Source organism: Canis lupus, chromosome 14 (genome assembly GCF_048164855.1).
Source record: "Canis lupus baileyi chromosome 14, mCanLup2.hap1, whole genome shotgun sequence".
NCBI classification, from domain to species: Eukaryota; Metazoa; Chordata; class Mammalia; order Carnivora; family Canidae; genus Canis; species Canis lupus.
This window is the reverse complement of record NC_132851.1, coordinates 51,766,578-51,838,666: the sequence shown is the minus strand read 5'-3', so window position 1 is coordinate 51,838,666 and position 72,089 is coordinate 51,766,578. Positions and strand designations below refer to the sequence as shown.

The 72,089-nt window shown below is 37.2% G+C and overlaps 1 pseudogene; it reads left to right on the top strand.

Moving 5' to 3' along the window:
* Nucleotides 1–37,850: 37,850 nt before the first annotated feature.
* LOC140603553 (bifunctional methylenetetrahydrofolate dehydrogenase/cyclohydrolase, mitochondrial pseudogene) lies at nt 37,851–68,704 on the top strand (annotated as a pseudogene).
* Nucleotides 68,705–72,089: the final 3,385 nt, after the last annotated feature.

The following is a 72,089-nucleotide window of genomic DNA, read 5'->3' as shown; positions in this document are numbered from 1 at the left end:
TAATTTGAAGACAAAGAAAATGCCCCTATCTTCAAGAACCTCAGTTTAGCTGGAGATTCCTACACGACTAATCATAATACATTTATGAATGCAGAGGAATATAAAAACATAAGAGAGAAAATATGAGACTTTTTTAGGATGAAAAGACAAATATGAGTAATCTGGTAAAGCTAGAATATAGATTTTATATCAGGAGTAAAAATGTGAGATGAAGCTGAAAAAGCAGATCAGAACTAGATAGAGGATCTTGAATGCCAGTGTAAGAGATTGCCACTTAATTCCACAGTCATCTAGGAACAATTCAATATTTTTAACTACTGGAGTGATGTCATGGTATGCTTTAAAAAGATAATTTAAGTGGAGAAGTATAGGGTAAACTGAGGAATTAAGAGTTCAGTATATGGAAGCACAACAAGGAGGCTCTTGTAATGAGGAACTAAACTAAATCGATGACAGTAAGGACAAAAAAAAAAATAGAGAACTTGAGAGACATTCCTAAAGGAGTGAGGGTGTCTGGTGGTGTTCAAAGGGTTTGATCCCTCCTTCAGAATCAGACTTAGGGGTAATTCAGGTGGATCAGAAGTCTCTGTAGCTGAGCATCCCTAGTTCCCCATAGAGCAAGACAAATACTACACTCAAAGCAGGAATGATGTGAATCTACTCTACGGAAGTGGCCAGTACTTCGTGGTTTTGAGAAAGCACAGGAAAAATTATTATAGTAACAACTACTCTCCTGAATGCTTAGGATGTCCTGGATACTATGTTAACTGCCTCATGGACATAGCTCATATAATCCTTATAATGATAGCAAAGAAGGAATGATTTCCCCCATTCTACTGATAAGAAAACCTATGCACAGATGAATAAATGACCCACAAAAACCCCATAGCTAACATATACCTGGGCTGGACTTAAGAATCTAGATCTGTCCGACTGCAACGCAGGGGTTGTCCATGGACCAAATGGCTTACCACCTATTTTTTAAGTAAAGTTTTATAGGAGCACAGCCATGCCCATTCATTTACACGTTGTCTATGTCTGCTTTCACACTACCTCAGCAGAGGTGACTAGTTGCAACGATAATCATATGGCCCACAAAGCGTAAAATATTTACCATCTGACCCTTGACAAAAAAACTTTGGCCACCTCTGTTCTAACACCCTTACTCATAACCATTAAACAAATATATATTGAGCACCTAATATGTTCCTGGTCCTGGGCCAGGCACTATTTCTTATAGCCATTCAGGCAAATTACAGAAGTGACAACAATGGGAATGCTCCTGAGTCCAAACACTTGGCAGTTAGTAAATTGTTAGTAAATTGCCCTTCTTGACACTCTTCATCTTGAGTGGCACTGCTTGGCAGACCAGGCCATAGAGAAAAGAGAGAGCAGTGGTTTCACTATTGTTTCTGTACTTGCCCCAACACCTACAGTAAGCCCTTGAGATTTGCAAGAAATGCCACCTACGTCCTTCATAGGTCCTCAATTGTCAAATATAACCACAGGAAAAATTAAATTGCATCAAGTATAATTGAACAAGCATAAATGACTCCTGCTGATCAATAATGGTCCTATAAATACAAGGTTTCCAATGAATTCTGTAAGTAAAATAAAATTACCAAATTAAATTGTTTAATAGGATCTTACCATGGGACTCTTGAAGAAATGCCGGTACTTAGCAAATTGAGTGTGAGTAGATTCTGCTAAGTTGAATTTATGAGGAAATGTTCAGAGCCTCTTTCCTGACTTGCACCCTTCACTCATGTACCGATCACCCATTCCAAGATATGGTGCAAGAGAGGGAAGTGGGGGAGAGAGGCTTTTGTGAGGGAGAATTCTTCAGATATGACTGTGTTGTCCCACCCTCTTCTCATATCACACGAATTGCCACTACCAAGGACTTAAAAGGAGTCTCTAAAAATGACTTGAGGGAAAGAGTCAAATCTAAACCCTGACCATACTGAGAGACTACAAAAATAATATATTAGGTACCTGGTTCAAGTTCAGTACAAGAAAATTCTTGCCCTCTATTCCATGTGTAATAAGTCACTCTAAACTTAGTGACATAATGCAACAGCAACTTTATTATGCTCATGGGTTTTGCAAGTCATGAGGTCAGACAGGACACAAGGGGGATAGCTTATTTCTGCTCCATGTTATCTGGACCCTCAGCTGGGAAGACTTGAATGACTGGGGTATTTCAAACACCATTTCTGCTACACTTGAACAAGACAGTCACAAACCTTCCAAGGTCTGAAGGTACTGCATCTATACCATACCTCTGAACAGGAAGAGCAGAAAAGAATTTATGACCATGTTCGGAAACTACCACACCCCTCCCTTCCCTCCTCTCTCTCCAGGCACCCATCCCAGAGGGGCCTGAAACTATTTACTCAGCTGGGATGGGAACTGGGGAAGAGAAAGAGAAAAGGACTGTGTCCTCCTCTCCTATTGTAGAGGACCTGTCCCAGTGGGTCTGACTGGGGACGTATTAAAGGTTTGACTTTTTAAAAGTTCAGGGTTTTGATTACTATCAAGAGCAGGATGTTCTAACTTCTGAAGTGAGCACAGCTTAAAGAGATAGTAAAACTATCAATTATTTTAGAAAAATCATCCTAGAAAAATGAAAAAGGCCAGGGAATATCACCAAGTTTTCATCCAGAAATAAAATTTCTAGCAGAAGGGACGCCTGGGTGGCTCAGCAGTTGAGCGTTTTCCAGTGCGTGATCCTGAGGTCCAGGATCAAGTCCCACGTAGGGCTCCCCGCAGGGAGCCTACTTCTCCCTCTGCCTATGTCTCTCTGCCTCTCTCTGTGTGTCTTTCATGAATAAATAAATAAAATCTTTTTAAAAAGTCTAGCAGAAGTGAGATATAAAAATAAAGTCATGCCTTGGTCAGATTGCAGTAAGACTTTTTCATCAATTTGGTTACATGCATCATTACTAATGTGAGTGAGAAGTGATAATAATGAAAATGTGGTGAAGTAGTCACAATATGGATTTTGTTGAAGGGAAAGCTAAAGGACGTTGATTGATTGGTCAGATGAACGGTGTGATATTTACGACACTCTTTAAGAAACAATTTCATGTGGAATGAGCAACAGGTATTAACTCTTCAAAGGGTGAAATGAGTCTAAGGTTGGGCACAAGTGAAAATCCTAAGGCAACCCAATTAAATTAATAATAATAATATTCATAGCAATTAATATTTTCATAGTGATTTTACAGGTTAGAGCACCATTGCATAAATCCTTTCACTTGGTCTCTGAAATAATTCTGACTATATTCATTAAATTCACACCAAATAAATAAATTTTAGCCTTTGACAGAAGACATAGAGCTAGAAAAAAAAGTAGAAAGTTTTGCTTTCTCTCTGCTCTCTCTCAACATTATATTATTTTCTCTGAGTTTCAATCTACCCCCCCCTTTTTTTTTCAGCTTATTCCAAACATCCTTTTCAGGACTTTTGTAGTTATTAGCATTTCTCACAAAGTCTTTCTGGACTTCAGCCTTCCTGACCCCGTTCCTTAGATATGTGCCACTCTTTTGTGTTTGTCCTTGGCATGTGCCTCTTTTGTACATGATCATTTTATGTCTAAGCTCAAAGAGCTCTCTGTACAGACACATTGATCTCTTTCAATGTTTCCTCAACTTCCTTCCTGAGATCAACTATGACTGTACAGTCAAAAAAATCTTGTTTTAGAACCCTTCATTTCTATTTATTATATCTGCCCATAGACACCTCCAATATTTTCTCCAAGGTTTCAGAAACTGCTTTCTTAAAGTTGTGGGGTATTTTTTGGTCTTGTTAATTCATCATTGGATTAGGTAACATACCGTTAACTTTTTTTCTAAATCATATTTCTGTAAGAAGATAAGAGCACAGCTCTTATGCATACAAATACTTCTTTTACTTGCTATTTCATTTTGTCATGGCTTCTAACAGAGGATTACACTTGCTATAAAAGCCCATAATTGGATTTTAGTGATAACTGGCCAAAAACTGTCAGATTCCAAGTTTGCTACTTATATTGACACAATAATAATACACACACGGTTAAAAGCAAAGACTTCAGAGAAATCAAACTGATTTTCCAAAACTAGCCACATTACTAACCAGGATAGCATTTAAATAGCTATAATATTTCTTCTCCCGGGTTTTCTTTCTACATAACAAAGTTTTTGTTTTGTTTTTTAATATAAGCCATTTTGAAGTGATGTTTTACCCCTAGAGGGTTGTTAACAAGGGTGTCTGTACTCACATTTCAATCTCACTTCCACTAAAGTCAACCTTCACCAAACTAATTCAACATTAAATTTTTAAAGTTTTCTTGTTATCAGCTTTCATACCCCAAAATTCCAAGAAATTCTGTGACCCATGTTCATGATGACATGCTCCAAAATTACATTAGAGTGTAATAAATTCACATCTAAATTTCCTTTATCTTTTATTCAAATAAACCACCTAAAACATTTTAATATCTAGTTATTTTGTTGCCAAGTTACCTCTCATATTTGTTTTCTTCTCTCATTCTTTTTAAATTTTAATTCTTTCCTATACTCTGGGAGATTCATATGTGTTCATATTCATCCTTTATCTGACACATAAAATATTTTCTAACTGATCTTTGAGTTCAAGAGCTTGAGATGTCAAGCCAATAAAGCAACTGAGATATGTTAATTTTGAATCCTCTTTTTTTATTTTCTCAAAAGTACCAGAAAAGGTAGTTATAAGTTTTTTACTTTCCTCAAGCAGATCTCCAAAAGAAAACAATGTCATCTAAAAGATGCCTTATCACAGATAAAATCCATCTTATCAAAGATGTCACAGTTTGATATTCTATATGTACACACATATGTATATGTGTTTGTGCGTGTGTATATATATATATATATATATATATATAATATTATAGCTTTGAGTTTCCAATATCTAGTAGTAACATATTTTTGGCAGATTTTCCTTCCATTTATTTTAAAATACAGTAAAAATAATTTGACAGAGAAAATACATGATTTTTTAAAAAATACCTTCTACTTTCACAGTTCCCTTGAAAATGGGCAAGTTATAGATAGGCATAACTTAATCACTAATAACTCAGGATTTGTGCTCTCTTTCTGAAGCACAACTGTCATAAAAATATACTCTCCACTTACAGATACTGCGAGTAATCGATTATAAATGACAAAGAGGAAAATGGATATACTCCCTAGCCAAGCATTTTCATCATTAACAATAATAGAAATGTTTCCAACAAGCCCTTGGGAATTGTTAGTACTCAGAACCTGAAAGTAATTGCTCATAGATGGGGCTTACCTGGCAAGGAAAGCTCTAGGACTTTTTTTCCTTCTCAAATGGTGATTATATAAAAATGGCTCAAATATTCCTCAATGAAACATTTGTGAAAAGACAAGGCATATTTCCTTCTCAAAAAAACTACCTCCTGAGAACAGCTCTTTTTCCAGGAAAATAAATAAATAAAGTAATCTGCTATAGACCTTCATGGTATAAACCCTTTTAGGTTAGGTAACTGTCCTAACAAGGTAGTATCTTTAGGCTTTTTTATGGCAGCCTTCTATAGAAGGCTATGGGTCAGTTACTTGATAATCTGACTTCCGTGCAGTGTTTTGAAACAAAAATCATTCATCATCTCTGTGGCAAGGGAGAGTTTGGGGGCAGAGGAAGAAATTACATGCTCAAAAGTTGCAAGGTTAGTTTCCAGCAAGTTCTCTACCTGTTGTCCTCCTCTTCTAACTCTTCCACCTTACCTTGGTGACGTGCACTATCTCTTTAAGACTCAAATAGGGAAAATAAGGGCCATGTTATTTCTCCTCTAAAGGACAGCACAAGTAAGATGAAGGTTTAGAGTGAAAATGTTGCTCTTACTTGACTATAGTTCTTCCATTACATCTTTTTGCTCTGGACCTTATTATACTCCAAACTATTGAGAACCCAAAGAACTTTTGGTTATGTGGGTTATACCTTTGGATATTTACTGTGTTCATAATTAAAACAGATTATTTTTAAATATTTGTTAATGTATTAAAACAATAAATTAATTGAATATCAATATAAATTACATATTTTTATGAAAAATAACTATTTTCCTCAAAAAATTTAGTAGCATTAGTTTACATTTCTGCAAATAACTTCAACACCTAGCTTACTAAAAGCAGGATCCTTATATCTGCATTCCATCGGTTGTAATATCAAACTCTACCAGATATTCATGAGAAGTTGAGTGTGCAAAAAGGCAAACAAGAGCTTAGTATTATTATGCAGATAGTCAAAACTAAACCCCCATAGATATCTTTGGGACTCTTAAGAGTCACTGGACCACATTATAAGAAGCACCACTACAGAGAGTCTAATACTGTGGAAATAAGATTGAAAAATCAAATTGCAATGTGGTAGAACCAGGAAGTCAGAGACAAATTATCTCTTTCAGTTTAAGGAAAATGGGAGAAATTTTAAAATTACCTGCAGGAATACAAGTTGACAAATGACAACTTTTTAAGGTGTGGTAGGTAATGATCTACAGCTCATAAAGAACCCAAAGTTGAACTTCCCTTAACAGTAGAGACTTGCTTCTAATTAACAAATACAAGGTTCTACAAATTTAACAGGGAGGCCAGTGACTCAGATGTAGAACATAAGAACATTCAAGCTACAAGGGCCCATAGAGGTTATCTTTTATCGTCTTTAAGTTTTTCATTTTAATTATAATAATATTGGGACATAATCAGACTAGAGACTTTAACAAGGTAAGAGAACTCAAATTTCCTATTTCCCAATTAAGCATTTCTTTATTCTGCACCATGCTATAATACTGAAAATAACACTTCAAATATGTCCAGCACTGGCTAATTTAATTGTCCCTAACACTTGGAGGAGGGGTGATTAGTGACTTCTAACATTCAATAAAATCTAAGAATCTGTTGCCCAGAAAAATATACTCAAGCACTTACCACATAGGTCCCTGAAGCCCAATAAAGTGCAGTAACCGGGGCCCAGTGTAGCCCTAGTTAAGAAGCTCCAGGCTACTACCTACTGCCCCCACTGCACATTCCTGAGTTCCTGTCCCTGAGTTCACGGCCTCAGCCCCCAGGGCCTGAACCACCCCCTGCCTCATAGCTCTTGAGGTCCTGGAGCCCTTGGGTGAGAGGACAAGAAGAAAGGAAAGCCAGAGAAATTGAAACGCTGCATTCACATAGCAGCTGGAAGAGGCTGGGAGGACTCCAGCCTGCTAGAGTGAGATGCAGATGACTCCCAAATCTTCTGTGGGACTTGGGCAATGAAGTGAATGATACATCTTGGCATGAGCCTTCCGCTGCTTCCCATCCTTCCTTAAGGCTAAGGTGATCCGAGAAAAGTGCACGGGCAAGACCATGGGCTATGTATGGCTTTGTCAGCTTTAAGGACCAAAGTGACTACATGCACACCATGCATGAGATGAATGGGAAGTATGTGGACTTACACCCCATTAAGCTGCACAAGAGTATGTGGAAGGACTGGAACCTGGATGGAGTAGCAAGAAGCAGAAGAAGAAACTGGGTCTGAGATAGGGTCTGTGGCCCAGCACCCGCTCCTTCCTAGACAAGTGCTGTCTCTTCAACCAGTTCTCTTTGGAAGATCCCCGGTGATCCACCCACCCACCCACCCCAAAACTAGTTTCAGTAAATGTATGTTTTTTCTGTTAAAAAAATTAAATTAAAAAAATTAGACTTATTAAACACAAACAATTCAGGGATCCATACATTTGGGAAGTGAAAAATTAGAGAGCAAAATATAATGGAAGCTATAGGAGCTAATTTAATTTATTTAATGGACCAAATTTTCTTAATTTTATATGGATTAACACTGTATCAAAATAACAAATGATAATGATAAACCTCTTCCAAGGTAGGATTTATTCATTCATTCACAAATATTTTAAGTGTCTACTGAACGCCAGGCCTTTATTCCTAGGTCCTGAAGATAAATACTGAGTATAATGGACACATTCTGTACCATGATGAAGTTTCCAGTCTAATGAGAGAGAGAGAGACATTAAATAAGAATGCAACGTATCTAAGGAATAAAATTATTAAACCTTTCCCACCTAAACTCTCAGTTTCTATGGCTTCTCCAAGGTTGCATACTAAGAAGTTCAGACCACACCAGCACAACCTCAAACATCATCCACTTACAAGACCAGAAACTGATTAAGACAGTATTTTTGTCATTGCACCATCAGTGATACAAACTAAGAAAGTAAAAAAAAAAAAAAAAAAAAAAAAAATTCTTTCAAGTATAATGACTCTATTGGTCATTGAGCATTCCATGCAGTGTTAAAGTTTGTATCACCTAAATTGTTTTCATTAATAATTTTTTTAACACTTGTAATATTTCCCTCTTGAAATCACCAAATACAGGAACATCATGGTTTATTGTTGCTGAATTCCAAATTTGACTGTTTGAGATTTATTATTTTTCTGCCATTTCCAAGGTGTGCTTCTTATCTTGGGGGATTTGATTTGATCACAATCTATAATTTCATCACTAGAAGAGTTTCTGAGAAAGCTGACTAAAGTGCATATTATTGACATGTATTAAATCATAGGAGAGAATAAACTATGAACTGCTGATTCAATGTCAGGAAGTGAATTTTCAAAGGGGCATAGTCCATCCTTTTATCTATAGGAAATGAGGCCAGTTTTTCATCTCAATTGCCTTGGAGAGAGGAAACATTATCATTTTTTTAAACTACTTTTAGGGAAAAGCCATGGCCTCCTTTGGATACCAGTAGTAATCATATCTGAGATATACTTGTTGATGATACACAATTTTCACAGGGAAGTAGGTTTTGCGGTATGGAGTGTAATGGTATAGTAGATATTTGGTGTTATTTGTTTTCTTGCTTTACTATTTTCAATTTTAGTGACTTTTGTTATTTTTTATTTTCTTCCTTTTCTTTGCTTGAGTTTAATTTACTTTTATTTTTCTGTCTTCTTAAAGTAGAAGCTTAACTTATTGATTTAAAAACCTCATTTTCTAATATAAACATTTAATGCTATAAATTTCCCTTTAAGCCCCCTTTAGCTCTACAATTTGGATAAGCTGTGTTTTTATTTTTATTCACTTTAAGATACTTTCTGAGTATTCTGTGATTCATGAGTTATTTAGCAGTATATTAATTTATAGATATTTGGATATTTTCCAAATATTTTTCTGTTACTGATTTCTAGTTTAATTCTGCTATGGCCAAAAATATGCTTTGTATTATTTCAATTTTTAAAATTGGTTGTGAATTATGTTATGGCCTGAAATATGATCTGTGTATTTGGTGATTTCAAGAGGGAAATATTACAAGTGTTAAAAAAATTATTAATGAAAACAATTTAGGTGATACAAACTTTAACACTTCATGGAATGCAGAGTCTCCTTTCAGAGAACTGGAAAATGTGGCAGAAGGTAAGAAGTTTTTGTAGGATAAGGAATAAAGAACAAGGAAGAGAAAAATAGAAAATATTTGATGGCTGGGCTCACTTTGTTGGGTGAGAAGGAACAACATTGAGTGAGAATGAACAAGGAAGTAAGTATAGAGCCCAGCGTCTGCTTGGCATTTGGGTTTGGCTGACTAAATTTCTGGTCAAGAAGAGCATTAACAAGGACACAAAAGTTACATACGTTTTGGTTTGCTGATGTGGCTGAGGAGCAGTTCCATTTTAGGCCTAGTAAGTTATTTCAATAGCCCCTCCCCTCTGCCTTTTAATCACTCCCCTTCCCATTCAAGAAGTTTAATCACATAGATCAATCTTTGTGTGACTCTCAGCCACTATTGTCCCTCCAGGTCTCAGCGTAGTATTCACAAGAGAAATGTTAGGCTTTTGTTCTTAGACCTGGTAATATTCTTCTGTTCTTTTTTGTTGTTCCAATTGGAGAGAGAATATCTATCAGCCAGCCAATGGCTGCCCACATGCATCTAAAACTTTTAAGAGAACATAGTATATTAGGGAAACAATAATAATTATTAGCAGCAAAACAATGCCCCTGGAGATCTCTTTAGAGCCAGGAGCCCCATGACCCAAACCAGTTAGAATCAAGTAAGTCAAAAAATGATCTTGAAGACACGAATATTTCTTTAAGCCAGTTGGACTATTTATTATTTCATGTAACTGTGTCTCCACTCCCCCAGAAGTGTTTCTCCAGAGAGCTTGTTTCAGAAAAACTGAGGCACTGGAAATCAGGGAGAAGTTTGTAACAGGCAGAAAGAACTACAGGATCACCAAAATCACAGCCCATCCAAAAGTTGGTTGGAATGGGACACCTGGGTGGCTCTGTGGTTGAGCATCTGCCTTTGGCTCAGGTTGTTTATCCTGGGGTCCTGGGATCAAGTTCTGATCAGGCTCCCCACAGGGAGTCTGCTTCTCCTTCTGTCTATGTCTCTGCCTCACTCTCTCTGTCTTTCATGAATAAATAAATAAAATCTTTTAAAAGAAAGTTGGTTGGAAGCTGGATTACCCTCCTTTGCAATTGCCTGAAATATGTGAACAATGGTATTATCTTTTCAGGACAGGACCAGGAAAAAGGATAAAACAAAGAATCATGAAGACCTTCACCAGGTAAGAATTAGGAAAAGCATGGTTATACAGGGAAGGTTAAAATAAAGAGGGCAGCCCAGATGGCTCAGTGGTTTAGCACCGCCTTCAGCCCAGAGCATGATCCTGGAGACCTGGGATGGAGTCCCATGTCCAGCTCCCTACATGGAGCCTGCTTCTCCTCTGCCTGTGTCTCTGCCTCTCTCTCTCTCTATCTGTGTGTGTGTGTGTCTCATAAATAAATAAATAAAATCTAAATAAATAAATAAATAAACAAATAGATAAATAAATCCATTAAAAATAAGATAAAATAAAAATAAAATAATAAAATAAATAAAATAAAATAAAATAAATAAATAAATAAAATAAAATAAAATAAATAAAATAAAATAATAAAATAAAATAATAAAATAAAATAAAATAAAATAAAATAAAATAAAATAATAAAATAAAATAAAATAAAATAAAGTAAAATAAAATAAATAAAACAGAAAGAAGCATTCTTGGTCCAACGTCTTAGGATGAAGTTTTCCCTGACGTTGGCTACTCCTCTTCCTGGTCAATTTGATTTTGAGATTTCCAGCATTAACACTTAACCCCAGACCAGATGTTTGGTAGAGCCCTCTTCAGTTGTGAAATATGCACCCAAGGTTTGACACTGTCATCTGACAGTGGTTAGTGGTCAAGAGTACTTAAACTCACTTTTGCAAAAGCATCAGAAGAAAACACTGACTCTAAATGACAAAATATTTTTTGCAAAAGCATCAGAGAAAAACACTGTTTATAAATGACAAAAGACTTAAAAATGCTCATGGTTAAAGATCTGATAAAAGTTCAGTATAATAGAATGGAGAAGGAAATTTCTGTGGTTTTCAATATTTTAATAACTGGAAATATCACTGATAGCATTATACCGGGATGTATCAGATTTCCAAGAATTTCATAAAATGCCTAGAACAATGAGATTAATTACATGCATCCACACAAATATAACCTAAGAAGATTTAGCATTGCTTCTTATTTGATAATGCTTCCCATGTAATTTAACATGCTAAATAAACATAATCAGTTTAATTCCTTACTAAGTGAAAGAGAAATCCTTTGAGATTTTCCAGGGACCCTCTGGGAAATCTTAAAAATAGTTTGAGAAAGGAAGGAAGGAAGGAAGGAAGGAAGGAAGGAAGGAAGGAAGGAAGGAAGGAAGGAAGGAAGGGAGGGAGGGAGGGAGGGAGGGAGGGAGGGAGGGAGGGAGGGAGGGAGGGAGGGAATGAGGGAAGGAAGGAAAGAAGGAAGACCAAATTCCCTTCAGAATTTGATTTGGGGAAAACATCAACAGGTTTGAACATACACTTAAATAGGATCATAGATCATTATGAAATAATACTTAGTTATCTATTTAACTAAAGTGACAAAAGAAGATTTTAAAGGCAATACAAATGGTTACATAGTTGTGAACAAAACTTAGCTCTTTTAACATTGACAAAACTGGCTTTTCTTTAGTAATCAAAGATCTGATAATGACAACCCAAAACATAGTAAATTATTTTGGTAAGACACAGAATCATTGCTTTCCAGGTAGATTACCCAAAAGGTAAAAAAGCTTTTCATAATTTCTGATCAAGAGCAAACCAGTAGTCCAAATAACTTTGTCCTTTTAACATGGAGAGAACCAAATTCTAATTTTGCACCAATGTACTTTTGACATTAAAACTAAGAACAAAACAAAACAAAGTTAAATAAATCCATTTCAATCTTAGCCAGCTGGAACACATATAACATTATTTTTTCAAGATTCCTTTTCCACAAACTTCTACAACTACTTTATATAAATTCAAGTTTTGTCCTGTATTTTTTTTGTTTGTTTGTTTGTTTTCCTCTTTCTCGTTCTGGAACAATCAGTTGTTTTATTTTAAGACAAAATTACTCTCTTTTCTCTTCACAAGAACACATATCCACACCTCATACCTTTTTTTACCAAAAACACATCCTAGTCTCCTTTCATAGAGATGTTTCCCTTTTTATTTCTAGTAGTTTTAGTTATATTAATTAGATTCTTAACCCTTAGAATCTTTAATTCCTAGTAAAAACTAAGACGTAAGCAATTGTCAACTGTCACATGAGTATTCTGTAGATTGGCAAATTTATAAATGCATTTCATAATTTCTAAAAGTATATTCTTCACAGTAGATTTTTCAATGTGGCACTAAACATGTTTATTAGTAGGCCTCAATATCATTAGTTCCTCTATAAAAAGAAATCAAAATGGTAATCTGCATATGTCCAGTAATTAATGTTTCAGTATTTTTTCTTATTCAGAAATGACCTAGATATTTGATAAATATCTATCATTTAATTTACCTCAGTATAACTGTAAGGTTCCAAGTTACCTAAAAGATTTTGGAAATTGTTTTTAAGTAGAAATATCATAAAGTATAACTATTGTTGAAAAGTTCATTATAAACTTCTATCTTTAGTTATATCTATTAAATTTACTTGTTCTTAAAAATTATGTTTAGATTACTTATGAAAATTTCATGGGACATTAACAACTAACCATCATTTTTATTTTTCTTGCTCTCAAATTCTGAAACAGAGATAATATAACCTTATTTGACTTTTACTAAACCTAATTATAATAAAAGTTTTATATTTAATCATGATAACTATAAAAACATGCCTGCTTTAATTAAACCAACAAGGTAACTTTCATCTACCAAAGGATAACCTAGATAATGTGAATTTGAAAAACATCTGAGTTAGTTTCTTTATTTCTGAGAATATACTTGATTTATATAAATGTTCAATTTTCTTTAAGCCAATTAAAAGAGCTCTTTACAATTAATTTTGTCAGTACCATCCAAAGATAGAAAAAAAATCCCACAACTATAAAATATATATAGACATACATAAATATACAGACCCAAATAGAGATCTTACAGCTTTTGCTTTAAAGTTTTAGCTATGAGACAGGTACGATAATGCAAAAGTCATTCATTTGAAAAAACTTGAGTCCTAATTATGTTTCTGGCAGATATAAGAAGTTAAGGTTGTTAGAGCAAGCAGGTTAGGTTTTAACAGGATTCTTGGAGACCAGCAAAGGGGGAGTCAAGGCCCATTATCAGGAAAGTTAGCAGCCTGTTCTGGCAGCATTTCACAAACAAGGCTACAGGAGCCAGATCAAAGGACACACTCCCAAGACAAAGGACACCAGAGACTCTGACCAATTAAGGGAGAAGAGGCATGAAACCCTGTTCCCAAAAAAATCCCCTCCCTAAATAATAAATATTCCACCCCCTTATTAACAACTACCAATAAAAAGAGAACAACCCAAAGCCCAGGGTGCAGCTCCCCTTTGAGGACTTGATCTCGTAACTCTGGGATCATGTCCTGAGCCAAAGGCAGCCACTCAACCGCTGAGCCACCCATGCATCCCGAGTGTACTTTTTCTAATAAATTCTTCACTTGTACCAGTCAACCACTCTCTGGTCTGTCCTTTAATATTTTACTTGCAAGGAGACTAAACACCTCTGGTGACATCCCAAGAGGGGCGAGGCAGAAGCCTCAGGGCCCAAGGTCTCTCCAGTCTACCAGGCAACAAGGTTACCTGCTCACATGGCTTAAAATTTACCAATATTTACCAAAAAAGACTTTTAAGAATTTTCACTTGCCTGGTTTACAAATAACCTTTCCCTTTCTTTTCCTTCTTTTAAAAAATATTTATTTATTTGAGAGAGAGAGAGAGACAGAACATGTGTGTGCATGAGCAGAGGAAGGGGCAGGGGGAGAGAGAGAATCTCAAGCAGACTCCCCATTGAGGGTTGGAGACTGATCCAGGGCTTGATCCTATTACCCTGAGATCATGACCTGAGTTGAAATCAAGAGTCAGACGCTCAACTGACTGAGCCATCCAGGCACCCCTCTTTTTTTTCTTTTGATAAGAATTACCTCCTTAAAGTTTGTGTTTCAAAGAGATGGCCCTCAGTTCCCAGAGAAGATAGAGCAGAGAATATTTACATCCCAAAGGTAGAGAAAAAACATGCAACCTGACCATTGAGTTGCCTATACACACAAAAACCAACAATCTGTGTGCCCCAGGTAAACAGAAAGCCAAGCCAAGTTCTCAGGGCAAATTCAAGACACAATAGAAGACAATAGCTATTCCGGGGAGAGAAAGGACTGATAACCACGGGCACTCTAAAAGCATATTCACAAGAGCCTGGATTTGGAAAAGAAGCGACAACATGAATTTTGCCTTTCTTTCTCAACCAGGCACTGAAGAGATCTGGGAAAGCTGACTCTGGTTGGAATTCTCAAGCTTCACCAGCTTCTGCAGATGCAGGCAGCTGGCCTGTGCATCTGCTTGTCCCATGGTCCATTAGCAGTCAGCTTGGGATCCCATTCTTCTTCACCAAAAACTATTAAAAATTGATTAAAAGAAAACAATTTAGGTGATAAAACAAACTTTAATACTTCATAAAAAAGACTCTCAGAGAACTACAAAATGGAGTGAAGGCAAGACACTTCTGTAAGACGAATAGTAAAGAATAAGGAAGAGAAAAATAGAAAATAACAGACTGAAGCCACATAGTCAACTTTGTTTGGGGTGAGAAGAAACGAAAGTATAAAGCCAAGTTGGCTTGGCGTTTGGGGACTAGCAGACTAGATATACTACATTTCTGGTCAAGCAGAGCACTTATAGGGACACAAAAGTTATCTAAGTTTTAGTATGCTGATGTGGCACCCCAGGCAGGAATGACTCCATCTTGGTTCTAGAATATTACACAGGTAATTTACACAGGTAAACTCCACTAATGTACAACAGCTAAGTAAGATAATGAAAGAATAACTGTTTAGACAGATGATGGCTTCAGCTACAGCAGTATTAGCCACTGGATGCATTCCCTCTATTTCAAAGTAATGCAATTCAGTAGATGTTTATGAGTCTACATTGTGTGCAAAGCACACATACTAGTGAAAGAATTCACTTTAAATCACAATATTTAAGATGAGATGTCATCTGATCTAACCTTTTTTTTTACAGATAAATTAAAAAAAAAAAAAACAGGAACAAGTGAGTTTGGCCATGTTTTACAGGATGTCCACTGAATCCACTAAATCTTCATGGCAACGCCAAAAAGAGAACTAGGTCAAGTGTTCTCACCATAGGTGCAAGCCTGCCAATATTTTTCACCTTTTCTGGGAAACCTTCCCTGACTGTTCAAGGAAATCTGATCGTTTATCCTCTGTGCTACAATTGGGCCAAGTACATATATCTATCATTGTAATTAATCATAGTATTACAATTATTTATATCCATCTCCATTTATCTGGTATAGAAATTAAGAGTATGGGCACTAGAGCTCTAATCTCAACCACTGACAAGTTGCATATTACCTAGAGGAAATTTCTTTACCTCTCCATGCTGCAGTTTCCTTACCTACAATAGGGGGATAATATTGGTATCCAACTCAGAGGTCAATTAATGAAACTTAAAGGAGAAAATCTATATAAAGTGTTTAGTACAGTGTCTAGCACATAGTAAGTGCTGAAAAATATTAACCATTGTTATTCATAGAATGCCAACAATATTTCTAGTGCCAGATATACCTTGATCATTCAATAAAAAAAATTTATTAAGTACCTAATATATCTCAAGTGGTCTTGTCAAGCACTGAACTTTCAAACATTGGTAAAATACAATAATCAGTGTGAGATAATGATCATAACTGAAATGGATTGAAGTCATAACTGTAAACAAAAGAGTTGTTAATAAGGCTAAGGACATAGTAGAGAGTGAAGACAAGCTTTATAGGAAAGAAGAAACTTTCTATAATGCCTCCCCTTTCCTCTCCATTTCTTTTATCATTTCAGAGAAAAGAGAAGTTTTCCCTATGCCTCTATAAAGCCTAGAGAGAAATCTGAAGCAAAGAAAAGTTATTTGGGCATTATAGCACATGTCAGCTACTACATATGAGTGAGGGAATGTAATATAGAGCAAGAAGGGGCAAATTCACTATTAACATAAGGCCAGGAATATTGTTTCATTAAAAAAAAAAAATCTAGGTCAGATAAATTACCCATGCAGATGAGAGAGCATGGTCTTTGAGATAATGGATATCCCCACTAATAATGTGTGTCCTATTTCAGGAGGAAACTAAATAAAACCTACTATCAAAGCCCACCATTTTCCTTCCTTCCACATAAACCTACTTCCATCTATAGATCAGAAAACTCCTTCTCTGGTGGCCCAGATACTCCAACTCCCAGGGCCATTAGATCATGGGACTGTAAGTAATACCTTCCCTCAGCCACCCGGGTTATATTACTTTTAAAATATAACTTCGATGATCTACTAAAATTTGGTATACTCTTATTCCCTTAACATGCCCAATGTACAATTACAGCACAAAGAATACTAGTGGAAACTATTCCAAATAACTGTGTGGCAATATGAGCATCACACTCATCACTGATGATCACATTGAAACATAAGTCGCATAAAATTTTTAACTGAGATACTTGAGCTTTGAACACTGGAAAAAACACAGTGGTGGATTTTTTTTTTTTTTATGTGTATCTGCTCAGTCGAAGATGAGAAAATGCAATTAATTCCTTTTTTATAGGTCAGTGTATTATTCCCATGATCATTACTTAGCTAAGCTACTTATGGATAACTGTCCTTTAAGAAAGGACTTTGATTCTCATTAACTAGATTTCTGACCCATAGAGGAGTTTTAGCATTTATTCTCAGGTCCTTTAATTTTTTTTTTTCAATTAAGCACTGCATTGAAATTTTAAGTAGTAGTGTGATTTAATAGTGTTTTGTCAAATGTTCTTACTTAATAAATCTGATCAGACCATTGACTGAAGTCCAAAATATAAAGGTGAAGCTCCTTGACGTAACTATTCTCTGAAAATTTACAGATATAAAGAATGTAAGCAGAGATACTCCCTAAGTAGGTTTGCTTTCAGAGAATGTAACTGAGATATTCCCTAAGTAGGTACTTTGAAATTTAGAAAACCAAAATAAGCAATAATCATCCTAGTCTCTGAGATAAGAAAAAAAATTAGTTGAAGTCATATATGCAATTCAGATGGTTAATAATCTGATGTGAAGGAGAACTACGTACAGTATTTATCAATTGTCCTAGATAATAGAACCAAGGGCACTATATATGACATAATCAAAGAGTGGGTTAATAAGAAGTAACTGGCCTTTACATACTTTGCTCTGGCAGAAAGAATGTAGTGATTGCTGTTTTGCCGAAACCCTTAAGAGAGTGGTATTATGATATATTAATACAATATTTTTTTAAAAAAAGGAGTATAGATCTGAAGCAGGTCTTATATTTTTCCTATCTTAAAAAAATTGATGAACTAAATGCTTTATTTTTGTAGCTCTTCCATATTTACTTTCAAATTTATTATAAGTTATAAACTTTAAAAGACTATTCAGGGATCCCTGGGTGGCGCAGCAGTTTGGCGCCTGCCTTTGGCCCAGGGCGCGATCCTGGAGACCCGGGATGAATCCCACGTCGGGCTCCCGGTGCATGGAGCCTACTTCTCCCTCTGCCTGTGTCTCTGCCTCTCTCTCTCTCTCTCTGTGACTATCATAAATAAATAAAAATTAAAAAAAAAATAAAAGACTATTCAGATAACTGAATTCCCACACTCACACCAAAAAGAAAAGAATATAGGGTGGGGAGAGCATGAGGAGGAAAATGATCTCTCACAGGTGTTCTTTGCAAATGAAAATGCTACAGTAAGTTACTGCATTTGGCCTTTCTCCCAGGTTTCCAGGTCTTAAGTAAGGAAGTCACTATCAAGTCCCTATCAAAGCAGGATGAAAAAGATTGAAGGCACATTAGCAAAGGCCCAGAAGTGACAGAGGCAGAGCACAGCCACATTCACCGACTGCTGTACTGTTCAGGATGTGGAAGTGTTGGTTGACAACAGGGCTGCGACAACACAACAGGAGACTGAGAAGCCATGTGTGTAAAGAGCCTCCTATGCTGCCTCTGGAGCTTGGACTTTATACTAAAGCAACTGGGAGCTATTTAAGTTTTCATTAGGGGAATAATACTATCAGCTCTGTGCTCTAGAAAGATCCCCCAGGCTGCTGTGTAGACAACAAGGTAGATGGAGCAATATTGGAGGAAAGAAAACCAACTGGGAGGCAACTGCAGTAATCTAAAGGAAGATGAAGTTGTTATGAACAAAGTTTATGACAGTGAGGATGGAGAGAAGCAGCTGGCTGTGAGAGATATTAAGGAGGTCGAAGCTGCCAGACTTGGTGATTGATTGGGCAACAATGAGGTTGAGGCATTAAAATGACATGCAAGTTTCTCCCTCAGGCAACAGGATAAATAATGGTGCCTGAGTTTCCTTTGGAACATCTAGGGGTGATATCCACTACACAGATTGATATACAGATCGAGGGCTCAGCAGAATGACCTGGGTTAGAGAGAAAGACCCCTATAGAAGATGCATTTCTTCCGCATTTCTATAGCAAGCTGGATCTATTTCTATGGTATTAATCACATCATTGCAATTATATGTTTACTCTCCTTTCCTCTACCAGGCTGTATATTCACTGACAGCAGGGATCATTTGTATTCATCTTTCCATCTCTAGCGCTCAGCAAATGATTAAAAGAATATTTATCAGGCCCTGTATTTACATGCATCAATTGACTTAATTCTCCAAACAACTGATGAGGTAGTAGTATTATTATCCCCACATCACAGATGAGGAAACTGAAGCTGAGAATCAGTAAATAAATTTACAGAGCCCTGGCTACTAAAACGGACCCTAAATATAGATTGTCACTTTAGGGGCATGGTAGGTACTTAGTATCTGTTTATTTAAATAAACTGACCTGAGAACTATATGGAAAATGTTTTACCTAAAGAAATGGAGGACAGGGAATACAGGGGCATTCAGGTACCAGTTAAAATACCACCTACTGGTAAAATCTTCTCTAGCCCACTTGACTAAGTCAAATTCCTTTAATAAGCCCCCAGATATTTTCCTTTATAGTATTCTGTAATTGTATGTTTCTTTACAGAGTTTTCTATTTCTTTTCCCCACTGTTTTTCCCATCGTAATATTCTAATCTTCATATACCTAGTGCCTGGCAGTGAATCTGGAGCATGGGAAAAAAAAAAATTCTGTCTGACTTCTGCTCAGTCTTCTTTCCTGGTTAGACTTTTGAGATTTCACAGGGCCAGGCCATACCCATTATATCTTATGACAAGGTTTCTCAACCTTGGGACTACTGACATTTTGAACTGGATAATTCTTTCTGTGGGGGGCTGTCTTTGTGCACTGCAGGATGTTTAGAAGCATCCCTGGCCTCTATACACTAAATTCCAGTAGCACTGATGCCCCAAGTCATGAGAATCAAAAATGTCTCCAGTCATTGCCAGACATTTCCTGTGGATGGAGGTGGAAATCCAAATTACCTCAGGGGAACAACTGTCTCAGGGGCTGAAGTGAAAGAGGACAAAAGAAAGCTAAGAAGATTCACCTTAGGAGGGATAGAGAATCCTCCTTCAGCAACTCCTGCTGCCCAGGCCATGCACAAATTGGTGACTGGTTATTTCCCTTAACTTCAAATTCTCTTGAATCTTTTATTCTAGGTACATTCGTGTTTCTATTCGTCATGTGCCAACCATTTGGCTTTCCTCAGTGTTTACCCTTCAACTTCAGAACAATTGTGTTCTTTTACACTGAGGCACTGAGTTATGTATTGATCCAATGTCAAGCTCTCTCCCTTCTCCCTTCTCTCTTCTCTCTCTCTCTCTCTCTCTCTCTATCCCTCCCTTTCTCTCAATTTCTCTCTCCTTTACCCCTTGGTTGCTAGTTACTAACATTGGCTAAGGTCTTTTTGTTGAGTCTGCAATTCTCTGTACTCATTAAATAATGCCACCTAATCACTGCGTCATAAACCACGCAAAAACTCAGGGGCTGAAAACAGCAATCATTTTTTTTTTTCATAGAACTGAGGGTCAACAGAAGGTTGGCTGCTCTAAGCTGTATTATCAGGAGTCATTTGGCTCTGCTCCATATCTCATCATCCCAGGAGAACAAGATTAACCAAAATGTGTTCTTATCACGGTGAAGGTAGAGTGGAGCAAACCCAATTGAACAAAGGCTTTTCAAGTCTTCAGTCATGTCACGCCTGCTAAGATGCCATTGACCAAAGCAAATTGTGTGGGCCAAGTCACATAAGGAAGAGAAGAAACTGTAAATTCACATAGCTAAGGGTGTGGTTACAAAGAGGGAGGTAAAACTGGGGCCGCAATAACCTATGCCATGCTCCATTTTAATTGTCATTATTTCCAATCTTTTTATCAATCCCCTGAGTCTCATAACTGTACTTTTAAGAGTGGGCCTGCTTGTGCCAGCAAATGTGGTAATAAAATAATGACCCAGTGCTCAGACACTAGGCCTCGCTTATTAATATTCGATGCAAGTGCTAAAGATCTACCAATCAACTCTTAATTTATAAATAGGACAGATTTGTTCCCTGATACTGCTGTGTAATTTCACTCAATTTTCAGAATAGATAGTGCTTTACTCCTACACAAGAGATATAATTATCACCATTTTTTTTAAGACTTTGATTGCACATTTTGCCTTCTCAAATTAGTCACTTCCTACGAATGGGAAGATTAGGAATAGTCAGAATATATAATACTAATCAAACACATAAGGACCAGAATAGAGTGTTTCATGTAAAATGTCCCTTTATTAAATAGAGGAGGTTGACAATACACACAGCACTGAAAGGGGGAAGAAAATGAAATCCCTTTGGAAAGATTGGTAAGACACATAGTTATGCCATATGATCATGGTTGTGACACAATGTGCCTGAATATTAATTATATTAAGACACTTAAAACAGAATGGCTTATTTCTTTCCAGATTTAGGCCCTTTTGCTTATGGGACTCTGGATTATCTAAGTTGAAATCCTCATCTGTTGTCCTGAATTTTGAAGTTGGAAAAAACTAGCCAGTTGGGCCCATTCCCAATCTAGTGGTCCCTGTGTGCAATCAGGCATGTGCCTGGTAACTCGGCTGCCCACCTGCCCCAGCAAGAGCAATGGAAGGACTGCAATTAGCAACTACGGGGCTCTGGCCCTCCTGCATTTTTTCTTAAGCTTTATCAAATTCCCAATATACCACTAGCTCTATGGCAAATCCTGCTTCTTTAACATCTCCATTTCCCTGCATCCCAGACACATAAAATTGATTGTGTTCAAACAAAACTCATGAACTTCCCAGTCAACTTGATCTTCCTTCTGTGTTACCTGTTTCAATAACTAGGTCTACCTACCTTCCTATTGCTCAAGGGTAACATTTGTCAATGAGTCCTTTTCCCTTAACCTCTACCTATATCTGATCTACTCCAAATATATTTGATTATATTTTCTAAGTATTTCATGATCACCCCTCCCTCTCCATTCCATTGCCATCATTTTAGTACAAATCACTATAAACTTCACAGGGGAACTATAGTACCTTGCACTAAATCTTTTCCACTCACCATTTTGCAGGCTGAGTTGTCAAAAGCAAACACTCTACAAAGCCTTTCCACTACTCATAGGATATCATTCAAAATCTTCCATCTAAACTTTTGGCTTTTTTTTTTTTATGATGTAACTGTGGTGATAGTGAAAGAAAGCAATTTACTAAAGAAATTTATGGTGACATAAATAGCTCCATTGGTCCCTATCAATCAAAAGCTCACTGTCCCAAGATACCCGCCTCTCCTCAGAGGAAAAGGCTACTTTTTATGCTATCTTCTCAATACATACTGATTGGCAGAAAAGGCATTTGGAGTTCCTCCGGAAATTTTAAGAGACAGATACTCAAGTCCACCTGCCATTACAGTGTCTACACATAATTGGTACCTAATGAATATGAATTTTTTAATTAATTAAAAGCACTATAAAAAAGAATTACCAACTTTACGTTATGGAAAAGGAAATTAAGGTCAGTTAAGAGACTTGCCAAAGACTAGAGAGTTTGCACATAGCTCAACCGGGTTTGCATCCTACTTTGTCTGTTTGTAGATCTTAGGCAGCATCTGCAAGGTTCACTGAGTCCATACAAATATCCTCCAGCTCTGTTCTCCTTGATACTGCCCCAGAGTTAGTTGGTAGGTGGAATTAACAAGTGGATTGTATCTGGACATCATGGAGCCAACAGTATTGGAAATTAAGAAAATTTAAAAAGTAAAAAAAAAAAAAAGAAAGAAAATTTAAAAAGTAACTTCAAAAAAACAAATTTGAAGATAATTCAACAAGCATCTGCTAGAAGCTGGGAATACCAAGTTGAAGAAGACAGTGGTCTGGACCCTCCAGAGTTCACATTGTTGTAGAGAAAACAGGCATGCAAACAAATGACTATGATAAAATACCATAGGGGAGTTAAGTAATATAATGAACAAATAAAGTTCCATCCTCTGGGAAGTAGGGGAACTTTAAAAATCTGACCTGAAAATATCAGAAATCCTATAGCTCTCTTAGGTAAGAGATTGTCTAAATCAGACTAATCTTGGGTAAGTTGTGAGGTTTTAAAGAGAAGTGAAGAATTAACTCATGACTTCCATTACAACCAAACAAGATAACTTGGTAATTCAGCAAACAAGCTCTGTTCTACTACTTAGTAGATACATAACTTTGAATAAGGAGCACTTTTTAACCTCAGCTTTCTCATCTCTTAGTAATTGTTTTTTTTTTTTTTATTGGAGTTCAATTTGCCAACATATAGCATAACACCCAGTGCTCATCCCGCCAAGTGCCCCCCTCAGTGCCCATCACCCAGTCACCCCAACCCCCTGCCCACCTCCCCTTCCATTACTTTTGTTCATTTCCCAGAGTTAGGTGTCTCTCATGTTTTGTCACCTTCACTGATATTTTCACTCATTTTCTCTCCTTTCCTTTTATTCCCTTTCACTAATTTTTATATTCCCCAAATGAATGAGACCATATAATGTTTGTCCTTTTCCAACTGACTTATTTCACTCAGCATAATACCTTCCAGGTCCCTCCACGTCGAAGCAAATGGTGGGTATTTGTCGTTTCTAATGGCTGAGTAATATTCCATTGTATACATAGACCACAGCTTCTCTATCCATTCATCTTTCGATGGACACCGAGGCTCCTTCCACAGTTTGGCTATTGTGGACATTGCTGCTAGAAACATCGGGGTGCAGTGTACTGGCATTTCACTGCATCTGTATCTTTGAAGTAAATCCCCAGGAGTGCAATTCCTGGGTCAAATGGTATCTCTATCTTTAACTCTTTGAGGAACCTCCACACAGTTTTCCAGAGTGGCTGTACCAGTTCACATTCCCACCAACAGTAATTGGAAAAAAATAAAGATAAATAACTCATAGAATATTTTTGAGACTTAAAGTATAATAATAATCAACTTTCAAAGAGTTTTTGCTGTGTGCCAGAGAGCTTTTGGTACATTAGCTCATTTAATTTTTGTAAAGATCCTATGTGAGAAATACTATTATCGCCATTTTACAGATGAGAAAACTGAGGAACAGTGAATTAAGTGATTTGCCCAAAGTCATATAGCTAGTAGGTGGCATGCCCAAGTAGTCTAGCTCCAGAGCCTGCATTCTTCAATTACTTGTCCATTTTTAATTTACTTCTTGAATTAGATGATGCCTCTCAAGCTTTGGGCATTGGCCATGTCACATGAATTGAATCAGCTTAGCTTTATTTTTTTTTAATTTTTTTAAAATTTTTACTTATTTATGATAGTCACAGAGAGAGAGAGAGAGAGAGAGAGAGAGAGAGGCAGAGACACAGGCAGAGGGAGAAGCAGGCTCCATGCACCGGGAGCCCGACATGGGATTCGATCCCGGGTCTCCAGGATCACGCCCTGGGCCAAAGGCAGGTGCCAAACCACTGCGCCACCCAGGGATCCCCAGCTTAGCTTTATAATATATATTTAAAATATTGAGCCCATGTGTCTTTTACTCTTCTCCTGCAACCATTTGTCCATTAGACAATGGGGAAGGGGAAAGGGAAGAATAGCACCCTGAAAGGAAATAGGTGAATTCTATCCAGGACAGAAGAGTAAACAAATAGAAGTGGGACAGGAGAGACAAAGGTGGGAGAAAAATCACTTACCCATTCCAAAGCAAAACCCAAGTTGGGAGGAGCAAGGAAAGAATCAGAGAATTTGATATGAAGGCTGAAAACAGGGACTTGATCTCCTCCCTGTCTAAAACTCTGAAGTGACACTGTCATTGACAGAATAGAAATGGCTAAGAGTTCTGGTTAGGCAGAAGAACAGCCCAAGTTCATGGCTGAGCCTGCCTTGCCTTCTACATGATGTGGAAGGAATCCTAAATTCTACATGCTCCATGGGCAAGTGAAATTCAAATTTAACTAAGGCATCCCATATCTTATCTGGCAACCCTAATCTCCATGTAAATTTTTGGGGGGAGAAGCTATGCCTCATAGAAAGCAGGTCATGGCTCTGTAATGGAACCTCTGAAGCAAAATAATCCCCCATTGAGTCTTTTGTCCTTTCACACATGGAGACAAAATTGGGCAAGAAATAGACAGTAACTTCAGACTAGGGAGGGAAATGGTTAGATCAGCCATGCTACACTATTTTCAAAGAACTACAAGCAGATATTATAAATATTTGAAAAACCTTGAGAAAAGTTTTATTTTTTTTCTGAGAAAACTCTTAGATCAAAATCACAGTCTCCTTAGTAATATAAAAGATAAAACGATGAAATATGGCATCATATAAAAGACTACAAAAACTTTTTAGCAAAAAGTCAAAAATCTTCAGATAAGCTATTTGAATGTTGCTTCTATTACTGCCATTTTCCACCTAAGTCAGATACTCAGTAATAGGGTTTCTTTGAATTTATTATCCTAAAGCACAAGTTACTATTAATATAACCAATATTAAGGGCAATATATGAGCACCTGGGTGGCTCACGGGGTTGAGCATCTGCCTTTGGCTCAGGGTGTGATCCCAGGGTCCTGGGATCAAGTTCCACATCAGGCTCCCTGCAGTGAACCTGCTTCACCATCTGCCTGTGTCTCTGCCTCTTTCTGTGTCTCTTATGAATAAATAAATAAAATCTTTTTTTTTTTTAAAGGCAATATAGTATAATGGTTAAGAGCACAGATTTGGGAGTCAGATTTGTTTTTTATCTTGCTTCTTCCATATTGCCATAACTGAAAAGCTACTGAACTTTTATCAAACTTGGTTTGAAACATGGATTAAATAATTTCTAACTTGGGCGCCTGGGTGGCTCACTCAGTTAAGCATCTGCCTTCAGCTCAGGTCATGATCCCAGGGTTCTGGGATAGAATTCCGCGTGGTCGGGCTTCCTGCTCTATAGAGAGCCTGTTTTCTCTCTCTCTCTCTCTCTCTCTCTCTCTCTCTCTGCCCCCCCCCCGCTCATGCTCTCTCTCTCTCTTTTGCGTGTACACATGCTCTCTCTCAAATAAATAAATAAAATCTTTTATTTATAAGTAAATAAATAAATCCTAATTCATGTGGTTATTATGAGGAATAAATGAGCTACTATAGGTATATTGTAGATATACTGGCATGTATAGTAAGTGCTCAATAAGTGATGACTCTCTACCTATCTAAATCTAGACCTAGATATATACATAATATAGATATAGAGATGTACATATGTGTATGTATAACATTTATATATACTTGATCTTTTTGTAAGGGTTAATTATTGGTTGTTTTTCCCACTTCACTGGCCAATTGAAAAAGAAAATCAATCCAGGAAGGAGTATTAAATGAGATAGAGGGGGGAGGTAATAAGCAGTCCTCACACATATTATTCTTAGAAGATGCCTGAAGCTCCAGGTTATGGGTGAATAAATTAGTCCATATAAAACCTTCTTCACCCAGAGAAAAGTTGGTTCTGATCTAAATGCCAAGGATTCACAGGGCTCATCTTATTTCAGGCTTTACATTTCATCTTAATGCTTCAATCTCCAGGACCCTGTCACACAGAATACTGGAGTGGGAAGATTCAGAAAGGAACCTGCTATAAGCCCTTCACCTCTAGAGACAGGAATGGGGTCCCTTCCTCTAAGTTCCACCAGGAAGTTATTAGTTGAGCAAGAACAAGATCTCAGAGTTTTGAACCCAAACCATGGCCCTTTCGCCTAATCCTGGTACCTCCCCAAGGGCATAGGGTTAGTGTGTGGAGAAGGGACCTGCATGACCCATCTCCTCTTGAGGGATCAGGGCCATTCACTATTGTAGCCCGCAGGGCTTCATGCTTACTTTGGGCCTCTTTGTTCCCACTCTATGCATTCTCAATGAGAGAGTTTATTAATCCCCACTTCTACAGTAACAGCAACCAAACCAGTACTCCAGCTCAGGTAGTCTACTAAGCTACACATTGATGTATCGACCTGCATGTCCCATAGGCAAGAAAACTACGTTCAGTGTGAAAATTAGAACTGTCCCTCCCACTCCTGCTTCTCTTCCTGTGTTTACTACCTTGTGTAAGGCAGCAGCAGTGACCTTGTGAAGCATTCTTGATGTGACCCATATTTAAATGAGATTGACTCTTTCTAAAATTCAAATTGATCACAAACTCATGAGAAAAATAAATCCTTCAATAATCCCCACTAACTTCAATATATATTCCAGACTTTTTAGAATCCTTTGGCTCTCCTTCCACTACCCCTCATCATGCTCTGGTGAGTTGCCTCAATTGTTCCCACTGTCTCCATTGTACAGCTCTATCCAGGTAGTAAATCACAAGGTTCTGTGGCATATACTTACCTGGCAATTTCTTCAGAGCCAGGAATACTGCCTGACATATGTTTAGTGACAATCATTATTTATTAGTTGAATGAATAAATGAATGAATGAAAGTCAAAGTCTTATTGCTTGTAAAATCTTGAACAAGGTAATCATTTAACCACTCTTTGTCTTAAGGCCTTCATCTCTAAAGTGACATTATACCCCTTGTACCAAGTCATTATGAATATTAAAGGAAGCCATATATGTAAATGCACTTTGTAACAAAGTACAATATAGTATCAGTTACATCAACTTTGGTACTTTGTAAGTTTATTGTACGGTTTAAGACTGCCAAAAAAAAGATGCCAGAAAATTTTCTCAGAATCTATTTAACTCCAAATAATAAGCCCTTGAAAATATGTTATTGAACAAAATTTGAAGACAAAGTCATAAGTGCCCAGTGTCATCAGTATCCTTAATTATGGAGTTATAAGAAGTGGATGAACTGTCAAGGTTATAAGAGCCAATCTCTTCCCACTTCTCCACTCTATTTACATAGTAGAGCTCTCATGTACTTGTAGTTTGGTAGGGGGAGAGAAGTGGTAAATGTACAAAGTATTATAACAAAGTCCACTCTTATATAATTATAACTTAAGTTAATTACACTGACATTTCTCAGCAAGGATTAAGTAAGTCAGAAGGAGAAAAAAAGGCGTATGAGAAAATAAAAAGCAAGGGTTGGACTACAAGAGCATCTCTTTTGTCTTTCATTCAGGAGTGTAATTAAATTAAGTAGGATTGATTGAGTGTCAAACATCTGTGGGAGTCATTTCCTAACTTCATTAATGCTATTGTGCCTGAAGAAGCCTCAGTGGTAATTTCTCTCACAAGTATCTAATGAGAGTCTAGTGATGTGATATGAAAGCATTACACCGAGCTGCTGTGCCCTACGCCACCGCCTTATCTGTATGTGAGGAATTTATTAGAAATGCCGGCCTGGCAACAGCAAAGCTACATTATCCACCTCAGCAGTGGGAGCAGGACAGCAGGCAGCAGTGAGCTGGGGTAATGGAGTCATAAAGTTGAGAGTTTAGACAGCAAGCATAACAGAATAAAAACAGGACTGCTAAGAAGAACTAAATGGTCATAAAAAAGATCATATATAATGAGGTACAGCAGATAATGAGGTGCATTTATATGAAAAACACTAAATAAAAATTATGACTGCTTCCTCTTTAACCCCATAACCATCAGAGCTTCTCCCAGCAGCTAGATTTGCAAAGTAAACTAAGGAGTATAAATTAATTGAAAGGAAAAAAATACATATGTTGGCCAGCTTAGTTCATTATTATAAGCATTGCTGAATGCACAGGGCACCCCAGTAGAATATGAGCCACTGGGCAAAACATTATGAAAGATCTATAACTCCTATCCTTTCTGTAGAATTATGATTTTAAAAGGTTATAATACTATTATAATTATAAAGTAATTAAATGGGAGATAAAGATAAGGCTAGTTGTTTCATTCGTTTTACCATTGTGGTTAGAAGTTACCTGCTCCCAAGCTTTGTTCATTTATTCATTTATCAGTTAATGAAACTTTCCTGTGTGTTGGAAGTTCTAGCCAGCTCGAAGGCTGCCAAGTTGCACAATAACAGTCCCTGCCTTTGAGGAGCTTTTAGTCTGGTACAGAAAACTTCCAAGAAATCAAATCAGCAAAATAAAAATTTAAGTGGAAAAACAGAGATGAGCACTGAATCCCATGGAAATGCAAAGGGGACAACACTTGGCAGGGCTGAGAGTATTAAAAAATGAATAGAAATTGGGTGGATTCAGGGTGCAAAGAGAGATGAAAGAGAAGAAAAAGGGAGGATTACAGAGTTTCAATCTGAGCAAACAACATTTACAAAAACACTTAAGCTATGAGATGACAAATTTAAAGAAGGACTCGGAAAAGAAGGCTGATATGATCTGAGGGCAGAGAGGCTGGGTTGAGGCCATGATGTGGGGCTAAGATGTTATCCTGCACATGAGCAATGGGGACAATTGAGGACTGTTTGCACATAAGTGTCCTCATTTACCGCTGTCACAAGCACATTTAAATATAACTTTCCACTACTGAATTCTTTCCCTACTATGATTCTTATTGAGAAAACTAAGTCTGAAAGACACAATATATAATTTTTTGAAATGACTAACTTAAATTCACACAGTTAATTTCCCATTGTAAGGGGTGCCTATCTTTCAACATATCATACGCTTCAATGGCAAGGTAGTCTATACTTGACCGAACTAACTGGAAATTTACCAATTTCACTGAATTCTAAGTAATCTCTCGGCACCAAATCCTTTTCTATTTAATGTATCAATAGATGGTGCTGAAAGGAACAAAGCTGCTCTGAAGTTTTATGAAGTTATGTTCATTTAATATTTCACCCTACTTATAAATGGGAGTTTTGACCCAATCAAAGGGGATATTGTAATGCGAAATTAACTTATCCTCAAATTATCATCTGAAAGGGATTTAATAATCATATTAATATCTTTAAAAGCACCTTAAAAATTTAGTAGCATTACACTACTTGTATTGTGATACAGTGTTTATATTTCTGGCCATTGTTTGTGTGTCAAGCTTCCATTGTAAGTAGCTGTTAAGATCTGGAGAATTGACATGAGCTATGATTGACCCAACCCTGCTCATTAATAATCCATTAATAATAATAATCCATTAATAATCCATCTTGCAAGATGGTTCTACTGCAATGATTTGTCCTGGAGTAATAGCTCAGCAAAATTTGCTGCCTTAGAAAGCTAACATATATGTGGTCAACTTAAGAAGACTGTGAGCATCTTGAGGATAGAAATGATCACATTCATCACTCTTTGGCTTGACAGAGGCTCAGCAAATATGTTAGAGTATTCAACATGATGACATGTCATCCCCATCTATATTATCCTCTACTGGGGGTCGGGGAGGCACTGTGGAGAGACTACATTTCCCAGAGTTCCTTTCCTCATATTATTCTAGGCTAGTATCTGTCAGGGAGAGGAATCTGCGTGTCCTGGCAAACTAAAAAGAAGCCGTTATTCTGGCAGCTGTGGAAGAAGAACCTGCTTGAGAATCGTCTAGTTTCACACCATGAATAGTGGCTTCCCTGATTTTTGTGCCCCCAGCCTATCTAACAACTATGAGAGCCTCTGTTTTCCTGCATTAAAACCCTCTCCACTTGGAATATTTAAAGTGGCTTCTGTTTTCCTCACCTAAGCCTGCCTGTAATGAGCTCAGGAGTGGAGAAAAGGAAAAAAAAAAAAAAAAAAAAGACAGCAAAAAAGGAAAAGGAGAAAGGAGGGGGAAAGAAAGGAACAGATGCATGAAATCGCTTCTTTGGCTTTATAGGGCAAAGGGTGAGCTTCGCTCTTACTTCTATGTGCACACTCTATCTCCTCAGGAGAGGAGTGTGATTCTCCTATATTTTGGAAATGTTAAAATGTCAGGAGCTGAGTCCAAGCCAGTCTTCCTCAGCATCCATGGATGCCAATAATGTAAACTGCTGAAGGAGAGCATCATAAGAAATCACTATTAATTCTCTAAATTGGAAGATGTGAATATGTTGTGGTATGAATAATCAGAGCTGACACAATCAGAAGAGCCAATCAGAAGAAAGACTGGTACAACAGTGAGAGCGTGTCCATGATTACACAAGGAACTTTTGGGGAAAGATCCACATCAGTGAAAAAGACAAAGAAACTGTTCTTTTGAAGATTTTCTACTCTGGGAAAGAATAGGTACTACAAGTGAGCAAACTAAAGCAATGAAGGCTTCTGTGAATCAAATCCCTAACTTCTTTCACTATTCATAAGCCAAATGTTAGGGAAATAAAAAGCAGAATATGTCTGAGGCATATGTTAAACAAAGGAAGGTGTTAAACATACAGATTTTGACATATTTAAATCTGAACTAAAACAATTACTGCTTGTAACACATCCAATTTCTGAAACTACTAAATTCAGTATGACAATCTCTTCATGTATGTGTATGTATTCATCTGCCATGAAGACATGGAAAATTTTCTTAAAAAATTTTTTAGCTATTCAAACATATTCACTGATCCACAAAATGTAACCAATCCTTCCCATACTCATTGTTGTCAATGAAGTGACAACAACTGTTAGTAATTTAAGCCAAATAGCAACAGTTTGTAAAATCATCTTTAGACAGTGTTTACTAAGAAAGCAATGACTTTTCAGCTGAATCTCTTGGAACTTGAGTGGTGGCCTTGTGCTAATTTACTTGGCTATGTACATGTTTCCCAACCCAAACTTCTTTCCCCAGAACTCCTCCTTTCAGTCACCTGGAGTTGCAGTTCTGGGTGCCTGAGTGGTTCAGTCAGTTAAGCATCTGACGTTAGTTCAGACCATGATCTCAGGGTTCTGGGACTGAGCCCACATTTCAGCCTTCCACTTATTAGAGAGTCTGCTTCTCCCTCTGCCTCTCCCCCCACTCATGCTCTCTCAAATAAATAAAATCTTACTTAAAAAAAAAGAAAACCTAGAGTTTTTGTTTGATTATTTTGCACATTCAATCTAAACAAAAGAGCATAGAATCTCTAGCACCTTTCCCTTCTTTTCTCATTCCTGCGATACTCTGCAAACTGATTTTCCCCTTCAGTTAAAATTATTTAACAAACCTGTAGAAAGTTTCTGACATATAATAGATCTTCAGTAATGTTAGCTTTCTTATCCACCTTTCCTTTCATCTCTCTGGTCTAAACTCTCAATCATCTAAGGCACAATTCTGATCAGATTATCCCCCCCCCCACTTAAAAATCTCCAGAGCACCAGTTTCCTGAAGCATGGCCCACTCAGGCAGCATTTAAAGGTGTCTGGTTCACATTCACCTTTTCAATTTTCTCTCACTGCTATCTTATATACAACCCTTATGCTTAGCCAACTAAACCATTACCCAATGACATACACAAATATATCTGAGCTCCAGCCCTCACCAGGCAAGCCTCCACTGGAAATAATTAAGCAACCAGTTAGTTAATTGAAAAATACCAGAGATTGAAGCTAATTATCTTAATGTCAAATGGACAGCCTTGAGTATTTAACTTAACTCTAAGACGAAAAACATCAACAATGAATATATTACTTTCTCATTCCCCAACAAGGCAGAGTATTTACTATCTATGCCATGGACCAGCAAATTATGGTCCACAGACCAAATCTGTCCCATGTTGTTTTTGTATAGCATTCTAGCTAAGAATGGGTTTTATATTTTTAAATTGTTGAAAAAAATCAAATGAAGTATCATAGTATGTCATGCTGCATGAACATCATTTGAACCTCAAATTCCAGTGTCCATAAATAAGGTTTTATTGAAACATAGTCATGATCATTCATCTACATAGCTGCTTTTATGCTACAATGGAGTTGAATAGTTGACACAGAGACCATATGACCCCAAAAATCTAAGATATTTACTATCTGGTCCTTTAAAAAAATATTTGTTGACCCTTAATCTATACGATGAATTAGGAATTTACTACTTAGTATTAATATTATGCTTTATTTGTGTTTCCTATTCCCAACTTCTCTTAAAGCCTCCCAAGAATAGAAATATTTCTGCAACTTTCCAATACTCTGGCCTACCATAGATGTTGTTTTGGGTTGTTTTTGTTTTTGTTTTTTTACATAGCTGATACTCAATAGATACTTGTTAGTGACTCTGATGCTAGTTCTACAAATAGGTATAGATAAATAGATTTTCCTGGACCAACTAGAGAAACAGACAGCAGTATATATTAACTACAGTCTTAGTTATAAAAGATGATATTTATTCTTTCATTAAAAAAATAGTTGCCATAAGGTAATACTTATGAGTTTTTCCCCAGAAGTACACTCCCATCTCCCTTGTACCTTAAAGTACACTTAGAGGTACCACAATGCCATTTTGTATCTTGGATTATAGTGCCATTTCTTTCACTCAATTCTTTCACTCAAATTCTATTTTGGCCCAACTATGCCTTAAAAAAAAAAAAAAAAAACTGTCGATCTGGGACACAGCTCTTCAAATGGTGAAATTATCAAACCTAAATTGTTTCATGGACAGGGGCATTATATCCTAGATGACACCAAAATAACTTGCAAATTAGGTTGGTTCCATTCAATAGCACAGTGATTCTATGGGATAAAAAAATAAAACTAATCATTTGACTAAATTAACTTCATTCTATCCAGATACTCTACCTAATGATACTGTGTAGAAAGTATATATATCCTGATTATTACAATGTCCTAATGCCCTCTATCAAATACAATGTGTGTGTGTGTGTGTGTGTGTGTGTGTGTGTCTGTGCTCTACTTAAGATGACCAAATAGCAAAATTTAATATAAAACATCATCATGAAATACATTGCACATTTTTGGACCCTTGTAGATTTTGCCAATTTTCTTCCCTCTGAATCTCTAAGACCTGTCTGAGCTGTCAACAGTGTTATGTCAATTGTTTACAAAACAAATCTCACTCACAGGGGAGATAGAAGCCTGATTCAGTATTCAGAGAAGCCAAGAAAGAAAAAAAAAATAGATGAAACACTGACAGTTGCAGATTTTCATTTGAAGTAGTGAAATCTAACGAATAAATAGGATGTCAGCACAATCTAAGACTTCTTTTTCTGGCCACAGGTTTATATTAAGAAATACTGGGACAATATTCTTTAGACATGAGAAACATTTTAAATAAAAGGATTCTTGGAATAAGACAAAACTGTTACATGATGGATTGTATAATTTCAGCATCTATTGTAATTTCCCTTTGTTCGTTTCATTGTGTTCTCTTGTCCTTTCTGCATTTCTCAAAAATTTGATAGCAATTTTAATGTGTTCAGACCATGTGTTGTCACTCCAGGTATCTGAAAAGTTTCTAATGATCTCTGTTGATCTTTTCATGTTAGTTGTAAAGAGAGTTATAAACACACAGATCTGACACTTGTTCCCAGAATATCATACACATGATGTTTGGTGGTTGCATTGTCATCAGTGAATCTAATATACAGTTGAGCTGTACAATGTAGTATATTAAAAAAAAAATTTAAGTTTCTAGTGAGGAGGCAGTTGGTAGAAACTGTTCTTCATTATGTAACTTCATTATACAGCTACCTTGGTCTTGTAAAATATTAAATCTCTTCCTAAACATACTTTCAGAAGAAAGTACTACAGGGTCAGAATAGACGACTATGATTTTTAAATCTCCAGATTCCATTCATCCTACTCTGCTAGTGGCACTCCAGTCTTCATACAGGGACTCATCATTCCTTCATTCATAGACCACATGGATGCTGCAAAGCCAGGTTGTCTTCCATTTTCTGGGGTGACATGGCCCCAGCCTGGTTAGGCACATCATCTCCTTCCCCTGGTGACAGGCATCCATTTATCTATGAGCACACTGCTCCTGCTGAGTCAGTCAGGTCCAAGCAGAGATAGCCTCAGAACCTTAGCCTGAATGGCTGACAGCATACTGGAATTTGTACTTGAATCTGAGAAGATATGAGGCTGATGCTGCACCAGAGAGGCACAGTCTAGCAGTGAATGGAGCCAATGCTAAAAGGCTATATGAAGAAATGAAGAGAGCAAATGCTGTCCTGGTAAAAAGCATCTGAGCCCTGTCTTTCCCAAAGCAACTTTATGCCCAGACTTTTTATTTTTATGTGCCAACAAATACTCTCAAAATCAGTTTGAGTTGGGCATTCTGTCACTTGCTGTTAAAAAAAAAAATCCTGATATGAAAATTGGTGACTCTTGTTTTCCCCTTTATCCCTCATAAGCATAGGGGGTAAAAAACTCTAGCACTTTCTTACACCTCCATTCAGAAATATCAATAGTGTGGAAAGTTTCCAAGAACGCAGGTTAAACAGAGATCTCCATTTCTAAGACATCTCTGATAAGGAATATTGCTAGTTCCCTCCAAGGACTTATACTCAAATTCTCTAAGAGCAGCCACTGTGTGGGAAGAGTATAAATTTGTGTGAAGAGACTAAAAAGAAAGGGAATCTCCAGGAATGATGGTTGGAAATTAATGTTCAGTCATCCTTCACATGTGGGTAGCCAGCCTTGGTGTCAGTCTGGGAGGAGCTATCCCTTTGGTGCCTGAATAAAATATTTAAAAAAAAAGAAAAAAAGAAAGAAGAAAGAAAGAAAGAAAGAAAGAAAGAAAGAAAGAAAGAAAGAAAGAAAGAAAAGAAAGAAAGAGAAAGAAAGAAAGAAAGAAAGAAAGAAAGAAAGAAAGAAAGAAGAAAGAAAGAAAGAAAGAAAAAGAAAAAGAAAGAAAGAATTTCCATACAAAAGGATACAAAAGGTAATCAATGGTGGAACTGGTCCACCTACTTCAGTAAATGGAACTATTAACAAAGAAAATACTGGACTGGTCTGGGCTTGGCGAGCAGACTTTGAAAAATGTTAAAAATGTAGGAAACTAGTCTTAAATAACTCCGAAGTTGGACTTCCTTTGAGGAACAAGGCATGATGTTTTCACGTCTGCTTTAAAATAAAGAATATCTAAGATCAGATTTGGAGATCACCATTCAGAAGGGAGGCCCATGGGTCAACAGTGTCAAATCCCAACTCCACATTTTCTTAATCTCCTTGGGTTTATTCTGTATTCAACTTCCCCACCAGTCACCCTTCCTCCAACTTTGAAAGACTCACCTCTAATGGAAGGTCATCTTCCTTCCTGTGTTTCTCAGCTCCTAAATGTGAGATTTTCAAGCCCAGAATCTTAGTTTTGGATATTCTCCATATTTGGGAAACAAACAAACAAACAAACAAACCTTTTCTGGAAAGCTCACCAGAAAGATTTTTAGAATAGGGGTTTGGAAATGTGTGTGCTGAACTTGACCTTCCTGAGCTGAGCAGAGAGGGCTGGTGGTTATCTGTCTCCATTCGGGGAGTGTCAGTGAAGCTCCCAGAGGACAGCAGAGCAGCTGGTGCTGGAGAAGGCTTTGCAACTAGCGGGACTGGAGGGACAGCCAGTACCAGGGTACTCAGCATAGTCTCCACCGAAACTCTGAGGCCATTTACATAAGAAGCTGTCCCCACTGTCCTTTTAACACAAACATGAAAATCCTTATAAAGTGATTTGAAGAAGGGAAGTCTGTTTCCAATTCACATGTAAGAAGTTCTCACCCTGCTTTACAGAGAAACCTGTCTGTCAAAATCACACTTAATTTCAAAGAGCTACTACATTGAAAGATGCTTCCGAAAACTGTGGAATGCACGTGAAAAACACTTTCTGGTCCATGTGGCCAATGTATGAACAGAGCAGATGGAATGTGCTTTCTGGTGACTTAGTACGTTTGAAGACAAAGACTTCACTTGCCCACACCTTAGGTATGTGTTCCAGTCCCAGCCTAATCCTACAGACAGCTGGTCAGACACAGGAAACACTTTATTTTTTAAAATACTTTGATTCACTCACTTTTAAACCAGTTTTTTCCTCATCTACATTTATTAATATTGTTGGGTTAAATCTTTAGAAAGGGCATTCTTTACAAATTCAGATTCAAAATATATTAACTTCCTTGTTTTGCTCTTTATGCCTCATTATATACCATTTTTTATTAAAGCTATCAATATGAAGTATAAATTTATTTCTAAAGAGAGTAAAATATTTTCACTGGCAATAGAAATCTCAAGCATGTAATTAAATACCAACATAACACGCGCACTTAATTTAAATCTTTGGACCATCTGAAAGTATTTTTAATGGAGTAAAATAATCACAATTTACCGTGTTTTGAGTAAAAAAGAAGTTAACATAATTAGAAAATATTAAAGTTCACTAAATTGGGAGATTGAACTTGAAAAAGATGCAAACATTATACTGCTACATATATATGTATCTCTGTAATACAAAAAAGGTGCATAAGATGCACATTATTAATAAATTCTATAAACAAAACATATATATGCTGTAGGAAATTAATCCAACAAGATTCTTTAAGATGGGGACTTGTGTTCTTTTATGCACTATATGCCTCACTTTCAGAAGTTTTGTCAGCACTATTAAAAACAGAACACTTATGAGCCAAAACCAAAAAATCAGCTGGATGTCAACTGTTGAAACTTCTCCCTCTTAGTCAGGAAACCAAACATGTTTTTCCTGCTAATTTACACTTTACTTCACAGTTAAGGGTACCTTAAAAGTGTTAAAGATAACAGTCATTCTGTGATCTGGTTAAACTTGAAAGGGCACCGCCTTTCCTCTCCTTGTGCACAGAGCAAGTTGAGAAAGGCATTCCAAACTAACATATTCATGGAAGCCTTTTATAAGCAAGAGATTTTACTTCTAACGCTGACCACACTAGTTACATAGACTGCAAAGAGAGCCACGTTTCAGTGACGACAGTGAAATATCAGTGTCCGCAAAGGACCAAATAGAGCTAGCTGTGCTAAGGGCTCATCACCTGTCAATCATTAGAGACCCTGGGCCATGGCACCTTGTGATCCAGTGGCATCCAAGACAACTCCTGGACCAATTCCAGCTCTCAGAAACACCTTGCTTCATCTTGTACTCGCCAGCTGCAGAGAGGCTGTTAGAACCTCTGAGGTGTCTCACGAAGTACCAAAGTCTCGTGGCAAACTTGCTCCTCTTGTTCCCAGGCCTGACACACCGAGGCTCGAGGTGAACCCTACAGAGGGAAGACAGAGAGAAACAGGGAGCCAGGGAACTCAAAGCCAACTCATGATCTCTCCTGTGCACATTGTTTTACATCTATAGGCAAAATGGAACGGAAACATTATACAGCCTGGGACTGCCCCAGATTACAATTTCTGGAGAGTGTTCCACATAGTCTTTCTTCCTATTATTTTTCCTTCTTTGAAATAGTAATGTGTTGTCCAGTCCTGGTTTTTCACTATTGTAATCCAAATATAAGTTTTATTCAGCTATGCATTGGTCTTATTTACCCTATTAAAACATTCCCCTTCTCTTCTCCCATTGCCCCCAGGCTACCCTCCTCTCAAAATACTGCATCGCCATAACCCCCAATTCCCTTGTAGTTTTCAAGTTTTGAGTTATTTTTTATTGCTCTCTTCACTCTTCTTCACACAACCTCCCACAAACACTGAAATCATGCCGTTTTAATCTACCATTTCCTCTCCACTCGCATAGGCAGCCAGCCCAGGGTCCTCATCAGCCCACATCCGAGTTGCAGTGATGGCTTCTGAGCCAGTTTCTCTGCCTCCAGTCTCTTTTCATCAGATCCCACCTACTCACAGATGCTCTAATGATTTTCCTCTAACTTCATTTTCTTCAGGTCCTTTGCCTGCTCAGCAGTCTGTGGTGCTCCAGTGTCACTTATTATGCACACCCCAAGCCCTCCCTGGCCTTCAGCCCTTTCCACTAATATTACACCCCCAGGATCCCATCCCACCTTCATTTCTCATTACCTCTCACCACAGCCTCTCTGCTCTCCCCAGCAATAGCTGCCTGCTATCTCATATAAGTGATATGCTCATTTTCATCTCCGTATCTTTCCTCATGCCACCGCCCCCCCCCACACACACACACACGCCCAGTGGCCTACAAATTCATTTCTACTCTCTCCATCAGTATCTTGCTTCTCTGCAAAAATCTGCTCATCAATAATCTCTTCAGAAATAATTCCTTACTTAATTGCAACTGAATATGGGATTCCTTTTGTCCTTTATCCCATCAAAACAGAGCAATCCTCTAGAGTTGTTGAGGATGGGGACTTGGGACATAAAGAAATTCAGGGCAATGCATACTGTTTTGTACAAATAGGTTGCCAAATAAACAAATAGTTTGTTCTAAATTCATAGCAAAGAAAATATCTTGCAAATGAAAATGATCAAAGGTCCAAACAAACAAAGGACTCTTACCTATGACAGCTTGTATAAAGGAAATATCCATGTATAATAACAATATCTGCCATTTATTAAGGGCTTTATTTCTGCTAAAGACTTTATATACACTAACTCATTTAACTTTTATTATAAACAAGATAAGCATTGTCATAGTCATGTTACAGAGAAGAAAACTGATAAACAAAATGAAAAAAAAAAATTTTTTAAAAAGAGAGAGAAACAAAATGACTTGCCTGGGGTCACACTGTCAAGAATAAAGGCAGAATTTGAATCCAGGTTTAGCCTCACTCTAACATCTATTGTCTAAAACTGCATCAGCTACTCCCACAAATTCTTAACAGCTTTCATAGCATTCTGTTCTGACAGTTTCTGGGGGAAAAAATCACATTTGAGCTGACTGATTTCACTTTATCAATTGCCACTCAAAACTGCCTACATCCTATTTCTCTCTTCCTATACAATTCCTCCTCCTTCCTCCACACTAAACCTGCCCCTTACTACAACTAGAAAATTGGAGCCATTACATACAAAGCCCTCCTACTCCCACAACTCACCTTAAAAACTGACTGAACTTGAATGATCCGTCTCTTCTCTCCCATTTCAGTATCCCTCCCCATAAAAGGTCAATCCATTGGACCGATCCACTGGTGGCCTTGGTAACAATTCTCCCTTTTCTTCCTAAAACCTGTCTCCATCATTCAACCTCCAATCTCCTGCATCATTCATATTTTTCTTTCTACCATACCATTTCCACTATTTCCAAATATGCTATGGTTGCTGCCATGATTTTCACAATAACATAATAAATAATTTACTTTTTTGATTCTCATAACCCCATATACTAGTTTAGACATGGCCTCATTTCCTTGTTCCCCTCTATGGTCAAACTCCCTAAGTGGGTTGTTTTCACAACATTCCCTAATTCCTTACTTCCTATTCATCATGAACTCCTCTCAATACTGGTTTCTTCCTCTTTCCACAGGAACTATTCCAGTCAAGTCTCAAAGGACATCTGCAGAAGTCAAATCCACGCTGCCAAGGTTTGTGGGAATGTTCTTTCCTTATCTTGCTGAATTTCTCAGCACCTTTCAACAGGTTTTACCACTTTTTCTTTTTTTTTATGGAAACATTGTTCTTAACTTCAGTGACATCACTGTTTGTCTACTCATCTCTACTGCTTCCTCTCAGTTTCCTTAGCTGGCTTATGCTTTCTTCTCTCTACATTTTGAGATCCTTAGAAGTGTGCCTTGTGCTCATTTTCTTCTCTGTATTCTCCCTAAATGATCTCATTAAATACCATGGGTTTAAATAAAATTATTATGTCTATGATTCTCAAATTTATGCCACCTTCCCAGACCTCTCCTCCGACTCCTATATTTGGTTTCCTCTTTGTATCTCAAATTCATATATGCAAAAGAACTCTTTTTTTTTCCTTCTAAAACTTGTTTTCACACACACACACACACACACACACACACAAACCCATTCTTTCCTATCTTGGTAAAAGGCCTAATCAATTCTCAACTACTCAAACCAAGTCTTAGGAGTCACCCTTGGCTCTACTCTTTCCCTCAATTCTTCATATACAATTCAAAAGTAAGTCTTATGGGGGTGCCTGGGTGGCTCAGTCAATTAAGCATCTGCCTTCGGCTCCGGCTCCACTCAGGTCACGATCCCAGGGTCCTGAGATAGAGCCCCACATCAGGCTCCCTGCTCAGTGGGGAGTCTGCTTCTCCCTCTTCCTCTGCATGACCCCCCACCCTGCCCCAGCTTGTGCTCACTTTCTCTCACTCGATCTCAAGTAAATAAAATCTTTTTTTTTTTATTAAAATTTAGGGACACCTGGGTGGCTCAGTGGTTGAGCCTCTGCCTTTGGCTCAGGGCATGATCCCAGAGTCCCAGGATCAAGTCCCACATTGGGCTTCCTGAATGGAGCCTGCTTCTCCCTCTGCCTATGTCTCTGCCTCTCTCTCTCTCTCTGTGTCTCATGAATAAATAAATAAATAAATAAATAAATAAATAAATAAATCTTTTAAAAAATTAAAGATTAAAAAAATTAAAATCCCCATGTGCTTCTGTAACATTTGTACCATTCTCTCTCTTCAGTCATGTTGTCTTGGCCACACTTGTCTTCAAGTCCAAGAAAATGTCTATTCATATACTATTTTCTTACTGCCAGAATTCCCTTCTGATCCTTATCCTTCAGTTAACTATTAGTTCCATCTCACATGCCACTTCTCAAAGAGGATTTTCCTGATCATCCTGTATAAACTAAGTACACCACCTGACTATCATTATTTTCTATTCTCAAGGCTTTACTCATTTCTTCCATAAAAATTATCCACTAAAAATCAAATTTTCCCTTACTTATTTTTGCCTGTTTTTTCCTATTATAATGTAGATTTTATAGAGATAAGCAACCATGTATATTTACTTGATCATCATTTTATCATCCTTGTCTAGGCCTGTGTCTGTCTAATACATAGGAGCTGCTATTCAATAAATATTTCCTGAAAGGAAAAATGAAAAGAATCAAACAGATATGTCATCCAGTCACACAATTTAAGAATTGATTAAAACACTGGTCCACAATTTTTTTATTACTATATACAGTTTAAGGTGAAAGAAACAAATGAGTATACCCCCCCGCCAGTATATGCACATGCTTCCTTATAAATAATACACATACTATAGTATAAATTATTATGGTATAAAACATCCACAACAATATTATGAAAGTAACATTAGCAGAAAGAAAGAAAGAAAGAAAGAAAGAAAGAAAGAAAGAAAGAAAAGAAAAAAAGAAAGAAAGAAGAAAGAAAGAAAGAAAGAAAGAAAGAAAGAAAGAAAGAAAGAAAGAAAGAAAAGGAAAGAAAAGTTTATTTCTTCCTCATATATATCAAAAACTATATTCCTTATCTATGGCAACTCTCTTACAAATGGCTCCACAATCTTTAACAAATGGTTTTTTGAAGCCACTATGCTTATGTCATCCATCAAACCAGCAGAAGGAAAAGAGTATTTATGAGAACAATGTGAGTTTTTATGGGTCAAGCCTAGAAGTTGAATACGTCACTCACCTCATGTACTATTAAATGGAATCCAATCATGTGGATGCACCTAACTGCAAGGAAGTTTGTGAAATGTAATCTTGTTGTGTGCCAGGAAAAAAATTAATGATTTTGACAACCAGCTAACCTATGGCTGCCACATCCATGTAAATGGAACTTCTATTTTATTCTTCTATCTCTTCATCTTGTGTAATCACTGGGGGAACCACAGTCCACTTTGGAAATCACTGAATTAGATTATATGACCATTGTAACATCTCTAAATGGTCTTTTGACTGAGAGGCAATATTCACTAGTAAGCAAGAATTGAAGTTATTCTTAACCAAATGACAATTCCTTAAGATTGCCAATCAGCCAATAGAAGAAATTGGAGCAATAGTACTAGTTTGCTTTGTCCTCAGGATATTGTCCTCAGCCTGAACCCACATCATTCAATATTATTGAGTGATTGAATGAATTTCACATGTTCAAACATGTTTGAACTCCTTTCCAGAAATAATTACCAAAAGGGGTGCCATTTTGCTTAGTGGTCCTGAAAAAAGTAATGACAATAATATTTGAATCAAAGAAGTGACACATTCTTATTGGAAATGGTCTCTTTAAAGTCATTTTTTTTTTCCTAGAGAGAGACCACCAGAAACATTGCATTGTCAAATTTAGTTCTTCCATACATTACAATGGAATCAACTTTTTTCCATTTCTTCAAATCTTTATATGCTAATTAAAATACATTCAAGTTTTTATTTTATCCTTACTATTTGGACTTCTCTAGAACACTGATCATGAGAAAATTATCCCCAGTTATGCTTATTAATAGAGCAGTAAGTTTCAAAAATTCAAAAATTTTGAGCAGCATGAACATGGACAGGTATTGACGCTTCTGTAATAAAATGTAGTTGTTAAGAAGTTAAAAATAAATTTCTAAAAAGGTTTTATTCACTTATTTGACAGAGAATGAGAGAGAGAGAGAATGTACAAGCAGAGGGAACAGCAGAGGGAGAGGGAGAATCAGGCTCCCAACTGAGCAGGGAGCCTGATGCTGGGCTCGATTCCAGGACCCTGAGATCATGACCTAAGCCAAAGGCAGATGTTCAACTGACTGAGCCACCTAATATCCCCTAAGAATAAATTCTTAAGGATGTTTTTAAATGACTACCTAGTCTGAGAAATCACAGATGAGAGTCTGAGAAATCATGTTTTTTTTAAGGATTCATTTATTTATTTGAGAGAGAGGGAGAGCCTGTGAGCATGTGGGGTGGAGGAAGGGGGGTGGAGGGAGAGAGAGAATCTTAAGCAGACTCATCACTCATCACTGAGTGTGGAGCCTGACAGGAGACTAGATCTCCTGACCCTGAGATCACAACGTGAGCTGAAACCAAGAACTGGATGCTTAACCGACTGCGCCACCCAGGCATGCCCACATTTTTTTTTTACACTAGAGGTAAATTTAGTATTTTTGAAATAATATGATGGCAGAGAAATAGTTTGTGGCAGAAAGAGATTCAAAGTTAGGAAGTGATTCTAAAGTTCACAAGAATTTAGCTTTTTAAATAAAACAGCTCCAATATTCTTAGAAGAGACTATTCCAGAAGAAAGTGTCTTTCAAGTGTCTGGCGGAATATTATAGCCCACTATTAAGAAAGGTTACACTGCTTATTTACACTCTGGTGATTATATCTTTAAATATAAAGCACTAATCAATTAGTATTAAAGATTTATGAAGGGACAAGTTAATAATTTTCCACTCAATTCCTTCTTACTAATTAAAGATTTTTCACTATTAATCTTTGTCCTTTAGTATTTAATCTGAAGTAATGTTTGTCCTTTAGCTTTAGAATTAATTTTAAATAACATCTTTAATTTTGATAGAGAGCTATTTCACAATTGCCTTTCAGATTAAATTAAGAAATCTCTAAAACTCTCCCATTTAATTTTATATATAAAATGTCATTTGCATTAATCTGATGATTTTAAATTATACATTTGGCTCACAATATCTAATTAATTTGGCAAGAGAATTATGGAAATAATAAAATTACATCCAAATTTCAAGGAACACTTCATTTTTAAATGCCTAATTAAATGTATCTTTGTAATAAAAGACATCATTCTGAAGAAATGTAATAGTACTTTAATTTCTGAGTAATAGGTATGCTGAATATTAATTTGCCCTATATTTGGCATCCATGGGAGACAAAAGCATAGTGTTCTCAATGCCAAAAGCAAGCAGTACACTCACGCTATCTGAGAAAGAAAATAAAATCAAAGTTGTTTGGCAAAGGGTGCAAGGGATGACTTGAAAAACTGAGTGCTTCGTTTTTTGTTTTTTTTTAAAAAACTAATTGGCAGATGGTTATTTTTAGTTTTTCCTGCTTTTCAGTCAAGAGACTAGTGAAGGGCAGTGATATTTAAGATTAGCATTGTAGTTACTTGTGTCTTCATTTATTTATTTTGCGATGCTGCTTCTTTCTGATGGGTGCTACTTCTGACTCACCTCAATAACCCAAAATGTTGTTTTATGTTAGCAATGAAGTTGGATACAGAGGAAAAGTCGCTCTTTTTCTTTTCAAGAGTGTTTCCAACTCTCCTGCCTGCTTTTTCCCACTCTTACTTCAAATATTAAAATTAATTTACACACTAAATTCTCCAGTGAATGGCCCATAGTTATCCATTTTCTTCTTTATCTAATTATGTGATTCTATACTTCCCATTTCTTTGTTAAAGCCTATTGAAAATCATCTTACTTCCTTTCTTTCAATTTTTCAAGTTCAATGACATTTAAAAACTTATGCCAACTATATACCCCATGCCACAAGTATAGGACAAAATTTGACAAGTGTGATCCTTCTAAGCACTAAATATATCTTTAAAAAATAGAAGTGTAATTTCAATACCAATGGGGTCAGAGTTGGATAATTTCTAGATTAAGGCATATTAGCAAACATTACAATAATTCTAAGGGATATTATAATACTTCTAAGGCATATGACAATTACTTTAGTCATAAAGTAAGAAAAATCAATATAAGCATATTCCATAAATGCACACATTAACCTGCTAGGTATTTGGAAACAATTTATTAAAAATCATTATTCTTTTCCGTATTTCATATTCAAGTATAAACAGCTTGTGGCTCACATTTAAAATTTCATCCATCTTCAGAACAGAAAGGTAACAAACAAAAACCTGAAGCAGAGTCAAACTATGTCATTTAGAAACATCTTCATCTCTGTGGATTATCAGGGGATTACACTCCTCATGCCTTGCCATGCCAGAGAAGCTCTGAGTATCATTGGTTAATATTAGGCTTCAGGCTCCTGCAGTTTTCCAAGTAAATGAAAGGTCAATAATGCTTGTCACTCACAGGCTCCAGGCAGACAGTTTTGCCTACCAATTCAGCATTACCCGCAGTACCACTGCTAGAGTTACAGTGACTATCCCAAAGGTACTTACAGCTCGTTTTCTATTCATTCTAGCATAATCCTCTCACTTGCTGACCATTAGTGGTGTAATTAATGGGCATTTTCTGATCGATGTACCCTTGCAGATAAGTGTTATAATAAAGGGTGATTACAGTGAAGAATAATACAGTTGAAAATCAGTACCTAGTCGTCACCACTCATTGGCAGTGCCATAACAGAATCAGACAGTGAGACCAGACTGCATAGAAATTATATCAAATAAAGTAATTCTTTCAATTTATTGCACTTTTAATTATGCCATCTTTAATTTAAAGAACTACCTTGCCCCATACAATGTACTCTCCAAGCTAAAGGGAATTAATCTAAGGCTAACTAATATTCACTCCCCAGCACATTTGAAATCAATTTTACCTTAAGCAAAATGTTTTATGAGTCTTTAGTTTACCCTGGGCATTATGCATCTTCATAATTTTCTAATGAGCTTAAGATATCCATGAGCAGAAGCCATGAATCTTGTTTTTGGTAGCCCTTAAAAACAATTTTTTTCCAATCTGCTGTAAATTAAGAGATGTGAGAAAATGAGAATAAAATCTCATTACCACTGACAACCTCACAGCCCAATAAACCTGTGTTAAATCTTATTAAAGGGTCAGTTATTTGTCATTTTTAGTAACCTTCATCATCAGAGCCAATATCATGCCATCCAATCTTTCTTTAAGATACCAGGGCACAGAGGTCACACAAAGAGCTTGGGCCATGATAATCATCCCTGAGCGTGATATAAGAAATTAGAGCTCTTTCCAGAGGTCTCAACTTAAATATTGACACACACTGAGCTGCAGTATTACACAGAAGCGTCGAGGACGAAAATCCAATGAACAAAACCTGAGAAGACCCTGTGATTTCCTGATGACCAGAATCAGAAGGGACATGATGACCATCTCACAGACAAGGCAAAAGGAACATATAACCAAGATGAGGCTTAATCATTGCTTATTGGATAAATAAAGATAAAAAAAAAAAAAACAGATCTCACACAGCCATAGGCTTTACATACAACCAGTTTTCTACAGACAGATTAAACTTCCTGTAGATTCTTCTAAGCTGAATTTTAATAACAACAGACCAACTTCTATTATTGACCAGTATTTTCTGAAGCTGATTTCTCTCCCCTGCCCTGAGTCTATTCATGGGAAAACAGAATCTTTATATAATGTAAATATAAAGATATATATATATATATATATATATATATATATATACCACCAAAAATGACAACAGCAAACAACTATTCTAGTAATTTAGGCAAAATATAAGGTGATTTTTCAAAATTCTGTGCTAGTCTGTCCAAGACCATTCTCTTCCATTTTGCAAGTAATATAGGTGATCATAAATAGAGGAGAGCCTCATGCTTTACAGTTATAGCACATTTTTCTTGATTTCAGCTTATGACAAGATAGTTTGTAGGCCACTGGCAAGAATTAAACGGAGAAATTTAAATGAAGAAATTTCTATGTTCTAGGGGAATTTCAAAGAGGTGTACATGTGTTTGTACCAGGTAGGGAGAACTCCCCACAAAATAGTTATACAAGCCCCACTTAGTCCCACTGCTCTTCAGTTTCACCCCCTTGTCAGCACACCTGATACAATTCACCTTATCCTGCATCTGAAATTCCTGGGACACCTGGGTGGCACAGTGGTTGAGCGTCTGCCTTTGGCTCAGGGTGTGATCCCAGTTTAGGGATTGAGTCCCATATCTGGCTTCCTGCAGGGAGCCGGCTTTCTCCTTCTGCCTGTGTCTCTGCCTCTCTTGAATGAATGAATGAATGAATGAATGAATGAATGAATAAATAAAATTAAAAAATAATAAAATTCCCAGGTTCTAAATAAGAGGAAGGAAGTATACAGCAAAATCAAAGGCACTGATTTTATTTACAGTCCCTTAGATGTAATTATCACCAGTCCCAACTTTACATATTGGTCTACTCAGGCAGCCATAACTAAATACACACACTGGATGGCTTAAAAAAAAAAAACAAAACAGAAATTTATTTTCTTACAGTTCTGGAAGCCAATGAAGAGAGCAGGGTACCAGCATAATCAGTTTCTGGTGAGGTCTCTCTTCCTGGTTTGCAGAAGGCCACCTCTTGCTGTGTTCTCACATTGCAGAGAGAGAGAGAAAGAGCTCTGGTGTCTCTTCCTCCTCTTATAGAAACCTTTCAGATTAGGACCCTACCCTATGATCTCATTTAACTTTTACCACCTTTTCATAGGCCCTATCTCCAAACACTGGAAGGTACATGAGTCCAGTCAACATACGGATTTTGGAGGGATACAATTCAGTCCTTAGCACTTTATATTACAGAATGTCAAATCTCTTTTATTACCGCCACTTAGACTGTCTCTATAGGACACCAAAACAAGCAGCTGATGTAGGAAGAGTTACACTGAATGTTTTGAATGCTATATGCAATGGACACACTATTCAAACTATAATCTTATTTTCTACTATTACTATGTTTCCATTTCTGTCTGGTGGCAGAAAGAAAATTACATTCACCTCTGGGATTTTTCCCTCCACTCCATTTCCATGGAGCAGCTTGGACATTCTGTCAAATTTAAGTAGGATCAAGACATTGAGGAGTCTGGGAGGCAACATCTGATTTTTGGTCAGCCTTTTTCCACAAAAGCTTCCCGTCGTCTTAGGATCTCAGCACTGATGCAAACTTTTCCTGGACCCAGCCTTGAAAAGGAAATGGAGGCCAAAGGGAACAATATGGAGAAAACACAATTTATGATCCTAAATATTATCATATTAAGCAGAAGTTATAAGTTTGACCCTTTTATCTATCGAATGTCAGAGTTGGAAAGGCTCGTAGTGATTTTCTACTGCATTACCATAATTTTGCAGATGAAGACACTGAGGCCCAGAGAGGTGACATAACTCATGCCAGGTCCCATGACAACTCAATGGTGAGTCACAGACTAGAAACTCGGTCTTCTCATGACACCTTGCTGTATAATTCATAATATAATTCAATTCAACCAACACCACATGAGTATATGAAACTATGGCAGGCCCAGCAAGTACCAAGAGAAGAGTAAAAAAAAATGACACCTACAGTTTTAAACAGCACTGGGGCTGAACGGAAGGAAGTCTCTTGATGTTGCTATTGCTTCTTGTTGACTTGTTTTCAGAAATGTACACTGAGGAGCAAGATATAAAGAGGACTTTGGTAGACTAAGAATACCCTAAAAGATTACTTGCTTGAAATATTTTTTTTAAAGATTTTATTTATTCATGAGACACACACACACACACACACACACACACACACACACACAGAAACACAGGCCGAGAGAGAAACAGGCTCCATGCAGGGAGCCCAATGTGGGACTCGATCCTGGGTCTCCAGGATCACGCCCTGGGTCAAAGGCAGTGCTAAACTGCTGAGCCACCTGGGCTGCCTGAAACATTTTAATTAATAGAAAAATTTACATTTTTTTCTCCTCCATTTCAAGTCCCCTGCAGTAGAAAAGCACTGCTGGACATTGTGATGAAATCTTGTGAAACACTCTCTTGCATCAGCTTGGCTAAGATTAGGCAGGCCTCAGAATCAAGGATCCTATGAAGTGAAAGGAGGGGGATCTCTTCACTTCTATGGAAGAGGGTTTCTCTTGATTTCTTTTAATTAAATAAAAGAATTCAAATACATAAAGGTAGATTATTAAGTTTTTATAACAAATCCTTATTAGTCCTTCCACATAATTCCCTTTTATAAAAACAGGGTTATTATGGCTCTACTATAGTAAGAAATGCCATATTTTCTCTCTCAGCTCTAGAAGTAGATAGCAAGCAACTTGCAAATTATACAATCCCATTAAAAAGTCAAATTATGGGCACCTAAGTGAGTCAGTGGTTCAGAGTCTGCCTTTGGCTCAGGTCATGGTCCTGAGGACCTAGGATCAAGACCTAGGATGCAGGCAGCCTGGGTGGCTCAGCGGTTTAGCGCTGCCTTCTGCCCAGGGTGTGATCCTGGAGATCCAGGATCTAGTCCCGCATTGGGCTCCCTGCATGGAGCCTGCTTCTCTCTCTGCCTGTGTCTCTGCCTCTCTCTCTCTGATGAATAAATAAATAAAATCTTTAATAAAAAAAAAAAAAGACCTAGGATGCTAGGGGGTCTCTAGCATCCCCGCAGGGAGCGTGCTTCTCCCTCTTCCTATGTCTCTGCCTCTCTTGTGTTTCTCATGAAATCTTTAAAAAAGAAAATAAAAAATAAAAAATAAAATTACTCTGCAAAAGAAAAATGTTTTCATTATCATTTTATCATTATTTTCATATGATTTTTTTCAAATGTAGAGATATAAAATGAATATAAAAATGAATCTCCCCCCAAAAAATGAATCCCATCATCCTGTTTCAATAATTATCAATACCTAATTTGTTTTTCTTTATCCCCTCACCTACAATGCCTCTCCACACAATTATTTTGAAGCAAATTACAATATATTTATCATATACATTTCATTATGTATCTCTATAGGAATTTTTAAAAAGTATGTATCAAACAAATACCATTGTCACATTTTAAACATAAACAAGTATTCTACAGCTTTATCCAATGTTTCCAACTCTTGGGATGCCTGAGTGACTCAGTCAATTAAGCATCTGACTCTTGACTTCAGCTCAGGTCTTGTTCTCAGGGCCATAAATTCTAGCTCCATACTGGTCTCCATGAGTTGGACATGGAGCCTACTTAAAAAAAAAAAAAAAAAAAAAAAAGCAAATAAATAAATGTTTTAAATGCCTGTAGTTTTGCTTTTATAGTTTTTGCTCTTTCTTACTGCTTTTCAATTAACAATCCAAATAAGGTCCTTGTATTACAGTTGGTTTCTATGTCTCTGAAGCTTCCAATTCATAGGTTCTTCTGCTGTCTTTTATTTTTATAATTTATTTATTGAAAAGCATAGATCATTTGTCCTATAGTTGTACACACTTTGGATATTGGTTACTTCATGCTTGTAGTTACCTTTAACATGTTCCTCAGCCTCTGGATTTTCTGGAAATGAGAAATTAAATCTAGAGGCTTCATCTGGTGTACAGATTTTTAGCATAATACGTCAAAAATGATGTATGCTTCCATCAGGAAGCATATAATCTTTGATTTTTTTCTTGATATTAGTAGTTATCCATATATCATTAGGGTTTATAAACTGATGATATTTTAAGTTCTATGCTGTCCATTTCATATATTAGATGGATATAGTTCTATGTTTCTACAAAAAGAAGCTTCCCTTCACCAACTATTTGGTTGTCCTTGGGTACAATAAAAGGATATCTTTTAGTCTCCTGCTGTTCATTTCTTGTGGCTTGTTTCTTGCAAGACGTTCTATCTGAGCCTACTTTCACAATGTACTTGCCTCCCAATACTTTATGCTTCTTGTTCCAAGTCCCCTATACCCCCAGGATGTTTGTAGTTAGTACCTATTAAGGTGGCCAAGTTCATGAAAGTACCATTTAAGCAGTGCAATGTAGCAAAGTGGTACAGTTCTGAAATCTGGAATTACAAATAACTTTTCAACCTGGAGGCTCCCAACTTCCTGAAATAGAGTTTTTTCATCTGTAACAGGAGTAATAAAAATACTTGCCTGTGCCAGTTATCACATTATTACTCTAAATCTACCCTTCTTTGCCATGCCCTGTGACACTGGAATTAGACCACACAACATTTCTCCTTTGCTAAGCTGACATAGTGGAAGGCTTCTCAATGGAGGATACTGGAGGGACCACAAGAGAAAGGAGCTTTCATTCCTGATTCCAGTCTAGGCTTCTTCTCCCACCTATGTTACAGGTACCAAGACTGTTTGGGAGGCCCCAGTGTGCTCACTCTCCAGAAAGTTTTACCTGTAGCCCAGGAGTTACTTCCTAAAAACCTTGACCTATTGAAACTCCAGAAAACTTCTATAGGCCTTTCCTACAGATAACTTCCAACATACTCACACCTTTTAGAAGGTCTCTTGGCCACTCAGCAGGTTTCTCTTACAGGCCAACTCTGGCTCACACCTTCTGTCAAGGTTGTTTGCCTCCAGCAGCCTGGTTGTGGCAGCCATGACCCAAGTGACAGCCATCTTCATGATCATGCAACCTGTGTAGTGGCTTTGATGTTGCCATCTTGAAATTTTCAATAATTTAAGAAATTTCATTGTCATTTTGCACTGGACCCAACACATTGTGTAATTGGTCCTTCTCTGTGTTCTGAATCTCAACCTGGGGGTGGGGTGGGGCTCCTCCACACTCTTAGTTCCTTCCTGCTCGCTCTCTCTCAGAAGTAGTGGCTGCTTCTGAATTTGTTTTCCCTCTAATTTTTTAAGTTTTTATTTTAATTCCAGTTAGTTCACATGCAGTGTTATGTTGATTTCAGATGTACAGTATAGTGATTTAACAATTCCATACATCATCTAGTGCTCATCACAACAAGTGCACTCTATAATCCTCATCACCTGTTTAACACATCCATCCGCCTCTGGCCCTCTGAGAACCACCAGTTTGTTCTCTATAATGAAGAGTCTCTTGCATTGCCTCTCTCCCTCTTTTCTTTTCCCTTTGCTTGTCTATTTTGTTTCTAAAAGTCCACATATAAGTGAAATCAAATAGTGTTTGTCTTTCTCTGATGGACTTATTTCACTTAGCGTTATACTCTCCAGCTTGATCCATGTCCTTGCTAACAGAAGATTCCCTTCTTTCTTATGGGTGAATAATATTCCATTGTGTGTATGTGGTATACGTGTGTGTGTGTGTGTGTGTGTGTGTATGTACACCACAACTTCTTTATCCATTCATCTATTGACAGACACTTGGGTTGCTTCTATAATTTGGTTATTGTAAATAATGTTGCCATAAACATAGGAGTGCATTATCCCTTTGAATGAGTATTTTTATATTTTAGGGGTAAATACCCAGTAGTGCAACTACTGGATCATAGTGTAGTTCTGTTTTCAATGTTTTGAGGAACCCCCATACTGTCTTCCACAGTGGCTGCACCAGTTTGCATTCCCAACAACAGTGCATAAGGGTTCCTTTTTCTCCACATCTTCCCCAACACCTACTGTTTCCTGTATTGTTGATTTCAGCCATTCTGACAGGTGTGAGGTGTTATTGTGGTTTTGATTTGCATTTCCCTGATGATAAGAAATGATGAGCATATTCTTACGTGTCTGCTGACTGCCTCTATGTCTTCTTTAGAAAAATATCTGTTCATGTCTTCTGCCCATTTTTTAATTGGATTATTTCTTTTTGGTGTTCATTTTATAAGTTCTTTATATATTAAGGAAACTAACCCGTCATCAAATATATCATTTGCAAATATCTTCTCCCATTCCATAGGATGAATTTTAGTTTTGTTGTTGTTTCCTTTACTGTGCAGAAGCTTTTTCTTTAGTTGTAATTTATTTTTGTTTTTGTTTCCCTTGACTCAGGAGATGTATCTAGAAAAAAGTTGCCATAGTACATGTCAAAAAGGTTACTGCCTTTGGTTTTTTCCTAGGATTTTTATGGTTTCCTGTCTCACATTCAGGTGATTCAAAATCCATTTTGAATTTATTTTTGTATGTGGTATAAGAAAGTGGTTCAGTTTCATTCCTTTGCACGTTGCTGTCCAGTTTTCCCAACACCATTTGTTGAAAAGACTGTTCTTTCCCTATTGGATATTCTTTCCTGCTTTGTTAAATATTAACTGACCACATAGCTGTGGGTTTATTTCTGGGTTTTCTGTTCTGTTCCCCTGATCTATGTGTTTACTTTTGTGCCATTTCCATACTGTTTTGATCACTACAGTTTTGTAATATAACTTGAAATCCAGAATCATGGTGCCTCCAGCTTTGCTTTGCTTTTTCAAAATTGCTTTGGCTATTCAGGGTCTTTTGTGGTTCCATATAAATTTTAGGATTGTTTGTTCTAGTTTTGTTAAAAATGCTGTTGGCATTTTGATAGGGATTACATTAAATGTGTAGATTGTTTTGGATAGTATTGACAGTTTAACTATATTTGTTCTTCCAACCCATGAGCTTGGACTGTCTTTCCATTTCCTGTGTCATTTTCAATTTCTTTCATCAGTGTTTTATAGTTTCCAGAGTACAAATCTTATACCTCTTTGGTTACGTTTATTCCCAGCTATCTTTTTTGATGCAATTATAAATGAGATTGTTTTCTTAATTTCTCTTTCTGCTGTTACATTATTGATATATAGAGATGAACCCGACTTCTGTACACTTATTTTGTGTTCTGTGACTATACTGATTTATCAGTTCTAGCAGTCTTTGGTGGAGTCTTCATGGTTTTCTGTACACAGTATGTATCATGTCATTTGCAAATAGAAAAACTTCTACTTTTCTAGATTTTTTTTCTTTTGGTTTATTTCTAGTTTCATAGCACTGTGCTCAGAAAAGATGCATGTTAGTGGCACCAGGGTGGCTCAGTCAGTTGAGCATCTTACTCTTGATTTCAGCTCAGGTCACAATCTCAGGCTCCTGGGATCGAGCCCCACATCAGGATCTACACTCAGCAGGGAATCTCTCACTCCCTCTGCTCTTCCCACCAGCTCACATTCTCTCATTCTCAAATTAATAAATCTTTAAAAAATATGCATATGACTTCAATTTTTTTAATTTGTAGAGGCTTGCTTTGTGACCTAACGTGATCTATTCTGAAGAATGTTTCATGTGTACTTGAAAAGAATGTGTATTCTTCTATTTTAGGATGCAATGTTCTAAATAGGTCTGTTAAATCCATCTGGTCCAGTGTGTCATTCAAAGCCACTGGTTTCTCATTGATTTTCTGTTTAGATGATCTGTACATTGATGTAAGTGGTATGTTAAAGTCCCCTACTATTGTTGCATTATTATCAATTAGCTCCTTTATGTTTGTTATTAACTGCTCTATGTGTGTGGGTGCTCCTATGTTGGGTACATAAATATTTACATTATTATACCTTCTTGTTGGATTGTCTCCTTTATTATTATATAGTGTCCTTCTTTGACTCTTGTAACAGTCTTTGTTTTAAAGTCTATTTTGTCCAATATAAGTATTGCTACTCTAGTTTTCATTTGACATTCATTTGCATAATACATGTTTCTCCATCCTGTCACTTTTTATCTGCAGGTGTCTTTAGGTCTAAAATGAGTCTCTTATAGGCAGCATATTCATGGGTCTTATTTTTTTTTTAATTTTTTTAATTTTATTTACGATAGTCATACAGAGAGAGAGAGAGAGAGAGAGGCAGAGACATAGGCAGAGGGAGAAGCAGGCTCCATGTACCGGGAGCCTGATGTGGGATTTGATCCTGGGTCTCCAGGATCGCGCCCTGGGCCAAAGGCAGGCGCCAAACCGCTGTGCCACCCAGGGATCCCTTTATTTTTGTACCCATTCTTCACCTTGTCTTTTCATTACAGCATTTAGTCCATTTACATTCAAAATAATTATTAATAGATATGTACTTATTGCCTTTTTATTGGCATTTACTGTTTAGATATTGTTTCTGAAGGTTTTCTCTGATGCTTTCTTATATTTCTCTCTTTCATATATTGCTGATTTTATTTAGTGATATATTTGAATTTCTTTTTCTTTATACTTTGTATATTCATTAGTGGTTTTTGATTAGTGGTTACCATTAGGCTTGCACATAACCTCTTCTGCATATAGCAGTCTATATTAAGTTGATGGTCATTTAAATTTGAACACATTCTTTTCTCCTCTACTCTCCACATTTTAGGTAAATGTTATTATATATTATATCCTTTTACTTTTTGAGTTGACTGATTTTTTACAAAAATAATCATTTTTACTACTTTTTTGTTTCCTACCTTTATGCTGTCACTTTAGTGCTCCTTTCCCCTCAAAGAGTTCCCTTTAAAATGTCTTGCAGGGCTAGCTTGGTGATCATGAACTCCTTTAGTTTTCATGTGTTTGGGAAACCCTATCTTTCCTTCTATTCTGAATGAAAGCTTTGCTGGGTAGAGTATTCTTGGCCACAGATTTTTCCCATTCTGCCCTTTGAATATATCATGTCACTGCCTTTTAGCTTGCAAAGTCTCTGCTGAAAAATCTTCTGCTAGCCTTAGAGGTCTTCCCTTGTACACTACTGCCTCTTTTTGTCTTATGGCTTTTTAAATTGTTCCTTTATCACTATATTTTGCCAATTTAATTATAATATGTCTTAGTGTGGGTCTGCTTTTGTTGAATTTGTTGGGAGTTCTCTGTTCCTCCTGGATCTGAATATCTGTTTCCTTCCCCAGACTGGGGAAGCTTTCCACTATTTTCTCTTCAAATAAATTTTCTGCCCCCTTTTCTCTCTTCTTTTTCTTCTGGGATTCCTAAAATACAACTGTTATTACACTTGATGAAGTCACTGAATTGCCTAAGTCTATTTTCATTTTGCATAATTTTTTTCTCTCTTTTGTTCAGCTTGATTACTTTCCATTAATCTTCCAAGTCACTAATGCATTCCTCTGTTTCTTCTATCCTGCTCTTTATTCCATCAAGCATGCTTCTCATTTCATTTTTTGAATCCTTTTATCTCTGCTTTGTTATTCCTCATCTCTGTGTTAAGGGTCACACTTATGTCTTTCACTCTTATTTCAAGTCCAGTGAATATCCTTATGATCATTACTTCAAATTTATTATATGGCATGTTGCTTGCATCTGTTCTGTTTAGATCTCTGGCCATGGCCTTGTCCTGTTCTTTCATTTGGATAAATTTCTGTTTTCTCACTTTGTCTGCCTCTCTGTGTATGTTTCTATATGTTAAGAAAGTCAGCTATATCTTCTGCTCCTGAAAGTAGTTACTTTATAAAGAAGAGGTCCTGGAGTGCCCAGGAGTTCAGTGTCCCCTATTCACCAAAAGCTGGCACTTCAAGAGAGTATCCTATGTGTGTTTTTATGCTATGCTGTTGTATCTGAATCACTTTTCCTTTCAGTACCCTCTGACTGCCTAGTGTGGGCTGTGCTTGTTCTCTGTGCTGTTAGTGGGACCTAAACAGACCAGTTCTGGCATACCCACTGGGAACTTGGGAGTGGGGCGGCAGTGTTAACAAAATTTGCACTGTGCCACTAATCCTATGCTAGATCCCAAAAGGCACTGCAGAGGCTGGAGGCTATGCACCAGAGTACCCAGGAGGCAAGGCTGAATGTGGCATGCAGTGATAGCTGGGCATGGCCAGGCCCATTGCATTAAGAATGGGTGTGGCATGGTGGCTGGACACTGCATGCAGTGCAGGGCAGCAACACTGCACCGAGTGGTTGGGTGGGGTGTGGGGAGGGCACACATGCAGCTTTAACAAAATTTGCCTTAACCCCAGGGCCTGAGGTAGCAGGCTTAAAGTCGGTGAATCCTTAGGAGAACTTAGCATAGCACACGACTAGCAGATTAGGTAGCAAGTATCTGTGCAGCTCCACCTCCTGGAGATGGCCCTGTGTTTATGCTGGGGGTATGGGGAAAGAAAATGGCACCTGTCCCTCATTTTCAGAGAAGTCCCCTAACACACTCAGAAATCAGTATAAACAGATATGTCTCCTGTTTGGCCCCTGTGTTGTGTGAACTGCTCTTTTATGTTGCCTCTCCACTCTTCTATGCCAGTCTTTTCTGTTGTCTTTTTAAGAATAGCAAGTCGGCTATCACTTGCCCTCTAGGCTATCCCAGTGCTAAGTCAGTTGACTTTTAAAGCTCCAGGCTCCAAGTCCCACTGGTTTTACAAACTCACAAAATTCAACCCCTCTGGTTTTTAAAGCCAAATGTTATGGGGATTAATTTTCCCTGTGTAAGCTCCCTGGTGTGAGAGCCCATTGCTCAGCCTTCTCTGTGTACACACAACTCCCTCCCTCCTGTGGGCAGGCACCCTGCCCTCTACCTTTCTGACTTTCCTAAACTTTCAGACACAGCTTCTTTTCTATATTTACATTCTGTCAGTCTGAATTGCTTTCCAGTTCATTGGCTTGGAGGTGGATGATATTTAGTTGTAAACATGGGATGAGGTGAGTTCAGGGTCCTCCTACTCTGCCATCTTGCCAAGCCCCCCATCTTACCTATATTTTTTAAGGCCTCTTTTACCCTTTTTAGTTGTTAACCACCTTTTGGTAGTTTAATAATTCTTTATTTTTAAAAAAAGATTTTATTTATTCATTCATGACAGACACAGAGAGAAAGAGGCAGAGACACAGGCAGAGGGAGAAGCAGGCTCCATGCAGGGAACCCGACGCGGGACTCGATCCTGGCTCTCCAGGATCACGCCCCAGGCCAAAAGTGGCCCTAAACCGCTGAGCCACTGGGGCTGCCCTAATAATTATTTAGATTAAATTACTGGTGTGATTTCTATTTCCTGATTGGACCATGATCAATTCACTGACACAGAGAGTTTCTGAAAAACTAAATTGACGTACTCCATGTAATAATGCAAATAATATCAATGCCTGACACTAAGTATTAATTAATCCAGTTGTTATTCACTATGATGATATCTCTACAAAACCATGGGTGAAAACCCTTAAATAAGGGTTTACCTATAAAGTACATCACAGTAAGAAAATATAGGAAATATAGGAAAATATATGGCTTGCTTTCAATTCTACCACTTTCCCTAAAAATGAACTCAGAAGAATGTCTGACCTTTGAACAGGAACGTCGGCAGAATGCTATAGTGAAAGTAGAATTGTATATGGAGTCACACGATCCAGATCTGAAATTAGAAAACCTGAAATCCAGCATTTTGATGTCCCTGGCTCTGGTTTTCTTTTTCAATATTCCTCTGGCTATTCTGGGTCTTTTCTGATTCCACACAAATCTTAAGATTATTTGTTCCAACTCTGTGAAGGAAGTCCATGGTATTTTGATAGGGATTGCACTTAACATGTAAATTGCCTTGGGTAGCATAGACATTTTCACAATATTAATTCTTCCAATCCATGAGCATGGAATATTTTTCCATCTCTTTGCGTCTTCCTCAATTTCTTTCAGAAGTGTTTTGTAGTTTTTAGGGTATAGATCCTTTACCTCTTTGGTTACGTTTATTCTTAGGTATCTTATGCTTTTGGGTGCAACTGTAAATGGGACTGACTCCTTAATTTCTCTTTCTTTAGTCTCATTGTTAGTGTATAGAAATGCCACTGATTTCTGGGCATTGATTTTGTATCCTGCCACATTGCCGAATTGTTGTATGAGTTCTAGCAATCTTGGGGTGGAGTCTTTTGGGTTTCCTATGTACAAGATCATGTCATCTATGAAGAGGGAGAGTTTGACTTCTTTCAAGACAGTGTGGTACTGGCACAAAAACAGATACATAGATCAATAGAACAGAATAGAGAACCCAGAAACTAATATTCGACAAAGCAGGAAAGACTATCCACTGGTAAAAAGACAGTCTCTTCAATAAATGGTGCTGGGAAAATTGGACAGCCATGTGCAGAAGAATTAAACTAGACCATTCTCTTACACCATACACAAAGATAAACTCAAAATAGATGAAAGATTTAAATGTGAGACAAGAATCCATCAAAATCCTAGAGGAGAACATAGGCAACACCCTTTTTGAACTTGGCCACAGCAACTTCTTGCAAGACACATCTATGAAGGCAAGGGAAACAAAAGCAAAAATGAACTATTGGAACTTAATCAAGATAAAAAGCTTCTGCACAGCAAAAGAAACAGTCAACAAAACTACTAAAAGACAAACCTACAGAATAAGAGAAGATATTTGCAAATGACATATCAGATAAAGAGTTAGTATCCAAGCTCTATAAATAACTTATTAAACTCAACAGCAAAGAAACAATCTAATCATGAAGTGGGCAAAAGACGAACAGAAATTTCACCAAAGAAGACATAGACATGGCCAACAAGCACATGAGAAAATGCTCCGCACCACTTGCCATCAGGGAAATACAAATCAAAACCACAATGAGATACCACCTCACACCAGTGAGAATGGGGAAAATTAACAAGACAGGAAACCACAAATGTTGGAGAGGATGTGGAGAAAGGGAAACCCTCTTGCACTGTTGGTGGGAATGTGAACTGGAATAGTCCCTCTGCAAAACTGTGTGGAGGTTCCTCAAAGAGTTAAAAAATAGAACTACCCTGTGACCCAGCAATTGCACTGCTGGGGATTTACCCCAAAGATACAGATGCAATGAAATGGCAGGACACCTGCACCCCAATGTTTATAACAGCAATGTCCACAATAGCCAAACTGTGGAAGGAGCCTTGGTGTCCATCGAAAGATGAATGGACAAAGAAGATGTGGTCTTTGTATACAATGGAATATTACTCAGCCATTAAAAGGACGAATACCCACCATTTGCTTCAACGTGGATGGAACTGGAGGGTATTATGCTGAGTGAAATAAATCAATCAGAGAAGGACAAACATTATATGGTCTCATTCATTCGGGGAATATAAAAAATAGTGAAAGGGAATAAAGGGGAAAGGAGAGAAAATGAGTGGGAAATATCAAAGAGGGAGACAGAACATGAGAGACTCCTAACTCTGGGAAACAAACAAGAGGTAGTGGAAAGGGAGGTGGACGGGGGGAAGGGGTGACTGAGTGATGGGCACTGAGGCGGGCACTTGATGGGATAAGCACTAGGTTTATGCTATATGTTGGCAAATCAAACTCCAATAAAAAAAATATGGGAAAAAAAGAAATTAGATATCCATGTCTATTGAACTATGACCAAAACCAATTTACCCATCACATCCCTGCTTTTTTCCCTGTATGATGTGGTGATAAACATACCTATCTCAGGGTTTTCTAAGGCTTCAATGACAAAAATATATGAAAAGACATTATATTTTACTAGTGCTATTATTAAAGGTATCTGTTGCTGCCTTTATGCCTATAGTGTTGCCAAAGTCCTTGACAATGGTATTAAATATTTATTATTATTCTATAACTACTAGTCAATAGCTTATTGTGTGCCAGGTCCTTATGAATTATTTCATTAACTATCACAGCCCTACTGTACAAAAGCATCTTTGTTGTCATCCTTCATGCCTATTAACCTCACACCTCACATTCAATCCAACAGTGAATCTAAAATCTACCATCATAATACAGTCAGACTCTGTCCACTTGTTAGGACCTCCACTCCACCATCCTGGTCTAAGAGACTGCCTTCACTCCCTGGATTCCACAATTGCTTCCTAATTGGCTTTTCAGCTTCTGCCATTCCTCCACCTGCCACTAGCATGCACTCCACCCATTTTATACTCAAAACAATATCCATAAGATCCTTTAAAAATTTAAATGATGTCATGTCACTTTTCTACTCATAACTCTTCAATGGCCTGCCATCCTGTAAACTTAGAATAAAGCAAAACCCTTATAATGGCTTACTGACCTTTCACAATATACTACCATATGTTACTTTTCTGACTTTATCACTTATTCTCCATTTGTTCCCCATAGTCCATTCATGCTGGCCTCCTTCCTGTTCATAGAACATGCCAGGAAGAGCCCTGCCTCAGACCTTTGCACCTATCTGCTCTTACATTGGCCAAGAACACTCTTCTCCCAGATGACCTTCCATCTTACTCACTTGCCTCTTTCAGGTCTCTATTTAAAGGCTGCTTTCTCAGCAGCCCGTCCTGACTTCAGTTGTAGTTATTCAGCACCCCCAGTGCAATACTTTCTCTCTCCTTTTCTCTATTTTACTCCATATTAATTGTCACTATCTGACAGCTATGTCAGATACAATATACTTATAGTACATTTACGAGTTAGGATTCCTTATTTTGCAAATAATAGAAGCACAATTCAAGTTGGATTAAACAAAAGGGAATCTGTTTATCAAGTAACTAGAAATTCTAGAGGTAGGACAAGCTTTGGAAGTATATGATCAAGCTCAGTCTTTATTTCCTATCATTCGCTTTCTACTTCTGTGTACATGCTTTATCTTCCAGTAAAAAAGTTGCTACAGAATTTTAGACTTTTCACCTGTATACAATACTAACCTGGATGTATCTTATGCAAATGAGCTGCACATCACTCTGATAGGACCAACCTTAACCAATCACAGAGGCCAGTACAATGTCATGCACTGATTGACTTTGGCTCATGTCATTGCTCATCCCTGAACCATCTTTGTGGCAAGGGATACTATGTCAAATACAGGCTAAACACAGAGCTGGGGATGATGTTAAGCCTACTCCCAGGGAGCAGGATAAGTGCTGGAAAAGCAAGTATAATATCCGTAACAGCACTATACTGTGTACAGTACCTAATTAGAGAAAACTGCATCTCAAAGATCAAGTGACACAGCCAGTAAGTGGTAGAGCCTGTACTCAAAGCCAACACTGCCAGTTAAACTACATCTCAGTGATCACACATCAACATTAACATTAACTCCTCATAATCCCTGATATTTTCTCTCTATTAAAGAGGACATGTGCTTAAACGAGTTGATCAAAAGCAAATGTTCAGGCAATTGGATAAACATTAAGGGTATTCATAAGGAATAGAAAGATTTCTTCCCTCCTCACACTTTTTACCACTTTCTCTCATTCTCAATGGAAAACAGTGTAGTGTGTCTTCTGGCATAGCAACACTTCAAGGTCGTGCTATGAAATAGAGTACAATTTAGTAAGAGCAAAGTTGATTTTCCTCATACATTCACCATTCTGATTAACTTCAAAAAGCTTTAAATCTGCTAGGTGAGATTTATTCTTGTCCTCCCAGAATTATCTTGAGACCTTCTCAGACTCCTCTGAGGGAGTCAAGACCTAGAAATGAAAAGAGAAAGGCAGAAAACAGTGGAGGCAACCAATGTGAGGTGAATATCTCTTGCATCGAAGTCTGCTTTTGTATGAACTGATGGGAACCTCAATGCAGCATCCTCAGAATTCTATTGTGTTCCTGACCCACTGGTATTAATTGTTTTCCTTCTGGTACCTGCACTCCCTTTCAGCATCATAGAGATATGAGCCAATGCTTGTCACTCAGGCCACCTAAAATTCTTTCTTAAACAGCATCATAAATGAGGTATATTTGTTTACCTGGAATTTTTTTTCCTTAGGTTTTTCTTGAAGGCAAACAACCAGAACCACAAGCAGTTTTACAAAAGAAAAGCAGTTTTCCTTCCAGTTTTATTTTTATAGCCTGCTTGTTTTTAGGGCCAGCGAATTCAGCAGGTTGAGATACTCAGGGTGGATGGCAGTCACAATCATTATCCAAAGGCAAAACTGGTATCTCAGAACCTATCAGGCTGTAGCTATAGTTTATTTTTTCAAATGATAGTACCCTATTCAGACATATATATACAAGGATTATCTGCTACTTCTATGCTGATTAATACAGCTTTAAAAGGACTTTTTTTAGTTTTCTCTGACAATCTTAGCATTTGTCCACCTAACGAACCTAATGTCAGGTGCAAAACGCAGAAGTTGAACCCTGAACTCCCTTCCCTGGAATCATATGATTTTCACATCTGCATTAAAAGTGGATCTGTTTTTAAGCAGAGTAAGCATTGAAAGGGAAATGCATTTTGTGTTTGATGTTTGAAAGTATAGTCAAGAGAAGGGCACACTTACTTCAAATGAGTTTAGGTTTACAGCATCTTTCTAGATCAATTATTGAAGGAATCATTCATAAAGTGAAATTTTAAGAGCTGCTTAAAGAAAATGAAGGCAAGTATTAAGAAGTAGGTGAACTAAAATTTATGCCAGTATCATATTACTTACTTAGATGTGTTAACTTACTTAATTTAACAAAAATATTATGAAGTAAATATATCCCCCAAAAGAGAAATCTTTGGGTTATGAAGGACAAATGTGCTACCCAAATAATAGAGATAAATTCTAACCGAGTTTCAACGGGACTTAAAAGCCAGTGAGTACTGATAAGTATTTCCCAAAGTATGTTTCAAAGAACAATAGTGCCACAGAAAGTTGAAAACCAATACTTTCAAATCTGAACAAATGTGTAAAACAAAGTTAGTTATTCTTTTAATTGCAAGATGAGACATTCATATACTAATTGTGGTGTGTATCTTTAAGACAAGATACAGTTGTACAGCATTTCCAGAATTCATTTGACCATTGAAACCCTTTGCACAAAGCATCTTGGGATACTAGTATGTGTTCCATGGAATATTTTTTGAGACACAGTCTGACTCTCTGCACTAGCACTCACAAATAGAATCAATATTAACATTAGAAGCTCAGATGAGCTTTTATGCTTAGAAGTTTTCATTAAGCTTTGCATATATAGATCAATGAGGATCAAGTGCATCAATAGAAAATATGCTAGCCCACGTTCTTGCTGTCTATCACACAGTATAGTGGACCATTTTAAGCCAAATAGACAAAATGGTTCACTTGCCAAAATAAATAAGAACATGCACCAAAGGCCCATAGTATAGCAAAGTGAAATAAAATTCTTGCCAACTCAACCTTTGCAACGAAGAAAAAGAGAAGGAAATATGATGGTGGTAAATAGCTCTATCAAAGAGCTTTTAGGAAAGGGATTTTATAAATTTTCTATTGTAAATAATGTACAATAAAGTAAGCTATTTGATCTTTTCCAATGATTTTAACTGAAGAACTGTAATCCTAGGGGACAGTGTTGACAGATAATTGTCCATCAAGATCTTGGTAGTCATTATATTCACCAGTGTGTGCTTGAGGTCTGAATAGAACATGACTTACACAAAGCAAATCCCACAGCATCCTTTACTGAATCAAAAGCTAGCTAGGTTTTAAAACTGAATTGCCAGAAGGTACAATGATAATCATTTCAATTTTGAGATATGGGGATAGTTTACAATTCAAGCAAGTGGTTTTATATACATACACATACGTGCATGTCTGTTTACATATAGGTTTATATACATATAAATGTTGTGTGCATGCACATATATTCTGATTTCTTTCTCTCCCTTCTTCCTTTTACCCTGAAATTCCTATAAGACCTCAAGCTGGCCCTTATTAATGGAAGCTGATGTTTTCAATTGTCCATAAATTTCTCATCTTGAATGAGGTTATTCTGAATTATTTCTCATAGGCTGTGCACTACAGTTGAGCTTTACAGACTTGGATTTGATTCCAAGTCACAACACACAATAGTTATGAGAACCTCATTCAAGTTATTTAACTTTTTAAGATTCAGTTTCCTCTTCTGTAAAATAGACTTGCTCTGAATATGAAATTATATGTTATTGTAAAGTATGCAGCAGAATTTGAGCATATAAGAAATGGTAGCTATTATTAAGTTCTGGTGTTGCGAACATGAAACCCATCTAACATTGACAAAGGAAATCTACAGTACTGTACTATTCTTCTCAAACGTTTCCACAGAGGTATCTTTAACAGCAAAGAACAGTAACTTATGTCCCACCATTTACATTCCCAAGGCATTTGAGTTCTTAGGCCCAACACAGAAAAATGAAGACATTTCTTTAGTGTGTTTTCATCTTCTAAAACTATGTAAATTTTGTTTTATATTCAATAATATCTCCTTGTTTAATTTAATATAAAAATACTTTCAAATCACTTACCACTAAGGAAAATTAATGGTTGTAGAAAACACCAAGCAGCCAATAACAAAGTTTGAGAAGTTTAAAGAGCCTGTATTAGGTCATACAATCAGTTTGTAGTAAATTCCCCTTCACTGTAAGCCTAGAATATTATGGCTTGGCTGTGTTCTACGATTTCGTAACTAAATATTTATTGAAGGCTGCCATGACTGTGCTCAGAGAATCTGGGTAAGCCTAGCAAAAGCCTTTCTCATTAAGGGTTTTAATGAGAAGGGTGGTGGGTTGAAACAGCATCATAATAAGTAGAATAAAAATCATAGTCAAGAGGAAAAAGAACAGTTATGCAAGAACCTTGAGTCAAGTAGAAAATAATGAGGTCAAAAGAGAAGTTAAGCATCAAGAAATGGATCACGGCAAGCAAACTGGGAAGGAGGTTACAAATGATAGGTTTTCATATTGACTATGTAGTATGGGAACAAGTAAACTAGGGCAATGCTTATCATGAACATATGATTATGCAAGGTGCCAGAATCTATGCAAGCCAGAAAGGCAAGGTCTTTATCCCTTAAAAATCTAACGATTTTAAATGAGACAACAAAGACAAACATAAATATTTTATCTTTTCTCTGTTTTAGAATACAATATTAAAATAGCTACCACCTACTGAACTAGTACCAGGCATCAGGCCCTTTCTAAACATTTCATAAGCATTAACTCAGTTAATCTTTACCAAAAGTGGATATAATTAATTATCTCATTTTACTGATCTAGAAATAAGCTTAAAGAGGTTAAATAACTTGCCCAAGATAGTATATCTAATAAGTAGAAGAGTCAAGCTCAGGTAATCTAGTTCAGTATCCTTATATTTCACCACCAAAACATCATGCAATTAGAAAGTGGAATACAGACTAATAAAAAAAAAAAAATGAGGTCTCAGGGATTGGAGGCTGAAATATCCTAGACAAGAATGGTATATTTGTCAGAGACTTTCAGTGCAAGGGGAGGAACACAACTAAAAATAGTTTAAGCACAAAAGGATGAATTAATCCATGAAACTAATTAATTCAGAGGTTGCTAGGTTCAGACAAAATTGGATCAAGTAATGCAAATTATATTATTAGTTCACTCTCTCTTACTTGCCCCATCTCTCAGGTTTGATTTTCTCTGTGTATTATTCTAATTCTATCATGTTACAAATTTACCCATGGATTTCTTCAATGCATCCAAGGAAGTTGGCCCATCAAAAAGCCCATCAGGAGCAGCCCGGGTGGCTCAGCGGTTTAGTACCACCTTCAGCCCAGGGCCTGATCCTGGAGACTTAGGATCGAGTCCCACATCAGGCTCCCTGCATGGAGCCTGCTTCCCCCTCTGCCTGTGTCTCTGCTTCTCTCTCTCTCTCTCTCTCTCTCATGAATAAATAAATAAAATATTTAAAAAAAAAGCCCATCAAAGTCTATAATGCCCCATCCCAAAAACCCATAGAAAAAAGAATGTCTGTCTCCAACACCCATATGTACATCCCAGGGAAGGATTATGATTGACTCTGCTTAGATCCCCCAAACAAATTATTCTGGCCAAAAAAAAAAAAAAAAAATGGAGAATTAAGCTGGGTCAGGCCTAAGTGACAATGGATGTCCAGACATGAGCGTTTTTTTTATAATAGGGGAAAGGAGCAGAGGGATAAGAGAAAAAGTGTTCTGTTAGCTAGAAACAATAGCTAGTAATAAAGTCCATTACAAATGGCATATAGAATTTGCTTGTCTTGAGTCATGGGACAAAATGGCAGACCTAGTAGTTTGGCTGGGCTGAGACAGGCAATTGACTTTCAAACTAACCCAAATAACAATCATAGTGATTTCAAGAGTAAGCAATTGTATACCACTTTACCGTTGAAAAGCATTTTCCACACATTACTTCCTTTGAAAAAAATGATCCACTTTCCTTTCACTTTTGCCAGAGATGGGTTCTCATTTGCTGTCATCTCTTCAGAGATTTACTCTAAGAAATATTGATTAAAATGTCTAATGTTTTACTTCTCCAAAACTAGCTTTATAGGATATGGATGATATAAACACTCCAGAAGCTACACTGTTTAGCTTTGATCTCAGCAACTGTCCTTTTAACACGCTACTATGTACCTCGCACATCTGAAGCTACTCTCACCAAGCCATTAGTCAACATTTAAGAATCTACTGGGTAATGCCCTCTTGATAAAGCTAAAGTAAAATTTTTTAATGTTCCAAATAGGACCCATTAGTCTCGGCATATAAACTCACGCATGCTATAAATGTAATGTTGAGACTATAAAAAGAGTGCTGACGTCAAAACTATTTTAAATTTATAATGTTTACATAAAGTATCTCAACATGGAAAATTAAAGTAAACTACAGGCATAGATACCAGGAAAATGTTCAGCATGCTTTGGGTAGTTAACACAGATCAACAACACAAGTAAAATGATATATTTACTCAGTGTGGATGATGACTGCTTCTTTCCTCAAGTCCACATTAGCTACTTGACTGCTCTGGCTCATGCAGAGCTGGCACCTCCTCTGCACCACCCCTTTCACCTCTTGGTAGTTGGAAATTAAGCTGTTGTCATTTCTGGAAGGAAACTTGCCAGCAGATCAAGCAGGAAGTGCAGTAGGAGGTGGAAGAATGGGTGACATTGGGCAACAAAGTGGCCACACCTGAGCATGGTTCTGGTTGGTGAGAATCCTGCAAGTCACTCCTAGGACCTCAACAAAACCAAGGTACCTACAGAGGTGGGAATAAAAAATGAGACAATTGTGAAACCAGTGTCAATTTCAGAGGAAGAACTGTTGAATTTAATCAATAATCTAAATAATGATAATGTAGATGGCCTCCTTGTTCAGCTGCCTCTTCCAGAGCACACTGAGGAGAGAAAGATCTGCAATGCTGTTTCTCCAGACAAGGTTATTGATGGCTTTCATATAATTAATATAGGAGGAATGTGTTTGGATCAGTATTCCATGTTATTGGCTACCCCATGCAATGTCTGGGAAATAATTAAATGAACTAGCATCCCAACTCTAGGGAAGAACATGATTGTGGCTGGAGGTCAAATGTTGGAATGCCCATTGCAATTCTATCACACACAGATGGAGTGCATGGATATCCTGGAGGCAATGCCATTGTTCTATATCTCATCAATACACTCCCAAAGAACTGAAGAAACATACAATTCTTACAGACATTATGGTCTCTGTTGCAGACAGTCCAAATATGATCACAGAAGATATGATCAAGGAGGGAGCAGTAGTCACCCATGTGGGAATAAATAGAGTTCAAGATCCCCTAATGGCTAAATCCAATCAGTTGGAAATGTGGATTTTGAGTCAGAAGGAAAACCAGTTACATCACTCCAATCCCTGGGGGTGTTGTTCCCATGGCAGTGGTGATGCTAATGAAGAATAATTATTGCTGAAAAAAAGGCACCGAGGCTTGAAGAGTGGGAAATACTGAAGCCTAAGGAGTAGCAACTAATTAACTGTTGTGTCTTCCGTCATGAACAACATGCCAAGAGAGTTTAAGAGGCAAAACAGGCCAATAGAAATGCAATGTTTTTTCATTTATTTTACTGAAATGATTTAAAATGATGTTTTATATTTACCAGAAGCTTAAACAGGTGGGTGTTTGTGCACATAGCTCTGCAGTACTTCACCATGGAGCACACTGGTATCATGATGGGTGATGTGACCCAGTCAAGAGAAGCTACTAACCTACTGATAAACATGGAGGACATTGTCACATTGAAAATGGATGCCGACCTTCATCAAGTCACTTCAGTTAAAATCTGCCTTTTCTTGGATTGTAGTTCCCAAATGCTATTCCAATAAGACATTGATACTCACTTTAGGTTCCAAACCTTTCATGTTCAACTGGTCTACCCAAAGGAAAAAGTTGCTAGAGAAAATTAGGGAAAAGGTGAAAAAGGAAGAAATGAAAATTGAGTAGAAAAAAAATTACTCTAATTTTTATATATTGTATGTAAAGACTACCTGTTAATGATATCCTGAGCTGTTACTTCATGGCTTAATCACTGGGAAAATGTTCAGGGTTGTTCCACATAGTGTTAGCCTAATTTTGTGTGTGTTACATTCATGAGGTTTTCCCATTTTATTCTAGGATTTAAAGGCTTTTGTTATAGATTGTGTATATTATCATAATTGGCTTTTTCTATACCCTTAAACTTCATTGTTATATCTTTGTACTGATGGAGGTGTCCATATGATTGCCTTGGCATATCCTGAAACCTATTTTTGATAAACAAAACTTGGCCTTGATAATCATTAGAGCATCTTGTATAAGTATGCAACTTACTTTTCCACCAGAGACTTGTCAGTAGCTGCCTGCTTTTCTCTGATGTACCTGTTGGCTTTCTCCAATGGGTTTTTGAGAACTTGAGTTAATACTGAAGTTAATCAGACTTTCTAATTAAAAGAGGGTCTTTTTGGTATTTGCTTCACAGTTGTTATTTTAAAGCTACTCACTTTAAAGTAAGTATTATTTTAAATAAAACACGTCTGGTTGGTGTGGGGATTAAAGATATATTTAGTTAGTTTAGGAACAAATTTTTTTTGAGAGCTTGCTATGGACCAGGCACTGTGCTTAAAACCCTGATGTTTATAGCAGCAATGTCCAATAGCCAAACTATGGAAGGAGCCTCGGTGTCATCGAAAGATGAATTGATAAAGAAGATGTGGTCTATGTATACAATGGAATATTACTCAGCCATTAGAAATGACAAATACCCACCATTTGCTTCGATGTGGATGGAACTGGAGGGTATTATGCTGAGTGAAGTAAGTCAATCAGAGAAGGACAGACATTATATAGTCTCATTCATTTGGGGAATATAAAAAATAGTGAAAGGGAATAAAGGGGAAAGGAGAGAAAATGAGTGGGAAATATCAGGAAGGGAGACAGAACATGAGAGACTCCTAATGCTGGGAAACAAACTAGGGGTGGTGGAAGGGGAGGTGGGCGGGGGGTGGGGGTGACTGGGTGATGGGCCCTGAGGTGGGCATTTGATGGGATGAGCACTGGGTGTTATTCTATATGTTGGCAAAATGAACACCAATAAAAAATAAATTTATAAAAAAATAATTAATTAAATTAAAAATGTAACTTTTCCCATTCAAAAAAAACTGGGCATAAAAACATAAATAATATCTCTGTACTTGAGGCACTTAATATTTAGAGGGGAACAACAGGTACACATAGTGGCAATTTAACAGGGTATCTTCTGAGCAAGAGGAATACTCAGGGAATTAAGGAAGACTCAGGGTACTGAGAGAGTACAAAGAAAAGGGAAACTGACCTAGTTTGGATATTAGGTATAGGCTTCCTAGAAATTATAATGCCTGAGTTGAGTTCTAAAAGAGAGGTAAGAATATTCATGTGAAGGAAAGTAAGAGGAACATTCAAGACAAAAGGAAAAAAGTGAACAAATGTGGAAAGGTGGAATAGCATGAGGTATGCTAAGACAAACACACAGTTCCAATCTAAGTGTGAATTATAAGGCATGAAGTTGGGGGAGATGAACTGAAGAAGTAGTGTTATGGACTAAATGTTTGTGTCCCCCAAAACATCTGAAGCTCTAACCTCAAATGTGATAATATTAGGAGGTGAGGCCTTTCAGTGGTAATTAGGTTTAGATGAGGTCATGAGGATGGACCCCTGCTGCTAGGATTAGTGCCTCCATAAGAAGAGGAAAAAACACCAGAGCTTCCTCTATCCACCATGTGAGGACACAGCAAGAAGATGGCCATCTGCAAAGTAGGAAGAGGGCCCTCACTGGAAACCAAATCTGCCAGCACCTTGATCTTGGAACTCCTAGCCTCCAGAACTGTGAGAAATAAATGTCTGTTGTTTAAGCCACCCAATTCATGGTATTTTGCTAAAGTAGACCAAGCCAAGTGAGACAAGTAGGTAGGAATAAGTTCATGAAAGACCCCAAATACCTCATTCCACTTTACTTTGTAAGCAATGGGAAGTCACTGAAGGGTTGTAAGGAGAAGTCAAGGTCAGAGTTGTATTCAGATAAGTAACTGACAACTTTGCTGAAGATGAGCATAAATCATACAGCAGAGTCACCCATGAAAAGACTATTATAGTTAGTCAAGGAGAGAGGGGTTTACAGCTTGTAGTGGTATAAACAAATTTGTAGGAAGAGATAAAAATAATCAGATTGTGGTAATTATTGTGTATGCAGTGAATGGGCTAGTGAAGAGTCAAGAGTAGTACCTGAGTATTACACCTAGAGAAATGGGTAGATGGTAATAAAAAATAAAGGATATCAGGAATACAAGAAGAGGAACATGATGGGGTACAAATTGAAGAGGAAGAAGACACATCTTTGACATGTAATCTTTATCCTGCCTGCAGAATATCTATGTATATCCAGCAAAAAAATGGTTTTGAGCTTCACTCTCAATGGAGAGGGAGAAATGTAAATTTGTATAACATGAGAGACAAAGAGATTTCTTAAGCTTCTAGAGGATAAAGAAGAAAACTCATGTAAATAATCAGAAATTATAATAGCTTTAGACCTCTTAAAAACAAGACTGAAATTTCAAAGACAATGAACTTGAAGACTGTGGTCCTAAGTCTCATTCGCAATACCTGTAATTAAGTCTAGAGGGAGAGACAGGTCTTGAAAATAATTGTGGGATGTCAGACATTAAGGAGGTTGCACAATGAGACAAGCTCTGAGCCAAATGTTGGCAAACTGAATTTAAATAGAATTTAACAAAAAAAGAAAAAGGAAAAAAGAAAAAAATATATTTGTGGGTGTAGCTTTTGTCATA